The sequence below is a fragment of the Hippopotamus amphibius genome, chromosome 3, assembly GCF_030028045.1.
Source record: "Hippopotamus amphibius kiboko isolate mHipAmp2 chromosome 3, mHipAmp2.hap2, whole genome shotgun sequence".
In the NCBI taxonomy this organism is placed as follows: Eukaryota; Metazoa; Chordata; class Mammalia; order Artiodactyla; family Hippopotamidae; genus Hippopotamus; species Hippopotamus amphibius.
This window is the reverse complement of record NC_080188.1, coordinates 30,156,139-30,228,227: the sequence shown is the minus strand read 5'-3', so window position 1 is coordinate 30,228,227 and position 72,089 is coordinate 30,156,139. Positions and strand designations below refer to the sequence as shown.

At 38.0% G+C, this 72,089-nt stretch overlaps 1 protein-coding gene across 4 annotated transcripts; it reads left to right on the top strand.

Annotated features, from left to right (window-relative positions):
• Positions 1 to 40,684: 40,684 nt before the first annotated feature.
• NMU (neuromedin U) lies at positions 40,685 to 71,385 on the top strand. 4 transcript variants are annotated; one of them, XM_057728746.1, is made up of 10 exons: positions 40,685 to 40,823; positions 46,955 to 47,013; positions 54,257 to 54,304; positions 59,036 to 59,095; positions 60,461 to 60,490; positions 60,571 to 60,621; positions 62,222 to 62,296; positions 65,524 to 65,577; positions 66,187 to 66,226; positions 71,301 to 71,385. In XM_057728746.1, exons 1-9 carry the CDS (start codon positions 40,712 to 40,714, stop codon positions 66,220 to 66,222), a joined length of 525 nt encoding a protein of 174 aa, XP_057584729.1. In that variant the 5' UTR covers positions 40,685 to 40,711; the 3' UTR covers positions 66,223 to 66,226; positions 71,301 to 71,385. The 4 variants fall into 4 exon arrangements, with proteins under 4 accessions (XP_057584729.1, XP_057584730.1, XP_057584732.1 ...); XM_057728747.1 differs by lacking the exon at positions 54,257 to 54,304; XM_057728749.1 differs by lacking the exon at positions 60,571 to 60,621.
• Positions 71,386 to 72,089: the final 704 nt, after the last annotated feature.

Here is a 72,089-nt window from a genome sequence, read left to right as displayed (position 1 = left end):
AAAATTCTCTTATACATCAGTGCAGGCATTGATTCAGAACCGCACCTAGTGCCTGGAACACAGTCTGTGCTTAGCAGATATTTGCTGACTGCCTTGAGCTGGTTCAGTCGTCCTACCAGCGCAGGAATATTTTCAACCTTTCTTTTTGAAAGATGGTCTTTCATATACTCTGCTTGAACCTTTTTAGTTCTGGGGAGTCTCTTCTTCCTCCTCCTCTGGCCCTCCCCTCCCCTCCTCGTTTAGTAGTTCTTTGCTGAGTAGGTCTGTGTGGGCACTGTGCCAGGCTCTGGGATACTGTGAGTAACGATACATTCCCTGCCCACATAGAATTCACAGGTTAGTAGGGGAGACAAACATTAATTAAACAGTCAGACAAGACAAGTAAAGCCGCAACTCTGACAAGCACTAAGAAGGGAAACAAGCAGAGGGCAAAATGACCTCCTCCAGGAAGTAGGGAGGATTCCATGAAGATGGGAAAACTGAGATCTGAAGGGTGAACCGGAGTTGGTTTGGTATAGAAGAGAAGGAAGACCACCCAGGCAGAGGGGCCTGCACAGTCAAGGTGGGAGGTGGGAAGGAGCCTGCTGTGCACCAGGGACTAAAGAACATCAGTGTGGCTTCAGCCAGTGGAGTGACAGGGAGTGGGTACGAACTGGGGCTGGACACCGACTGAAGGGCCCGTCCACGAAGAGCTCATAAACTCTACTAAGGAACTTGGACATTGTCTAAGAGTAGTAGGAAACCAGCCAGTAGTTTGCACAGGGCGGAGAAATGATCAGATTTGCACCTGCTCACTGCTAGACATGTGTGTGTGTGTGTGTGTGTGTGTGTGTGCGTGCGCGCACATCTGCATATGTTAGAAAGTTCTTCCTTCCATTGACTTCAGACTGCCTCCATGTGACTTCCTCTCACCACTCTTGGTTCTGTGTTCTGGAGCTCTACAGAAGCACGTCCCCTCCCTCTTCTCAGTGAGGACTTCTCAAATTCCAGTTCTGTTTCAGCTGCTTACTGTGCTGATCATATCTGTCTGTACTTCCTATATCATCAATCTGCCTAATAAAATAGTTCATAGAGTTGAATACGATTCTTCAGAAAGTTTTAGAGAACAGATATGTTGTTTTCTGTGACCTGGTCTCTGTACTTAAGCCACACATGTGACCAACAGTTTCCATGCTAAGTTTGTAGTCTACGAAACAACCACAACTCCCAACTTTTTCAGGTGCAATGCTAATACATCAGGAGGTCTCTCTTTTTCTGTTTTTGCTCTTGTTTTCTAAAACACAAATAAATGAAACAGCTCTGGCTTTCACCCCTGACACTACCACCAGTGCTGGAAAGGTCACATATTCTCTCTGGGCCTCCATGCTTTACAGAGGGGAAAACATCTTTCCCCACTCCGGATGTTTCTTTTTGTGAGGTGGGAACCCCATTCCTGAACCAGGCCTGAACTCTCTCCACTCCTTTCACTCAGTCTTCCTAAAGGAGAAAGGGCTTCAACTGATGGGAGGAGGAGTGACTTCATCTGATGGAAAAAATGGACATCCTTAGCTCAATGCCTTGCTCTCTCCTCTTTCTTCAGGAGCAAGCTGGCCCACAGAAAGCACGTGCTCTGGCCTGCTCTACCCATGCTGTAAGTTTTGCAAAAAGTTTTTGTGCCAGGGAGCCAGCAGTAGACCAGTGGGGCTCTGTATTGTGGGGCCTACTTGTCTACAGATTTAAGTCAGTTTCCTCACTATCAACTTCATCAGTAATAAAGTAATAGTCTTGCCCAAATGGCCTTTATGTCATTGTCTTGTTTCTCAATTGGTTCAGCACTCAGTGCTATTTACTGGGCTCTTCTGAACAATGAGAGGATAACCAATGATTATTTTCCAAAATTCCTCGTTCCTAGGAAATGACTTAACATTTATCCCATTCTTCATTATAGCCCAAATTAGCACTAATAGGTTCCACTGGTCTGGAGGAATTAACTCATGTCCTTAACCAATTAGTTAACTCCGAGGAAATGACATTGGCCCTGGAATCCATTCTAGGATGCAGTGTACTGGGATGTTGCCACAGCTTTATTCTCAATTCCATATTACAATTTTATGGGAGCCCCCATTAGTAAAATGTCATTTCAAAATCAGATCTGCTCTGTATTCAGTTCCACTGTATTGTAACGCATGTCACAGCAAGATCATATGCTTCACATTTGACATATCTTTGAAAACTTTGTCCATGGTGCCTGTCGTGTATCAAATGCAGAAGTAGTCATAAACACTGATGATGGTGATGGTTCAAAGTGTTAGTAATATTGTGTGATTCAAACAACTTTTAGGTACAATATCTCACTTGAGCGTCCCAGTTGCCCTGTGTAGCAGACAGGGCAAGAAGTATTGTCTTCGTTTTACAAGTGAGGAAACAGAGGGGTTCAATGATATGTCCCAAATCACATGGTATATTTAGCAGTAGAGTCAGACCCAGAACACAAGCCTGCAAATATTGTCTAAAATTTACCGCCAAACTTGATAGCCACTCCAATGGTGTATTGTCTTCCACCTTAAATGGTTTCTTGTTTATGATTCTGATTTAGGCATGAATATCACACATTCATCACTAGATTCAGTGCCCCTAGTAAGTTGCCTCTTCGTGTGGTTCACTGGTGTCCACGGCACAGTGCCTGCCCTGCACTGTCTCCTCCTCTAGGTGGAGGCCCTGTGCATGGTGTTCTTTCAGCACCACACTTCATGTAGAAGAGCAGAAGCATACTTGACTTTTTTTTTTTTTGGTAACTATTTTTCTTTTTTTTTTTTTAATTTTATTTATTTATTTATTATTTTTTGGGGGTACACCAAGTTCAATCATCTGTTTTTATACACATATCCCCGTATTCCCTCCCTCCCTTGGCTCCCCCCCCACCCTCCCTCGAGTCCCCCCACCCTCCCCGTCCCAGTCCTCTAAGGCGTCTTCCATCCTCGAGTTGAACTCCCTTTGTTATACAACAACTTCCCACTGGCTATCTATTTTACAGTTGGTAGTATATATATGTCTGTGCTACTCTCTCACTTCGTCTCAGCTTCCCCTTCACCCCCCGCCCCCTCCCAAACCTCGAGTTCTCCAGTCCATTCTCTGCACCTGCATCCTTGTTCTTGTCACTGAGTTCATCAGTACCAATTTTAGATTCCGTATATGTGAGTTAGCATACAATATTTGTCTTTCTCTTTCTGAGTTACTTCACTATGTATGACAGACTGTAGGTCTATCCACCTCATTACATATAGCTCCATCTCATCCCTTTTTATAGCTGAGTAATATTCCATTGTATATGTATGCCACATCTTCTTTATCCATTCATTTGTCGATGGGCATTTAGGTTGCTTCCATGTCCTGGCTATTGTGAATAGTGCTGCAATAAACATTATGGTACAAGTTTCTTTTGGGATTATGGTTTTCTTTGGGTATATGCCCAGGAGTGGGATTACTGGATCATATGGTAGTTCTATTTGTAGCTTTTGCACAGCGAAAGAAACCATAAACAAGACTAGAAGGCAACCCTCAGAATGGGAAAAAATAGTTGCCTATGAAACAACAGACAAAGGATTAACCTCCAAAATATACAAGCAGCTCATGCAGCTTAATACCAAAAAAACAAATAACCCAATCCACAAATGGGCAGAAGACCTAAATAGACCCTTCTCCAAAGAAGACATACAGATGGCCAACAAACACATGAAAAGTTGCTCAACCTCACTAATCATCAGAGAAATGCAAGTCAAAGCCACAATGAGGTATCACCTCACACCAGTCAGAATGGCCATCATCACAAAATCTGGAAACCACAAATGTTGGAGAGGGTGTGGAGAAAAGGGAACTCTCCTGCACTGTTGGTGGGAATGTAAGTTGGTACAGCCACCATACTTGACTTTTTAAAGAGCTGGGAGGAAATGTGTTTGATATCTGCCTTTTCTTTTTTCCTCTTTTGACTTGGTTTTATGGATGCATTAATATTAACTCATAGTGGGGAGTCTAAGACTACAGATGTTGGAAACAGATGGTTTAGGTTCTAGTCCTGGCTCAGCCAACTGCTGTTTGGCTTAGGGCAAGTTACTTAATCTACTTGCCTTATTTTGGGTTCTCCTGAGACAAGAGCTTGGGTGAAGATATTACTTCAGAGGTGATCCCAGGAAGCAGAAGTGGGGAAAGTAGGACTTGGAAAGGAGAAAAGCCAATAAAGGGTATATTAATGATTTGGTTGCTGTTGGGGGAACTGGACTCAGTTGTGCTGGGAACACTGTAAGGACTTGTGTAGAATTGTCTCATCGCAAGGTGGAGATCCTGGTGCATTTACCTGTTGATTCTTGCCCCCATTTGTGGAGAGTGACTCTAAAAGTCATTAACCTCTCCGCACCCTGCTTCCAGATTTCTGCATAGCTGAGCAGCTTCCCAAGGCTTCAGAGAAACTTCTGGCAGCAAAGCAGGGAGATGCTGAGGCCCAGAATTGATGTGGGACACCAACCACGTGAATGGAAATGTACATCCAAGACACGGTGAAATCAAGTGTACTAGGGCGTGCTGCGTGATCTTCCACAAACATCTGCTACAGTCCTTAAGCTTTGGTTATTGCATGTGATAAGGAGTTGCAGTGCACCTCTTCATAGAGTAATAATGATGATTCAGTGAGAGAGTGTACAATTCCTGGTATATTTGATAGACCCGATAAATATTAGTGATAATGATGATGGTGATAAGTTATTTATCTTATATTAAATCCATAGTAATTCCAACTGAAATTAAATTCGTCAGGCAGGTCATATTTTTGCCGCTTCTGTGTGTTCGTATTATTGGTCAGATTCTAACTAATCTGGATCTATTTATCTAGAACTGGCTATATGCTGCGTGGCTGCATTAAAGATTGTCTCGTTTAATAATCACTAACAAATTAATAATAGCAATTGATAATCCTGTGTGTATGTTGCCATATAATTAAAACAATAAATTTATAAAAGTACAGAAACCGAAGAATTGGGGTGTATATCCATGTGTGTACACACTCATGTATGTGCCTAATTTTAATAATTCATGAAAGATTTAATCCATATGATCTTCATACTTCATAAAACACACTTTAGATTCCCAGTTTTGTTAGTTTTCAGTTTGACTTTTTCTTTAGGTGAAATCTGATACTATTATGTTTGTTCTCATAAGTACCATGTAAGTACCTTCTTCTTCCTTAAAAATCTTCAGTTCTTTAGGAGGCCCCATGATCAGTTCAAGCCTTGGTTCTACTATTGTTTACCAGCTCTGTGACCCTTGGATCTGTTACTTGGCTTTGTTTCCCTCATTCTAACATAATAAAAACTCAAAAATGTTAGTACTCTTGGCTTCACTTTCTTAGTAGGGAATCCCTGTCCCTTTCTATTGTACTGGAGTGTCTCTAAGAATAAAATTAAAATTAGCAGGGGATTTTGTGCCATGATTTCTTCCACATTTTCTTAGTGTAGCAAAGGCAACTGGAAAGTACACCTTTTAGGTTGAAGTTCATCAAAACCACAGAAAGGCACTTCGAACTCAATTTGAAACAGGGATGGACATTGTAACTGTGACTTTCACTATACGGTGATTTCCATTTAAAATATGACATTTATAGTGAAATTTTGGTGTCTTGAGTTTTTCCTTAGCAAGTGATTAAAAGTTATAGGATTGGGCTTCCTAGGTGGCGCAGTGGTAAAGAATCTGCCTGCCAGTGCAGGGGACATGGGTTCGATCCCTGCCCCAGGAAGATCCCACATGCCTCGGAGCAACTAAACCCATGCGCCACAACTATTGAGCCCATGTGCCGCAACTACTGAAGCCCACGCGCCTAGAGCCCCCTCCACAACCAGAGAAGCCACAGCAATGAGGAGCCCGCACACCACAACGAAGAGTAGCTCCCACTCACCGCAGCTAAAAGAAAGCCCGTGCACAGCAAAAAAGAACCAACACAGCCAATAAAATAAATAAATAAATTTATAAAAATAAAATAAAAGTTTTGGGGTGAAAGTTGAGGCCAGGATTCATGATTTTGGGTCATCCCTCAATGAAGAACCATAAATAGCAGAAGTGGTTAAAGGAATATATCCCACAGCGTTTCTGTCATCTGGAGACATTCCCTACATTTCCAACCTTCCCTAAAAGAGGAAATGTTTGGGATGAATATAACTTTCTACAAGGTGACCAGCAGCCACTAAAAAGCAGTAAGCAACTGCCTTATTGAAACATAGGCCCTACACCTAGTATTTGGGGCTGAAATAATCACCCTTTGTCTTCAAGTCATAAATCACTCCCAGATTCTACAGAAGTTCACAGCTTTCATAGAAACTATAACTAGAGTTTCAGGTATGGAGAACAACCTAAAACCAGGAGAATTTTGCCCTAATTTCAGTTCCCCAAAGTTTAATAAATTAATACAACTAAAACTTAGGATAATTATTGAGGGATAATTATATCTGACCTACCTACCTAAAAGAGTTGGAAATATCAAATTAAATAACTGTTCAAATGTTTATTCTGGTTAAAATAATACAATTGCAGTTAATTTTTCAATTATTTCAAAGATAAAATTTAACTCTGGTGTTACTAATGGATATACTAAATATTTACTTTACTTGAAACCAATGTCCTTTATTATTATAATTAGTCAGTAGTGATAGTAATGTGTCACCTAAATAATTCAGTCCAGTGGAGAAAAAGTCATCTTAATTTGTCAGAAAATACTTTCAAGTGCCCACAGTTATCAGAGTTAGATAAAAAGGGTCTGGAGACCTTTAGTGAATGGATAGGAATTAGTGAAAATTTCCAAATAGTGGGTTGTGAGTGTATTCATAAGTCAACTCTTTGGAACTTTGTCACCTTTTCCCAAATAAATTGTTTAAGAAGTGGAATTTAAGATGAAACCCAGAATTCCGATTCATGACAGCATATATAAATCATACTGTGCCCCGCATTGGTACTAATAGAACGCATCCCAGTTTGGGTCCTGGTGTTACTCAACCAAACAAACCAAAGCGGGTGGGTCTGCTCACCCGCGCACAGTAAAGCCAATCTACTGACACCAGGTTGTGGTAAAGGAAAGTGCAGCATTTACTGTAAGGCGCCAGACAAGGAGGCCAGGACAGCCAATGCTCAAAAAGCCCGAACTGCCTGATGGGTTTCAGGGAAGCATTTTCTCTTTTTTTAAACTATGGTTTAAACAAAGTCTGATAGGCTTAATTCCTACATTACATCTCCCTTCCTTCCTTCCTTCCTTCCTTCCTTCCTTCCTTCCTTCCTTTCTTCTTTTTCTTTCTTTCTTTCTTTGCTGTGTTGGGTCTTTGTTGCTGCTGCGAGGGCTTTCTCTAGTTGCAAAGAGCGGGGGCTACTCTTCCTTGCCTTGCTCAGGCTTCTCATTGCAGTGGCTTCGCTTGTTGCGGAGCACGGGCTCTAGGTGTGCAGGCTTCAGTAGTTGTGGCACGTGGGCTCAATAGTTGTGGCTTGTGGCTTGCAGGCTCTAGAGTGCAGGCTCAGTAGTTGTGGCACACAGAGCTTAGTTGCGCCGCAGTATGTGGGATCTTCCCGGACCACGGCTTGAACCCGTGTCCCCTGCATTGGCAGGCGGATTCTTAACCACTGCGCCACCAGGGAAGCCCAGGAAAGCATTTTTAAAGGCATGGTGAGGGAGGGGAGCACAGGGTGTGTGATGAGCTTATGCACAGTTCTCTGATTGGTTGATGGCAAGGTAACCAGGTAGTGTCACAGGGGTTAACATTGTCAATCCTCAGGCTCCAGTAGATCTGGGGGCTACATGCTCATCAAATAGTTAACATCCTCTTCCATTTGGTGGGGTTTTAGCATCTGTAAAACAGCTCAGGAGCTGTGTATCAGATACTGTTGCCTACGTACTTCAGAGAGGAGCCACAACAGAGGACATGGGGGAGGGCTCTGTGCCAGGAAGGCCGCCTCGGGTCCTGCTCGAGGTTACTCTGGGAACAGTAGTGAGGTGCTGAAGTGAAGGAGAAGAGAAGAGGTGTTTCCTTTCTCTTACCTGCGTCATGAAGTACAGAGCTCTGGCCCCTCCCTCCTGTTTCCTAAGGTGTCTCCTCCCAGTACTATGATGTCCTACTTCTGCCCCATTAAAGGGTCTGAGCCTAAACGCCCATCCTTCACAGTAATCTGAGGGTGACTAACCTGACCTTAACAGTCCCTGCAGCACTTGAATTTTTTAACAGAATATTTGTGAACCCCAGGGAACTGCTTATTGGTAAAATTTCTGGCTAGGTGAACAAAGCAAAATGTAAAGATCCAGGAAGTGAGGGAGAAAGAGTTTGAGGTTTTGCAGACCGCCTTGTTGGCAGTTCCTCACCCCATCACAGTTTCTCATTGCTCCTTCTTTTCTTCCCCTTCAACCCCATAGTTTCTCTAATATCACTAAGATTATTCCCACCGACTCTTGGGCAACCACAGATGTTCCGTTCAGGTGAGGAGCAGAGGGTGGACATAACGATGTGACCTCTTGTGTGGCCTGGGAGTCAGCCGTGCCATATTTCTGTGGACTTCCATGCATTTTAGAGGCTCAAAAACTTTAGGCTAAAGGCTGTCTTCAGAAGAAAATTTGTTTTGCAATCTCATTTATAATATTAATTTGCTTAGTAGATCTTCTCTCCTTCCTTCCTTCCGTCTGCCCTCCCTCCCTTCCTTTGCTTCCTTTTTAGTAGACAGGACCAAGTTATATTGTACCCAGCAATTATCTTTGCCACAAATTCTGAACTAGTCTAAAATAATGGGCAATCACAAAACATGGGCAAGTAGAATAAAATTCACAATCCGCAGTTTCTTAGGTGCTGTGCTTAAGGAATAAAAAGAAAAAAACCTGAGTTTGAGTATATGGATGGGCAAATAGGCACACGCTCACATGTGCCCTAATCACTCTGAATAGCAAGGAGACTAGGTTCTGTTGAATTGTCACATCCATCTCCTCCTCATCACGCCCACTGCCTGAGTCAGTCCTGAATGTGCACAATAGCCCTTATCTCCTGGCTCCCTCTTCTCCCACCCAGCCTCCCACAGTGCATTAGAGTGGTCTGTCTAAAACACAGACCTTACCATGGCATCTACCCACTTGAAACTCTTGGTGGCTTCTCATCACCCTCCGAATAAAGCCTGTACATCTTAGCACAGTAAACAAAGCCCCTTTCCAACCTCGCTAAGCCCATGTCTCCAGACTTGCCTCCGTCACTCTTCCCCACAGTGAGACTTCTCACCGTCCTTTACCTGGACATCCTGTGTACATTCCTACCGATGAGCTCTCTCTCCTGCTTTTCCCTCTGCCTGGACTTCCTCTTTTATTTTGCTCACTTGAGCTGCCTTCTTAAAGGCAGAAATAGCCATTCCCTCCGTTCCCTTGTACATTATATATAATATAAAATGTTGGAATTTGTTATAACATCTATTGTTGTAGTTATTTTTGTTTGCTTTTCTGTACGCCAACCTAAGAAGTAAGCTCTATCAAGACAGGGACTTCAGGGTTTCTGGAACATAAAAGATGCACAAATGTCATGATCAAATATTGAGAAATGATGAAAGGAGCTGACAATGTAAATGAAGCAGAACAGGTGATACAGGGTTGGCAAGTGGGAGGCACAAACTATTGGGTGTAAGATAGGCTCAAGGATGTATCATACAACATGGGGAATATAGCCAATATTCTGCAATAACTGTAAATGGAAAGGAAATTGTATAAACATTAAAAAAATTTTTAAGGGATAACTATGTCTGGTTAACGTTGAGTCATGGGATGATTAAATCTGCCCAGTGAGAGAGTATAAAGTGAGGACAGTTCCAAAGCCAGAATTCTGTGGAAGCCTGTATTTTAAAGAAAAAGGATCGAAATAGGTTGAGGTGTAATCGGAGGACAGGAGAGGAAGTGGAAGAAAGGGTTGGCAGAGATGCCAAGAGAAGTGAGTCAGGAGGAGCTGGTCATTGCGTCAGATGCTCTAGCGAAGCAGGATGTAGTGTGAAGAGCTTTTGAGTTTGGTTTGTAGATAGTCGTTGGTAATCTTTGATGAGGGTATTTAGGAGAATAGAGAAACTGGAGGTCAGGTTGTCGATGGTGAGTAATTATGCAGGAATGAAGAAGGAAAAATGCAAACTGTTCTTTCTAGGGTTTGTGGCAGGGTAGAGAAACAGAGCTAGAGCTAGTGAAACAAAGTGCAGAGGCTCTGGTCATGGTTGTGGGCTGCAGGAAAGGAGCCAGGGGCTGGGGAGTCTGAAGTCACAGCTGTAAACTGACCAGAGCTGTCATTTACAGCATTGTATGATGGCTAACGTGGGTGATGAGACTGGAAAAGCTGTTTTTTGTTGGGAACTGAGGTGTGACCCTGCTAAATGAGAGAGAGTTTATTTTGTGGCCTGTAAAATGGCTCCAAGGGAAAATTCCAAGGTAAAGTTCCAAAAAAGCATTTTGAACAGTAACTTTTTTGGAAAGAACATAGAGATTCTTAGGATAAATTTGGAAGACAATATTTATTTGTATGTTTAAGTTCCGGTGCTCTGGCAGGAGTAGATATTATAATTATTTAATTTTACAGATGAGGGTAGAGGTACAGAGTCTCCTGGTTATCCTCCCTCCAAAGTCTGTCCTCTTCATGCTGTACTGGCCCTCTTTGCCTGTGTGTATTGAGAAAGCTCTCTTTTGCATATGTTTTTCCACATTTACTACTAATGTGGGTAATATTGTCCAGTTTGAAGGTACAGAGGTCATCGGGTGGGGGTTGCTTCACTGCTTGTCTAGGAAGACGTCATAGATTGGCCTTAACCTTGGTGAAGTCACAGGACTCCCAAGTCTGGTTCTTAGCTTTGTGACCCAGGAACTTCCGTTTTTTATTGTACAAAAAAGTCATCTGACCCAAGTGGTCTAACTTAAACTAACAACATTTATCAAGTTACCAGTGATGATATGGGAGCTGTTCTTTCATCATGACACGTGCACATCTGCTCTCCAGGAAGCTCTTCCTGTCTTCACAATATCTTAAAGCCTCTGTGGACATAAGTCAGTTGGTTGCTCTATGAGCACAAAGACAGAACAAAGGGAGGTTGGTGGAGCTCTCAGGAAGCTAAGTGAGTCATTTCTCACTCAGAGCAGAGCACCACCCTTTAATAAGCATATTTATTTTCCTTAGGGTCAGTGTTTTCTCCCCTGAGCAATGTTAGACGGGTGAACTCTGCCAACTTTAGCTGTTCTGATCCCCATTTCCATATTTCCATATAAACCACTGTCTCATAATATTCTTTATTGAGGTGTTAATATCACACAGATAAATTCTCTCTGTTTTTGAGCCAGAATGCTTTTAAAAAAACATCTTGGCGTATGTGTTGATTTTTTTCAATCAAGTCAGTTCTTTATCCCCTTTCCCTACCTAGGCTGTACTGCCCACACAGAGGTGGCTTGGTCTGAAGGGGGTCACTCATGCAACTCCTTGCAAAAAGTTACTTTTTTTTTTTTTAATTATGTTGGCCCTGTAAAGTGAGTGTGAAAGAGTCTGCATTTTTTTTTTTCCCCAAAGAAGTTACTTTTAAAACTTGCATCTGCTTACTAAGGTAGCTGTAAAAACACTGCTTGGGGAAATTAAAGAAATAACAGCACCATTCCCCATAAGCTGTTATCAGAGGTTCTAGCCATTTATATTTTGCTCCTATATTGGTTTGTTCTCCATAAACTCCTTTATGAAAACCCAGAGATCTTTGGACCATAAGCACAGTTGCATCATGTAGCTATTCAGGTTCTTAATACCTTTTTTCCTTTGAGGTATACTCTCCCAGATCCTACCTGTTGACTTATTTATTAACTTGATCTTTAAATATCTTTATATTTATTTGGTTTCTCCATGACTGAAGGCCATGCTCTTCATTTGCAGTTCATGCTCATCTTGTTTTAACTGAAACATTTTTTAAATTTCTTGATGTATAGTGGATACTCACCTATTCCTTGAAGTTATAACCTCATCTATACTGCAAACATAATCCTGGTACCAATTTATATTAGACTTTATCTATGGGTTCAGTCTCATATTACGTTCAGGCTTTCAACCACCTATGTTCTTTAGTTCCAGACGCAGGGAATTTGTGTTGTGTTCTAGGAATTAAGAAACTACTATCAAGTGAGAATGACTGGAAACCTTCCAAAAATTCTAACTCATGTTTCTCCTCCACAACCTTGGGGGATTTCTTTTTTTAATTTTTAATACAATTTTAAAAGATTACATTCCATTAACAGTTATTACAAAATATTGGCTATATTCCGCATGTTGTGCAATACATCTTTGTAGCCTATCCTATACCCAATAGTCTGTACCTCCCACTCTCCCACCCCTTCCCTCCCCCCCACTCCCCCAACTGATAACCACTAGTTTGTTCTCTATGTCTGTGAGTCTGCTTCTTTTTTGTTACATTTTCTAGTTTGTTGTATTTTTTAGATTCCGTATGTAATTGATATCTTATAGTATTATGCCTGTCTTTCTCTGTTTGACTTTATTTCATTTAGCATAATAGCATAATGCCCTCCAAGTCCATCCATGTTGCTGCAAATGGCAAAATTTTATTCTTTTTTTTATGTCTGAGTAGTATTCCATTATGTGTGTATACATATATACACACAGGCACACAAAACACATCTTTATCCATTCATCCATTGATGGACACTTACGTTACTTCCATATCTTGGCACTTGTAAATAGTGCTGCTGTTAACATTGGGGTGCATGCATCTTTTCAAATTAGTGTTCTTGGTTTGGATATATACCCAGGAGTACAATTGCTAGGTCCTATGGTGGTTCTATTTTTATTTTTTCGGAACCCTCCATACTGTTTTCCACAGGGGCTGCACCAATTTCCATTCCCACCAAACAGTACAAGGGTTCCCTTTTTCCCACATCCCAACCCTGAAGTGTTTCAGAGTGGCTTCCTAGCAGATGCTGTCAGTGCCTCGCCCAGATTCCTCCCCTGCCACCCCAGTATGCTGTGGCCCACTTGCAGATGCCAGGATCTGCACCTCTTTGCCTGAGTGCTTTTCCAGAGCCTTGTGCTTTTCTCAGATATAAAGTTTGGGCTGGATGGAAGGAGTAGGGAATTAATACCCTGGGCACCCTCAACCAAGGACTGATGGGACATGGTGTACAAATACCCTACAACCCTTCCTCTAGGGTTTTTTACTTTACTGCTTCCTTCCTTTCCCTGTCCCACTGCCTCATCCCCTCCCAGTGCTTCCTGCACTTCACAAACTGCTTTCACTGCAGTCCTTATCTCAGGATTTGCTTCTGAGCCCAGACGGAGGTGTGATATAATGGAGGAGAGGACACTTCCCAGCCAGAGGGCCAATCAGATCAATATGCAGAAGTTACAGCTGATGAACTATAGTGGACATAGAGCCTGGTACTGAATAATAATTGTTTTATGAGTGCTTTTCAAATAATCGTTGCTTGTGATCCTCCTGTCAAGGGGTGCCCAATCCAGTGGGAAAGGCTGGCATATAAACCGTGAGACTTTAGTATTGTGTGGTTGGTGCTCTAGGGAGGTGTGAGAAACTTCCTGAGGGAGAAGATGTGAGGCAGCAGTTCCACAGGATGGGATTAGGAGTGAAAGAGGGGTTTAGGGAAAGCGTTATTGATGGAGCGACATTAGGTAGGGAAGTTGGGAGAGAGCAGTTCAAAAGGAGGACCATGAACACACACACACACACACACACACACACACACACACACACACACAGATTTGAACAAGCCAGGAGTACTGCCATGGTGAGAGGAACAGTGGGCTGGAACAAGGGGTGCTGGGGAGCAGTGACTGGGAAGAGATGGTGAGAGGCCTGAAATGCCATGCTAAGGCGAGCTGGCCTCATCCTATGAGTGATGAGTAACATGATGATGATTTTGTATTAGAAAATCTTGTTTCTAGATGTATATGGAGTAACAATGGGATCCGTAAGGCTATTCTTGGAGCTCAGTTTACATAGAAGGGGCAGTAGAACGTGAGTGGTTAAGCATGTGGGATGCCTTTATTTGAATCCCAACCTGACACTTACTAATTGTGTGATTAAAATAACTAACATTTAAAAAAATTTTGTTGAAGTATATTTGGCACAGTATTACATTAGTTTCAGGTGTACAACATAGTGATTCAACGTCTGTGTGCATTGCAAAATGATTGTCACAATAAGTCGCTGCCATCTGTCACCGTACAAAGTTAATACAAAGAAAAGACAAAGTTAATACAATATTATTGAGTGTATTGCTCATGTTGTACATTGTATCCCCATGACTTATTTATTTCATAACTGCAAGTTTGTACGTCTTGATCTCCTTCACCCATTTGTCCCCTCTTAACTCCCCTCTGCTCTAGCAACCACCAATCTGTGTTCTGTATCTATGAGTCTGGATTATGTTTTGTTTTGTTTGTTTTGTTTTTTAGATTCCACGTATAAGGGAAATAATGTGATATTTGTCTTTCTCTGTCTGACCATTCACTTAGCATGACACCCAGAAGGTTCATTCACATTGCTATAAATCGCAAGATTTCTTTCTTTTTTATGGCTGAGTAGTATTTCTCTCTCTCTCTTTCTCTATCATATTTTCTTTATTCATCCATCTGTCATTGGATACTTAGGTTGTTGTCATATCTTGACTATTGTAAATAATGCTGTAATGAACATACGGTTGCATGTATTTTTTCAAATTAGTGTTTTTGTTTTCTTCAAATAGATACCAAGAAGTGGAATTGCTGGATTGTATGGTAGTTATATTTTTAATTTTTTGAGGAAACTCCACACTGTTTTCCATAGTAGTTGCACCAATTTACATTCCCACCAACAGTGCATGAGGGTTCCCTTTCCTCTACATCCTACCAACGTTTGTTATTTCTGGTCTTTTTTGATAATATCTATCCTGAAGAACGTTCCGTGTGCACTTGAGAAGAATATGCATCTTGCTACTTTTGGATGGAATATTCTACATATATTTATTAAGTTCATTTGATTTAATGTGTTAAGGCCAATGTTTCCTTATTGGTTTTCTGTTCGGATGATCTATCCATTTGATGTAAGTGGGGTGTTGAAAGTCCCCAACTATTATTGCTGTTAATTTCTCCCTTTAATATTTGTTATTATAAATATCTGTTAGTATTTGCTTCATGTATTTTGGTGCTCTCACGTTGGGTAAATGTATATTTACAAATGTTATATCTTCTTGCTGGATTAACCCCTGCATCATTATATGATGGCCTTTGTCTTTTCTTACAGTCTTTGTTTTAAAGTCTGTTTTGTCTGATATGAATATACTTACACTAGCTTTCTTTTTATTTCTATTTGCATGGAATATCTTTCTCCATTCCTTCACTTTCAGTCTGTGTGTGTGTCTTTACTTCATAAGTGAGTCTCTTGTAGGCAGCATATAGATGTTTTGTTTGTTTGTTTTTATCCATTCAGCCACACTATGATTTTTGATTGGAGAATTTTGTCTATTTACATTTAAAGTAGTTATGGATAGATGTGAACTTATTGCCATTTTATTAATTGTTTTCTGAATATTTACTAAATGTTTTTGTAATTCTTCTCTGTACCTTTCTTCTTTCTTTCTCTCTTCCTTTGTAGTTTGATGACTTTCTTAAGTGAAAATTAACTAACATATATTGAGTCTACTATGTGCCTGGCACAGTTCTGAGTCCTTTACCTGTACTCAATTATTCAGTCACTTGTCCTTCAGATTCCTCTTCTATGCAATGGAGATAACGTTATTTTACATTAAGAAAATATTACTTTGTGACAACATTTTATGTAGCTCCCTTGCAGGATAGTTTGTGTAAACTTCTTGCAACAGTGCGTGGTAAATGTTATTGTTATTATTATCCTGCCCCTCTGGTCTCAGAAGAGCTCATATTAAAGGAAAAATTATGGCTTTGCCTAAGTTCCCCTACATCTGAATTCAGACATTACTGAACAGCATCTCTGGCAGGCACTGGCCTCATTGAAGGATAGGTAGGAGGCTGATATGCCTTAGTTCAAGTAAGGCTATGAAGTACAGTACTTCATAGCCTTACTTCCCTTATACAGCTCTGAGAATTTTTGTCCACTGAAAAAGCTGTTCAACCTCAACCAGAGCCAATGGAGAGCTGTCCTTTGGTGGAGGTGCTGAAGGGTTAGGATAAGTTGTTCAGCTGTCAAGGTACCTGAGCAGTGTTCTAGGTCTCAGAACCTAGCAAAAGAAGAAAACAAACAAACAAGCAAACAAAAACAAAAACAAAACATCATAAAACTAGCAGTGAGTTTCAGGATCAGGATTTGAAGTAGCATCTGTCTGATGTGCCTGACTCCAAGGACGTTCTGCTCTGCTGTCAATGGGATGGTCTGTGGAGCCTCCAGTGAGCAATTACGAAGTGGCCCAGCCCAGGGAGAAGATTCACGCCAGCTTTGATTGTCTGTGAAAAGGGCTGCTGAATTTCCTTCTGGAAGGCCCTTATTCCTGAAGCTCCAGGTTCCAGTTCTAAATGTCCCAACTGAAACTATGACATCTTAAGAAGACAATGGGGACTGCAGAGTAAAAAGTAAGGAAAAGAAGTAAGCTTCTTATCCAGACATCTGATGAAAGTGCAGAGTCAGGATTAGGAATGTGGGCTTTGGGCATCCATGGCAATTTTGGATTAGAAATCAACTTTCAAATTTCTGGAAAAAAGAAATGGGGTCTGGAAAGAGAGAGGTGCACTGATACTATGATTTAATTTTTATATTCATAATTTGAACTAATTGTAACTTTTTCAGAAAAACATTGCATGATTATGCTGCTTGCTTCCACATATCCTTCCTGATCCTTTTCACTGAGGCAAGCAGAAGTTTTCCACCTTTAACACTCTTTCTTTTTTTTTTTAGTTTAGATTAATTTTATTTTTTATTGGAGTAACATTGGTATACAAGGTTGTGTACATTGTAGGTATAGAGAATCCTTTTCAGTGATACATGTACATATATGTATGCATCTTCAGCCCATCCTCAACTTTCTTAATAAAACATGATGAACTTGAATCTTAAGAAGTTTCATTTTCGCAAGGAACTGCTGGGCCATTTTCTGGTATTGATAATCTCTGTACATATTCTTGTCTCTTTTGTGTGTGTGTATGTGTGTTTGTGTGTGTGTGTGTGTCTATATTATTCACATCAAATTTTATATGCTGATCTGAAACCTGTGTTTCTTTATTGAATAATGCATCATATTACAAAAATATCTTTGAGATTTACCTCACTTTAAAATTTAAAAGGATGGGTGTAAGATATCATTTTGCAATTTGTGCTCCCTTGTGCCATGTAGGCAATAAATATTTTTGATCTATGTTCTGTAGCCCGCTTTTTAAATCCAAACTTCAGCCTCTTTTCAAAATAATATATATAAAACATTTTTATTGTTTGTTTCACTGTGACAGAGTGCAGTAAAAGAGAATTCACTTGTGTCTACAGTCTGGAAATTAAATTACTATTTTTTGCTATCCATTTGGCTCATGTGTTCATTATTTTAGGTAAAATCTGAAACATTAAGCCGGTTAAGTATCAACTAAGGAAATAACATTAGCAACTATTATCATCAGTGAGGTAAGAAACATGCTTTAGAATACCTTCATGCTAAACATATCAGTGATACCAACTTACAAGAGTACAAAAGATTCAAATTCTCACCACAGAACATCAGAAACCACTTGACTCTCCCTTTGCACCTCTGGGGAGCATTTCTAAGTCCTTCGAACAATTAGATAGGAGCAACCTCACAGACTTTTAGAATGAAATGCTTGCTACATAATCTAGCAAGAGGTGAGACTGTGATTTTATGCATTAAAAAAATATATATTTATGCATCCTGTGGCCTCACTACTCAAACTGTGGACCCTGAACCAGTGGCATTGACATTACCTTGGAGCTTATTAGAAATGCAAAATCTTGGGTCCTACTCAAATATTCTGAGTCAGAATCTGCATTTTAAAAAAGATCCCTGACTCATTCACACCCGCATTAAAGTTTGAAAGGTATTGCATGGGAGAGAGAAAATATTTCTGCAGGAAGACTTTGAAGTCTCCATCTACCTAATTGTTTATGGACCTTAGAAATGCTTCCCAGATGAGCAGAACAGAGGGTCCAGTGGCCTCCTTCCCTTTTACTATATTGATTCTCTGTGTAGTGAGGTCTGCTGCCTTGTGTTGGAGGTATCAGGCCACCACAATTTGAATCCTGCTTTACCATGTATATAACTTGCCTGAAGTATCTGAGTTTCCCCACCTGTATAAAAGGGATAATAATAGTATCTCAAACGGTTGTGAAGATTAAATGGATTAATACTTTTAAGGCTCTTAGGACAATGCTTAGCACATAGTAAGTGCTCAAAAATGATTCATTACCTTCATTTTCAAGGTCTGAGTTTTGTAAGCCATTATTTTAAAATCTCAAGTCTTCCTCTAAGGCTGCTGCTGACAGAATGGTCCAGAGACAAGGCTGGTCAGTTTGGAGCACCAGAGATGGGTAGAATTGGCTGAGACTCCTTTAAGGCAGGTGTAGGCCTGGCACAGACTGCCATTTAGTAACCTAGTGCCTGAGTGTAATGACCATGGGAAATTAATTACTGATTTCTTTTTCCCCAAATTCCACTCATTAAAATTTTGTCACAGAAGATTTTTGCCAATCCCCTGAAACCTTATCTTTACTTTGTAAAATGACCCTCTTGAGTATAGTGGAAACCCACTGTTAACATATCTCCTTATTACATAAGCTGATATCATTGATGGACTCGTTCTGGCATCTCCCCATTCTTCTCTTTACCCCCTGAAAATAACTGTATGCAGAGTTAAGATGAGAGACGGAAGGAAAAGGAAATGACAGGAACCTGATTCCATCCTTCACCAACCATCTACAAGAAGAAATGTGCCAGACCAAGAAATACTTATCAGCTAGAAATTTGGTCTCTAATTCCAGTATGAAGCCCTGGGCTGTAAGGAGGAGTCCTGTTGCCTAGGTCACTGCTTCTGAAATTTTAATATACAATAAATCACCTAAATACTTTGTTAAAATACAGATTCTGGGACTTCCCTGGTGGCACAGTGGTTAAGAATCCGTCTGCCAATGCAGGGGACACGGGTTCGATCCCTGGTTGGGGATGATCCCACATGCCACGGAACAACTAAGCCTGTGCACCACAACTACTGAGCCTGTGTTCTAGAGCCTGCAAGCAACAACTACTGAGCCCACGTGCCACAACTCCTGAAGCCCACGTGCACCTAGAGCCTGTGCTCTGCAACAAGAGAAGCCACTGCAATGAGAAGCCTGTGTACTGCAACGAAGAGTAACCCCCTGCGCACCACAACTAGAAAAAGCCCGCACACAGCAACAAAGACCCAACACAGCCAAGAAATAAACAATTTTTTAAAATGCAGATTCTGAGTTCATCTAGCTGGGTAGGGCCTGAGATTCTGCATTTCTAACAAGCTTCTAGGTGGCTTCAGTGCTGCTCATCCATGGACCACATTTTTAGTGAAGCCTAGGCTGGAACCAGCCTAAGTAGGTCAGAAGGATTCTTCTGCACCTGCCTGCCTGATCCCACACCTGGATCTTGGCCCTTCACGTAACTGGTTCTCAGCCCTAGTTTCACGTTACAATTGCCTGCGGTCCTGGTCCAAAACTCCAGATATTCTGATTTAATTGCTTTGGGCTTTATGGAAGAGAGCCAAAAAGTAAGGGTCAGAAAGAAATGATTCTGGGAAAGCTTGGACTTTTCACTCCTGTGCGTTAACAGTGAAATTCCTTCTTGGTACTGTGATCCAATAAAATAAGCTTGCCCTTGACCCTGATCCAGATTTAGAGTAGAAAGGCAACAAGAGTGGGGATCTTTGAGCTCTTCGTGGAGGGAAATAACTGCATGCAATCAACATGGGTATCAAAGCATTTTTACAGAGCGATTCCAGACTATTTTTCAAAATGTAATACTGAAACATGTTCTTAGGGGAAAACTAGGTTCAGGAATTTTGAAATGCTGATTTGCTCTGACTCTGGCAAAGAGACAACCAAGTATGTATTCACTTCAGGTAAAACTGTATAAATATATGATCCTTTTCTTTGAGGACCTTATGCTCTAGTTAGGAAGATAAAACCAATATGTGTGCAGTGAAAGGCTAATTCAGCAGGTCTGGGTTTCCCCAAACCTGTACATTCCAAAGAAAGCTTATCTCTATAGGACTGACCCTTGGCTAGCTGCTAGGAGATAACCTCCGATCCCTTAGAATATCCTGCCTGGAAAGCGTATTTTTATACGCTTGAGGCCCGACCCTACATTGAGTCCAACCTAGAGCCCTCAAGGTGGTGGCTGCCACAATCTCTACAGAAGACTCAAGTCAGGACAATTAATGGAACAGGCCACAGTCCCTACTGTTGCAAATGATCTCAAGGCTGTAGTGGATGCTTGTTATCTACCGCCTCTGTCATCCATTCTAGATTCCCCTCACCCTAAGACTGCAACCTAGGCTAGCAAACTGCAAGCTATAAGAAGTGAGCATCTAGAACATGTAAAGGAAATATACGAAATGTATTGGATGTTTGTTAAAACCCAAACTGATACACTGTCTTGTTCTGTTGGACTCCAGGCATGGGAATTGTTGCTGGCTGTGTAAATGATATTTTGTGAATTGCTGTTACTGAAGGGAATATGCTATATCCCTATGTGTTTTGAGGCAGAAAAAAGATGATTGAAAACTACTGATCTAGCAAACAGCTAATATTTGAAAACTTGATTTAAATTTAAAATATTCTGGAGAGTAAAGATGCATCTTGATTAAATATGTACAACGTCTCATCCATAATTTATGAGACAAAGAAACATTTTTTATGCTTATATGAGAATTATATCCTGTCATTTTCTTAGTATCTACTGGATCCTATTTCACAACACTGATCACTAAAGCCCTTAATTTATTACTGTGGTCAAATTATATTAAGACAACTAAAGAAAACTTTAGTGCCATTACTCTTTAAATAAAATCACCAGAGAGGCTTATATTTAAGAAAAGCTTAGAAAGAAGAAATACACACACACACACACACACACACACACACAGAGTAGCATTCTCTATTTCTGATTTGAATTAGTTTCTGTTTTAAGAAGTTAATAGCCAAGTCTTTTTTTTAAATTTTTATTGGAGTATAGTTGCTTTACAATTTTGTGTTAGTTTCTGCTATACAGTAAAGTGACTCAGTTATATGTATACACGTATCCACTCTTTTTTAGATTTTCTTCCCATTTGGGTACCACAGATCACTGAGTAGAATTCCCTGTGCTAAACAGTAAGTTCTCATTAGTTATCTATTTTATACGTAGTAGTGTGTATATGTCAATCCCCATCTCCCATTTTGTCCCATTCCCGCTTCCCCCCTTAGTAACCATAAGTTTGTTCTCTACATCTGTGGCTCTATTTCTGCTCTGCCCATAAGTTAATCTGTACCATTTTTCTGGATTCCACATAAAAGCAATATTATACAAAGTTTGTGTTTGTCTTTCTGACGTACTTCACTCTGTATGACAGTCTCTAGGTCCACCCACGTCTCTGCAAATGACACTATTTCATTCCTTTTTATGGTTGAGAAATATTCCATTGTATATATGTGCCACATCTTCTCTATCTATTCCTCTGTTGATGGACATTTAGGTTGCTTCCGTGTCCTGGCTAAACAGTGCGCTATAAAACTCTTAGAGGAAAACATAGGCAAAACACTTTTTGACATAAATCACAGCAAGATCTTTTTTGATTCACCTCCTAGAGTAATGAAAATAAAAACAAAAATAAACAAATGGGGTCTAATTAAACTTAAAAGCTGTTGCACAGCAAAGGAAACCATAAACAAAACAAAAAGACAACCCACAGAATGGGAGAAAATATTTGCAAATGAAGCAACTGACAAGGGATTCATCTCCAAAATATACAAACAGCTCATGCAGCTCAATATCAAAAAAACAAATAACCCAATCAAAAAATTGGGGGAAGATCTAAATAGACATTTCTCCAAAGGAGATATACAGATGGCCAAAAAGCACATGAAAAAATACTCAACTTCACTAACTATTAGGGAAATGCAAATCAAAACTACAGTGAGGTATCACCTCACACAAGTCAGAATGGCCATCCTCAAAAAATCTACAAACAATAAATGCTGGAGAGGTGGAGAAAAAGGAACTCTTGTACACTGTTGGTGGGAATGTAAATTGGTACAGCAACTATGGAGAACAGTGTGGAGGTTCCTTAAAAAATCTAAAAATAGAACTACCATATGACCCAGGAATCCCACTCCTAGGTATATATCCAGAGAAAACCATAATTCGAAAGATGCATACCCCCTGATGTTTATTGTAGCACTATTTACAAAAGCCAGGTCTTTTGATGTCAGGTCTACATATGACCAAGAGACTTCGTGGAATCAAGAGCTTAGTCATGTTTTCTCCTTTCCTCTAACTAGATAATCAGGGTAAACCTATTCAAAGAAGTTAGGAAGTTTTCACATTATGATGACAAATGTAATGAAAATATATTTGAAACTATTTTATAAAAAAATAAAGATGAGAGACTTCCTAGGTGGTGCAGTGGGTAAGAATCCGCCTGCCAATGCAGGGGACACGGGTTTGATCCCTGCTCCAGGAAGATACCACGTGTCACGGAACAACTAAGCCCGTGCACCGCAACTGTTGAGCCCATGTGCTGCAACTACTGAAGCCCATGCACCTAGAGCCTGTGCTCTGCAGCAAGAGAGGCCACCGCAATGAGCCTGTGCACCACAGTGAAGAGTAGCCCCCACTCGCCACAACTAGAGAAAGCCCATGTGCAGCAACAAAGACCCAACACAGACAATAAAATAAATTTATTAATAAAATAAAATAAAAATAGAGATAAAACTATAAAATTTAACTTTTACTATCAATGTTATTATTGTTATTGTTGTTGTTGTTATTCATATCTCTAATTCCTTGACTAAAACACTTGGAGCTAGATGTGTGTCAGAATTCAGAATTTTTTGATTGTTGAAAAATAATACCATATGTTTACTATGTATTACAAAAACACTCCCATTTGGTCTGGGGAAGAATACTGTAATGAACAGATAAATATCTATGCTGCAAAATATTGAGTATTCAAAGTAAATGGAATGAATAAGGGCTATGAATAGTCTTTACATTTCAGGCCAAGTTTTGCTGCCAAATTAATTCAGGTCGCATCAGATTTCTCTGCCAAATGAGTTGTAAAACCTAGTTTGGGCTTTTGTGACTTAAAAATTGCAGTTACGGGTTTGTGGACTCATTATTATTGTCATTACATAGCTCAAACTTGGATTAAAGAGGGCAAGTATCACCTGTACCCAATATGTTTGCTCAGTGTCACTGTTTAGAAGGTCCTACTCATGGCGGAAGGAAATAGCCTTTCTTGTTAGACAGATCTGGGTATGAATGAGACTTGAGAAAGTCAGTTACTGTCCGTGAACTTTCTTTTTCTCATCTATAAAACATGTATAGTAACTCTGTGAATCCTTGGCCTTCTCCCAGGATATCTTCTCCCAGCTTAAGAAACTACAAACTTGTGAATATCTCTAGATAATATAAATTCCCTCACAAAATTTCGTATATTGTTACTGAACCCAATTGCTTATCCTCTAGCTAATCTGCTGATACAAGTAGCAGAGAGGTCTGGATGGTGGAGCTAATAAGAAATAATTATTCAAAAAGCAGTTGGAACAAAAATGACTGTTATTGGTTTGGCCGCCTCTAACGCAACATCTCTTAATCACTTATGTGGGGACACACTTTGTTCCTTGTGTGCAGCTATATCTTGCCTTGGACATGACACATTCACAAGAAACATCCAAATATGAAAGAAATATATGAGGCTTAACTTGGACTTTTTATAGTATAAAAGAAAATGGTTTTTGAAGGTCTCTACTTGGAAAAAAATGTGCACAGAAAATGTTGAAAAGAGTAGTTATTTACATGAAATAATTCAATAACTTGAAATGGAAATTTCTCCAAGAGCTTGAGGAAAAATAGTAAATATATTTTTGATAATGGCTGCCAAAGCAAGGGCACTTTACCTAAATAGGCAGAAAGTTTGTTCATAACACAAATGTTTATAAACTTTAAATTTTCACTTTTCTGTTACTTGTATTTCCATACCAAAAAAAAAAAAAGTATTTGGAAATAGACTTCTGCTGATGTTATTTTTAATATAATGCATGACAGGCATATAATTTCAGGTATTTTTGTGATGTTTAAGAATCCTTCACTTGAGGAGATAAAGGATTTAGGGGGTGTCTAGAGCCATCTACATTTACCATAATCACCTACGATCTAGCTGAGCTTAAGTTAAGTATGGCTCATGAGTCTAGAGTTGTACAGGATAAAGAAATAATTCAGGATGCCTGTGGTCTGTCATTTTTTGGTGTATAAGATTCAAAAGTGAGTCAAATGAATTTTAAGATTTCACAATTAACAACAAAAAAAGTAACACTTCAATTCTATCTTGGGGAATTAAAAGGACTCTCACGAAATCATATCTCACAGAGGAGAAAGTCACAGAATGAAATCATCAATCAAACCTTGGAGAAGAAAGGAGACATTATCCACTTGATATCTTCATACGTTTTAAATGAGTACAGTGTGTGCTTGGAAATGAAAGTCTGGCTGTCAAAGCTACTGACAGGCAATGAGAGCCTTCTTTGCTCTGTCCCAAGAGAATGTTAATAATGCTTAGGGATGATATTTAGAATGAGCTGTTTTCTCTGAGCTGGCCTTTGACATAAGACCAATCAGTTATCTTGTGTGACTGGGTCTAGATGGTGTCCTTTCTGAGGTGTCCCTACTGTGTTTAAAAAATAGCAACCATAATAAATGAGGATGCTAATGTTTGGCAGTTTTGATATCACCAATAAATAACTTCTAACAAATAAGAGCAAAAATAATACATTAGAAGTCTATATCCAAAGACAATTTTCTTTCTCATTTATTCATCCATCATCTGGGCAAGTTGTTTCATCTCCTTAAGTTATCAAAAATAATGCTGATTTTAATAAAATTTGATTATAGTGACTTTAGTTTTCCGTGTTCCTAGGATAATCAAAGTGCTCAGAAAAAAAAGGTTATTTATGAATTCTATTTTCTCACCAATAGATTTTTCTTAGGTGGTACAACTGATACCATCAGGATTTCACAAGAATTATCCTGTATGAGAATCACCCATGTTGCTCAGAAAAGCTCTAAATGACAATGTTTCCTCATTGTTAAGACTTGTTTCTCTCTGAAATAATCATATCATGGGACGATAGGGCTGTTATATTACTAAATGTACCAATGATATTCTTTTATACAAGAAGGGTAGTTCTTAAGGAGAAGTTGTGTGTAAGCCACTGATACTCTATTCACTTTTAGTACTCTGAGGCAGTTATTTGCTAAGTAATACCTAAGGAACAAATTATAGATGTTTAAGAATGAAATACTGTGGCTGGTTCAACAGTTTAAATACTTGGTTCATTTTTTTAAGTGCATACATATATTTTGAAATTTTTTATTGCTTTAGCATTCTATTAGGAATATTTCAAACCACAGGATTAGAGAGAAAGACTCAATGAACACTCAGGCATTCATCCCCCAGCTAGAAAACCATCAACACATGTTCCATCTAACTCAACCTCACACACTGCTCCTCCCCCCACTGGATTATTACAAATCAAATTCCAGATGACATCTAATTTCATTTGTAAAAATTTCAGCATTATCTCTAAAATATAAGGACACAAAAAATTAACTCCAATCCCATTATCACCTTAAAAAGTAATAATATTAGGAAAACTAACATTGAAAATGATTGATATCAAAAGCTGGTGAGCATGTGGAGCAACTGGAACTCTCGTACATTGGTGTTGGGAGTATAAAATAGCACAGTTACTTTACAGCTTCTTATAAAGTTAAATATACATCTACACTATCACTTAGCAATTTCACTCAGGAATTTACCGCCAAAGAAACAAAAACATATAGAGGGAGTCCCTGGTTTAGGCTTTTTCAGCTTTACAATAATTTGAAGGTGATAATGCATTCAGTAGAAACCATACTTGGAATTTTGAATTTTATTGTTTTCTGGACTAGAAGTATGCAGTACAATTCTCTCTTGTGATGCTGAGCCAACCAACGAGCCACAGTTCCCAGTCAGCCATGTGATGATGAGGGTAAACAACTGATACACTAAAACCATTCTGCACCCAGACAACCACTTCATTTTTCACTTTCAATACAGTGTTCAATATATTACATGAGGTATAAAACAATGTCTTGTAAAATAGGCTTTGTGTTGGGTCATTTTGTCCAACCGTAGGCTAACGTAAGTGTTATGAGCATGTTTAAGGTAGGCTAGGCTAAGCTACAATGTTTGGTAAATTAAATGTATTAAATTCACTTTTGAGTTATGATATATTCATACAATGAGTTTATTGGGAATTAATCCCTTCTTAAGAATTATCTGAGTGCACAGAAAGACATTTGCAAGAATGTTTATAATGTTTTATTCATAATGTCCCAAACTGGAAACCACCCAAGTGCCCATGAAGAGAAGAATGGATTTTTTAAAAAGTGGAATATTTATACAATGGAATGCTATTGAGCAATAAATAGAAATTAACTACTAGTATATACAACAACATGGATAGATCTCAAAAACATTATTTTGATATATACCCATTAGAATGGATGTAATCCAAAAAAATGGCAGATGTAGGCAAGGATATGGAAAAACTAAAACTCTCATACATTGCTGGTGGGAATGTAAAATGATGTAGCCACTTTGGAAAATCGTTTGACTACTTCTTTAAAAGTTAAACATAAATGTACCATATGACCTGGTAATTCATCTACTTATCTACACTAGATAAATGAAAACATATGTGAGGACAAAGACTCACATATGAGTGTTCAAAGCAGCATTTTCATACCAGCCCCAAATTAGAAGCAACCCAAATGCTCATCAGCAGACTGGATAAATAAAACATGGTCTATCTGTACAATGAAATATTATTTAGCCAATAAAAAGGAATGAAATACAGGTCTTCCCTGGTGGCTCAGTGGCTAAGAATCCACCTGCCAACACAGGGGACGTGCGTTTGATCCCTGGTTGGGGAAGATCCCACATGCTGTGGAGCAGCTAAGCCCGTGCACGACAACTACTGAGCCTGTGCTCTAGAGCCTGTGAGCCACAACTGTTGAGCCCATGTGCCACAACCACTGAAGCCCACATGCCTAGAGCCTGTGCTCTGCAACAAGAGAAACCACAGCAATGAGAAGCCCAGGCACAGCAACGAAGAGCAGCCCCCACTCACTGCAACTAGAGAAAGCCTGCGCAGTAGCAACAAAGACCCAACACAGCCAATAAATAAATAAATAAATTTATAAAAAATAAAATAAAATATCCAGTACTGAATCCCCTAATTGTTTATTTGTGTATAATTGATTTGTTTGAATTAGTATCTAAACAAATTCCATACATTGCCCTTAATTGGTATGTCTCTCAAGTCTTTTTTTTTCCTTCAAGAAAAAGAACAAAAAAATAAATAAAATAAAATAAATAAATAAATAAGAAAGAAAAAGAACAAAATTGATTTATAAGTGTTGTGTGTTTTGCACATGCATTTCCTTCACTCCATTTTTTTCAGTGCTTTTCTGAGAAATAATTTACATATAATAAAATGCAAAGTGTTCAGTATATAGCTTGATGATCTTTTGGATATGAACATGTATTTTTAGTTTAAAAGGTAATTTAACCACATTGTAAAACGTGAAAATGAGAGAAAATAAAAACAATCACAGTCACCATTTTGGTGTATTTCTTTTTATCTTTTTTTGCAACTGCCTCTTAGTGAAATAATACATACAAAGCGATGTGTCATCATCATTACCATCATTATTTCACAGGCCTATATTGCTGAGGAAATGGTCAAATTTATAGCTATAAATCTTGGTAAATCAACTGTATTGGATTTTGAAGCCCCAAGCATACTATCTGATACTATTCTATTGTGTTCCTATCTAAGCCACAGTTAGCTAAAGGACATATGTGTGTGCAGCAGCAGTGTGTAATTTGCCTGTGTTCTGATGGATTGATTTCATCCTCTAGGGTATTCACAAACCTGCACAAAGTTTCCTGGGGATTGTAAAGGTCTTTGTGTTGGATGCAGAGGAAAAGAGACTGTATTTTCCATCCATCCACAGACCCTTATTCACTTTCCAGTGTAGTTTTCCATTTGACAGAAGGGTTACACTGTTCTTTCCTTTGACATTTTCAAGTTCTAAGCTAAGTATGTTTTCTTGAAAATGAAGTCGTGTCCCAGCATATATTTTGACCTACACTTCCTATGAACTGACTTACTCCTAACGTGGGCTCTTTGAAAACAGTTTCCATGTAATGCTTGAGGTGTTGATTTTTCTTGCGATCTCATTAATTCCCATGTAAATGCCAGGTTTTGTTGAGGAAGAAGAAACTATGTTAAATGATGGGAACCTTGAGGCCTGGATATTATTTTTACAAGCAGCATTTTCCTCTGGTCTGGTAAAGGTCACAGTATTTCTGTTTTTTCTTTTTCTTTCTTTTTTTTCTTTTTTTTGCTGGGAGCTGAGGGTTGGGGGGGAGGGGGGAGGGTGCTGCTGTTCTCTTTCCTGAGATGCAATGAGATGAAATTGATCAGTTGGCAAAAATGGCCTTCAGAGGCTGCAGATACAGTAAAATCTAATCAAAGCAAATGATATTATTCTAAAGTGACTTTTGAATAAAAAGTAGTTATCCCACTTTCTGAACAGCTTTTAAAATAATACCAAAAGGATAAAAACACAATCAAAGGCAACTTAATGTTCTTAAAAGTTCATGTGAGGCTTTTCAAAAAATAGTGCTGGAGCAATTTGACATCCATAGGCAAAAAAAAAAGAAAGAAAGAAAAGGAAAAACAAAAAACCTTGAGTTAAACTTTATACTTTATGTAAAAATTAACTTAAAAATAATCACAGACTTAATTAAATATAAAATACAAAAATATAAAACTTTTATATTTAAGAGAAAATCTTCAGAACCTAGGACTGGGTAAAAAGCTTTCAGACTTGACACCGAAAGCATGATTCATAAAAGAAAAAGTGTGATAAGTTGGATCTCATCAAAAGTAAAATTTTTGCGAGGTATGATATCAATTCTACGTGGAATCTAAAAAAATAAAATTAATAGAGACACAGATGTAGAGAACAAACATACGGACACCAAGTGGGGAAAGCGGGATGGGGGGGTGGTTGGGGGGGATGAATTGGGAGATTGGGATTGCCATACATACATTACTAATGAGAAAAAAATATCAAATTGTACACTTTAAATATATGCAATTTATTGTATGTCAATTGTATCTCAATAAAATTTCTTAAAGAAAAAAATAAATAAAAAATAAAATGAACTACTGAATATAACAAAAAAGAAACAGACTCACGGACATAGAGAACAAACTAGTGGTTACCAGTGGGGAGAGAAGAGGGGAGGGATTAAGAGATAAAAACTACTATGTATAAAAGAAATTAGCTACAAGCGTATATCGTACAACACAGGGAGTATAGCCAATATCTTATAATAAGTATAAATGGGGTATAACCTTTAAAAATTGTGAATCACTATATTGTATACCTAAAACTTATATAATATTGTACAACTATATGTCAGTAAAATTTTTAATAAAAATTAAAATATTCTAGATTTCAAAAAAATTAGAAATTTTGCTCTTTATGAGGAGGATGAAAAGCCAAGCTACAAACTGGAAGAAAATGCTTGTGAATCACATATTCAACATAAGACCTTGTATCTAGAACACAGAAAGAGCTCTCAAAACTCAATCTAATTAGAAAGTGAGCAAAAGACATTAACACACATTTCATTGAAGAGAACATACAGATGGCAAATAAGCAAACGAAAAGATGCACAACATCAATGGCTATGAGGGAAGTGCAAATTAAACCCACAACAAGATATCACTATACACCCATCAGAGTGGCTGAGATAAAAAAAGGAAAAAAAAAACCCAAAAAACAAAAACCAATAACATCAAATTTTGGAAAGGAAACAGAGAAACTGGGTCACTCTTTGCTAATGGGAAAGTAATATGGTACTGCCATTCTAGAAAATAGTTTGTCAATCTCTTATAAAATTAAATAAGCACTTACCGTATGACCCAACAATTACACTCTAGAGCCTTTATCCCACAGAAGTGAAAAGTTTTGTCAACACAAAAGCTGCACACAAATGTTCATAGCAGTTTTATTCACAACAGCCAAAAACTGGATGCCCTTCTGTAGGTGAATGGTTAAATGTAATATAATAAAAAGAAATAACCTACTGATCTATATATAACAATTTGAATGGATCTCAAGGGAATTATGCTGAGTGGGAAAAAAACGGTAACATAGTATATGATTCCGTTTATGTAATAGTCTTAAAAATAACAAAATAAAAGAAAAAATAGATGGCTGCTGAAGTTAGGGATGAGGAGAGAGGGTGAGTATGGCTAAAAAGAGGATAGTACAAGGGAACTTTGTGGTGATGGAATTGTTCTGTGCCTTGATTGTGATGGTGGTTATAAGAATCTGTGCATTTGATAAATTGCACAGATTTGCATAGAACTACAAATTGCTTAGAACTACACACACACACACACACACACACACACACACACAGGTGCATGTAAAACTGGTGAAATCTGAATAAGCTCTACGGATTGTATCAATATCACTTTCCTGATTTTGATATTGTTCTATAGTTACACAAGATACTACATTTGGGAGAAAATACGTAAAGAACAGATAGGACTTCTCCGTAAATTGTTTGGCTACTTCTTGGAATCTATAATTATTTCAAAATAAAAAGTTAAAAAAGTTTATGAGAGCCTGGGTTGTGTATCTAGTAAGAAGTCTGGATGGTAAAAGATCATTGTAGTAATTTGTCCCATCTCCTTCTCCTGCCTTCCTGAAAAATTGATGGGTCTACATCTTGAAAGTTTCATGGAAGTAAATGAATTCTCCTCTTTCTTGCATCTGTTCTTCGTATTCTAGGCATTGCCACTCTTCATTATGAAATACACAAAAATGGAGTAAAACTTTAGAAGTTTTCAGAACCCTCTCTTCTTCTCTTCCTCCTTCACTTGTGCACTTATTTCATGCCTGTCACTCTTGCAAATGTAAGAATCCCAACTTAAAAGAAAAATGAAAGTTTTGATTTACTTAACTCTGAACATCAAAGGATGGACCTGGCTTCAGGCCTGGCCAAATGTCAGCATGTATAACAATTTCCATCTCTCACTTTCCCTGTCTCTCCACGGCTCATAGCTACTTGGGGTCATACCAAGACAGCTTCTCTGCATGTGGTAACCCACATGGTCCTTATATGTCAGACTCACAGAGAAAGAGAAAGCTTTTGCCATAGATCCGAGGCAAATCCAGGGATCAATCCTTGAATTATGTGAGAGTCTTACAGAAAAAGGACTGGTTTTCCAAAGGAAGGGATGTTACGCAGGAAAAAAAAATTATACACTCCTATTTTACAAATAATCAAAACTGGATCTTTCAAAGGTCAATTATTATCACAACATCTTCCAGCTAGTAGGTGGTGCTGCCTGCCTTACAGCCAGCTTGTCTAGCTCCACTGCTCAGGTTCTCAATTATGAGGTCATACTGCCTCCAAAAACTCTTGCTCTGCTGATTACATAACCCCAATTTCTAACAGCATTTGTATATTTATTTTTATTTTCTCCCATATGCTTATTGATTCTTTTCTTTATAAATTCCAGGTTCTCAAGTCTCCCACACTAACTAGAACACAATAGGAAGTAGAACCCAGGAAGATTCTAAGCCATGCTTGATACAGTGAAAGATCGCTTTATCCTTCCAATATAGTTATAGGGTGTATCACCATTTATACAGTAGGTATATGCTTAAAGGTTGTATACTATTATAAATAAAAGTTTTATAAATCAGTTATTTATTTTCCTTATTCATGTGCCTTCATATTTTTGTGCCTACCACATGTCAAGTACTCAACACCAGGAACTTGAGTTATAGAATAATATGAAAGTGACTAAAAATAAGTGTTTTTAAAAAGATAAAAGGATTAAAAACCTGAGTTGGTATTCTCATTCTAGTAAAGGGAGACTAATAAAAAACCAACCAACAACTGTATAGAGAGATCTAGTATGATGTCAGGTGGTAATAAGTGTTAAGGAGAAAAAGCTGTGTAAAGGAGGCAGGACGTGCTGAGGGGAAGAGGGTACTGCTTACTCTCAAGGGATCAGGGAAAGGAGACATCATCCATTAGGTAACATATTTGCCTTGAGAGCTTTGCTCAATATAGAATTAACTCAGTACTCCTGAAGGTCTCTATTATACGACACAGTATAATGTGGCAGAAAGGAGTTAAAGGCAATTCTTTGATATATTTTTAAAGAGAATAAAAGTACAGGAGGATAGAAGGATGAGAAAAAGAAGCTCAACTTATTTTGATTGATTAATACAATTGCCACAAATCAAGTGTTGGCAGTTAAACCATTAAATGGATGGATGTCATGATGAGAATATCAGGGTTGATCTGCTTGGAAACATACTGAATTAAGGCAATGATTGCCTTAATTTTATTTTTCAGTTTTCTCTAAGAAGTAAATCTATTATCTTGCGTACTTCTGCTTTTTCCTTTTAAGCTGTTTAAAAACTCTTAAATTAGGGTTGAAACTCAAGATTAAAAGTAGCTTACATATGTACTCATGGGTGAAAACAGAAAAAAGGACCTGTGATTAATTTTTGAGAAAAAGGGTTTTGATCACTTCACAGATGAACAAAGAGAATAAACTACTCAACATTGACTAATTTTATTCTTCTCAGAAATGTCTTAAATTTCTCAAAATAATATCATCTAGTATTTAATTTAGAACAATATGACATACATCCATATACACTGAGCATTTCATATCTGTATGGTCCACTTAAAAAATCAAAGCTAATCCCAAAAGAAACTTGTACCATAATGTTTATTGCAGCACTCTTTACAATAGCCAGGACATGGAAGCAACCTAAATGCCCATCAACAAATGAATGGATACAGAAGATGTGGCATATATATACAATGGAATATTACTCAGCTATAAAAAGGGATGAGATGGAGCTATATGTAATGAGGTGGATAGAACTACAATCTGTCATACAGAGTGAAGTAAGTCAGAAAGAGAAGGACAAATATTGTATGCTAACTCACATATACGGAATCTAAAAATGGTACTGATGAACTCAGTGACAAGAACAAGGAAGCAGATACAGAGAATGGACTGGAGAACTCGAGGTATGGGAGGGGGCGGGGGGTGAAGGGGAAACTGAGAAGAAGCGAGAGAGTAGCACAGACATATATATACTACCAACTGTAAAATAGTCAGTGGGAAGTTGTTGTATAACAAAGGGAGTCCAACTCGAGGATGGAAGTTGCCTTAGAGGACTGGGGCAGGGAGGGTGGGGGGGACTCGAGGGGGGGGGCGTCAAGGAAGGGAGGGAATATGGGGATATGTGTATAAAAACAGTTGATTGAACCTGGTGTACCCCCCAAAAAAAAAAAAATAGCCACAATATAAAAAAAAAAAAAAAATCAAAGCTAAAAGTATTTGAGACACTAGAGATAAAATGAATAGTGATTACTCCTTTTATGATACTAACAGAAATGTCACTTATTTTTATATTCAGAAACTCATTCCAGGTCTCCTTTGATTATTTTATTTTAGCATTTTTTAAAAGATCAAATAATATCAATTTTTCTTTTCATTCCTTTCAATTACCTTTGACCAAATGCATTAGAAAATTTTAACACATCTGTGTAAAGAAATTCTGTATTTTTTTCAGAAATATAGATGTCTTTAAAAATATAATAGTTTCGACTCATTTTTAAATAGATTGAAAAACCAGTTTAATGATAAAAAATGTTGCACAACTTATTGTGTAGGAATAATAAATTTTACTTTATCTTTGTATTTTTATAGCTGTCATTTAATTTTAGATTCCATTTTTATAAAACTTCATATGTCTGGAAATATCTGTTTTGCTGCCAGCTTTGCCACGGTGTGATTCATAAACATGTCAAGAAAACCTAATAAATCTTTCATTAGTATGTATTAATATTTTAATTGCAATTTAAGGAACAAAGAAAGATTCTGCCTTCAACTGACTGGAATTTTTTTAACGTCGTGTTTCAAATTAGCAATAACAGGGCCGCATTTCTATAATGGCTTTATCCTTGGACCATCTATCATGTGAAAATCTAGCCTTGTGGGCATCAATGTAACTGCAAAAAGTTATTGACTTTTTGCTTTTTAAAACAATTCTCTTATTACTTTTCTCAAAAGGAATTTATCTCTAAAGGCTGTCTGCGATAAATCTATGCTCCTTTCAGGCGGGATGGCAACTTTCTCTGGCCTGTGTTTAGACAATTCACCAACACTATCTCCACCCACAGCTCCTCCTGAACTCAAGATACTGAAGAGATGAAGTCTAGCTCCTTTTGCAAAGACATGAGCAAGAATGTCTCTTGGGAGACTTCCCTGGTGGCGCAGTGGGTAAGAATCCATCTGTCAATGCAGGGGACATGGGTCTGATCCCTGCACCGGGAAGATCCCACAGCCCACACAGCAACTAAGCTCGTGCACCACAACTACTGAAGCCCGCGCACCTAGAGCCTGTGCTCCACAACAAGAGAAGCCCCCGCACTAAGGCAGCGCACCGCAACGAAGAATAGCAACGCCCACCCCACCACAACTTGAGAAAGCCCGTGTGCAGCAACGAAGACCCAATGCAGCCAATAAATAAATAAACAAATTATTTTTTTTAAAAAAAGAATGTCTTCTGACCTTTTTTTTTTTCTTAAGGGATCTTCCTGGAGCAGGGATCGAACCTGTGTCCCCTGCATTGGCAGGCGGATTCTTAACCACTGCGCCACCTAGGAAGCCCAAGAAAAAAAAGAGTGTCTTTTGGACATACAAGTCTTTTATTCACCATTAGTCCACATCACAATCACTATGTGCATTAGATGAACCTGAAAAACAACCTCAAGCAGAAGGACTCTTAATAATGTTGCTCATTATTCCTATAAAGTGTTTAAAATAAAATTTATCAAGTAATTAGAGAAAATAAGAAAAGTTTCCCTCTCCTGTAAAGGATGATGTTGCATTTCTTAAATTTTGTGAGCTGCTACATCATTATCAGGTCAAAGTTATTTATCCTACAACAGAAAGTCTTAAGAAATGTAGATGTATTGGCTTCTGGTCCTCCATTTCTTGTTTTCATTATTCTTTCGTTGTCCTTTAGAAGAGTGTTTCTCCTGGGTTGGATTCTCAGTACAGTGTAGTTCATTCAAAAGTCTTTCTGAGTCAAGAGATTTTCCTGGAAGCAGAGAGGTTGATATCCACCTAGTTTGAAGACATAGATGGGAAAAGGAAGAGTTAGGATTATCAGAGTTGCTATAAAATGTATGAAATATTATTGTTCCAAGAGACGGCAAAGTCAGTTACAAACTGGGAATTTCATCCAGATGCCAAAGATGTTTGTGGAAAGAGCTGAAAAGTATCCTTGTCACTAAATAATAATAGATACCCATCTTCAGAAGCAAACAGACCCCAATCATTTGGTCATTTTGTTGTAATGGCCACAAATGACCATCTCCCTTTGAACCTGAGCTCTGTAGCCCCACAATTGGCTTCTCCCCTGAATTCTACGTAGCTACCATAGGCTAAATTGAGTAGTTTACTCTTTGGAGTAGTTTGCTTTTAATTTCCATAACTTCAGCAGAATTTTACTCTTCAGTATTAGACACCCTTAAGCAAAAACTTTTCTCTAAATGTGAAATTTGAAGTCGGGGTGGTATTTCTAACTGGATCATCCTGAGCATAAGCAAGAAATACTAGAAAACTGGGAAGATGTGTGACAGGGTGCAAGTGGTCTTAGAAAAAAACAGGATGCAGAATTTTCAGCATTTTGTTAGTCTATAAATCTTACAGGTGACACTGGCTTAATAAATGATTGCTGAACGAATGAATGAGTGTCCTATAAACCATTTCGAACAGGTCATCATTTCACAAAATCCACTAGCCATTATTTATATAATGATGCTATTCATAGTCAACAGTTATATCAAAGTGACTGTAAAGACCAGCATTCTCCTTCTGGATTTTTTGAAGTATTTTCTGCCCTGAAAAAATTACAGTTAGTGACCATAGCATGGTCATGGAATACAGACATATCTTAGGTGAATGCCTTCACAAACTTCAAGAGGAGGATTTCATAGTTATCAAGAACATCCTGGAGTTAAATAGCAAAATTTGGATATTTCATGACAAAAACAGACAAATATTTCTTGTGCTAAATTGCAAAGGCTGCCACCATGCTTTGCAGCAGGTCATTATCATTGTATGTGGTCTGAACTTCTTTCTTTTTAAAAATTGAGATGTAGTTAATATACCATAAAATTCACCTTTTTAAAGTGTACAATTCAATGATTTTTAGTATATTCATATCACCACTGTCTAATTCCAGGACATTTTCATCACCCTCAAAGAATACCCCGAAAAGGAATGCCCCATACTTACTAGCTGTCGCTCTTCTCCTTTCCCAGCCCCTGGAAACTACTAATCTATTTTCTGTCTGTATGAAGTTGCCTCTTCTAGATATTATATATAAATGGGATCATACCATATGAAGCCTTTTGTGTTTGAGTTCTTGCACTTAGCATAATGTTTTGAAGGTTCATCCATGTTGTAGCATGCATCAGGACTTCATCCAGTTTTATGGCTCTGGTGTGGACTTCTACAAGATTCTCCCTGCTTCTACTGGGGTCCCCCACAGTCTGCTCTCCACTGAAGCCAGGGTGATGTTTTTCAAACGTAAATCGAATCATCTCACTCCTTTACTTAAAATCCTTCAAAGACTTCCCATTTTACTCAGAGGGAAAAAAAAAAAAAAAAAGGAACTCCTTCCCATGGTCCCTAAGACCTTTCACTGATCAGGACTTGCCTACTTCCCAATATCAGCCCCCCATACTCCACTTACTCACTCTGTACTGGTTCTATAACAGTGACACTGGCTTCCTTGTGCTCCTGGAATATTTCAGGCTTGGCATTTCTTTCAGTTTCTGCCTCAGGGCCTTTGCACTTGATGGTCCCTTTGCCTGGGGCTCTTTTTTTACAGATCTTTCCATGACTGGTTTCTTCTTATCTTTCAGGCCTGTCATATCACCCCCTCAGAGAGGCAACCCTGGATAATCCTGTGTCAAGTATCTTTCCCCCAACTCCCGTTCACCTTCTATGATTTCATTACCCTGTTTTAATTTCTTTATAGCATTTACTACTATCTGAAATTGTTCTGTTTTGTTTACATGCTTATTATCTACCTCTCCTTGAAAATCTGTCAACTCCATGAAGGCAGAGACTTTAACTGACTTGGTCTCTGCTATATCCCAAGCTTCTAGAATGGAGCCTACAAGGCTCCAATTAATATTTGAAGGAATGCTTGGCTATCTTGCCTAGAACTCCTACATCTTCCAGATCTTGTCCCTACTCTCAGCTCCTAAAGCTGGGTCTCTTTACTAGACTTTACTAGACTTTGCTATTGCCAACTACTGCCTGCCTGAGTTTCCATCTATTGCTGGCACTCCCATTCTCCTGACATTCAACCATCCTCCCCTTCCTAATGCTCTCCATGATGATTTTTCTAGATACCCCTGTCACAAGCTAGCAAGTCTCACTAATCTGTAGGTCCATGATCTAACTGAGCCTTCATTCTTATAGGTTGTAAACAGAAAGCAAAATCCAGTTGCCATCTTGCAAGAGATAAATAGATGAGAGGAATCAGCATGATACCAAGAATCAGACTTTCAGTCTTGAACAGAGTTAGTAGAAATGCTTTAGATGCTGCACTATACCTGGTGGTATATACTGATATATAAGCTTATTTTAAATGAATGTGAACTTCTAAATACAGATTGGAAAGTTTCTAACTCAGTTGTTAAGCCTCCACTGCAGAGATCTGGGATCTGGCCTCTTTGGAATATTTGGACAAAAGGGGACCTTGGGAATCAGCTTCTTTCCATTTAGTCATTTGTGGAATTCCACCTGCGCTCCCCTCCCCCTCCAGCTTTGCTCCTAGGTAAAAAAAAAGTGTCTATTTTCCCTCATTCCCCCATCCATCTCCTCTTATCATCCAAGTCACACAATGGCATGACCATTTGTCTGTGAGTCTTCTCTTAAGCATTTCTTCAAAATAACAACTCATATATAGTGAGTAAAGGAAAAGCCATATATAGGGAGGAAATAGTTGCCACACAGTTAACCAACAAAAGCTCCAGATACATAGAGCATTTCTGCAATGGGCTAGAAAAAACTAACAATCCAAAGGGGAAGAATGGGCAAAATAGATAAATGGACATTTCACTGAAGAGAAAACAATAATGACCAATACATTTGTGAAAAGATATTCATCCTCATTACTAGTGGGAATTGCAAATTAAATCCACAATGAGATGCTATACCCACCAGGATGGCAAAGGTTTTTGCAAGGATGTGCAGCAATGGAAACTTCATGCACTGCTCATGGAGTGTAAATTGGTACAACACATTGGGAAACAATCTAGAGTTTAACTAGATTATCCTCTATGACCTAATAACTCTATTCCTAGGTATATAACTCAGAAAACTCTTGCATATGTGCACCAAGGGCCATGTACAAGAACATCCAGAGCAGCCTGACTCATGCAGGAAAAAACCTTGTAATACATGAGTCGTTTCATTTTCCTGACCTGCTGGGGGTATAAAAAGCATCAAGCCTATTATTTTCAGGCTTCTCTGTTTTCACGGTTATCTCACCCCACCTAAGTGGCTGAGACTAGTGATCTTTCAGGGTGCCTCCAGGAGACACAAGGAAGGCAAAAGGAAACCAAAGCCTCCTTCACCCTCCCACATCCTTATTTCATTTACATATTTGCACTACTTTTTTACTACTTTGGGGGTAAATAAAAATACATGCAATCTTGACTCAAATCTATTCTCATCTGTCTTTGAACCTGGACCAGACTCTATAATCTGGCCTTGCTCACATGCTTCATGGATATAAAGAACTTTAAAGTGGTAGGCATTATTTTTTCACTTGATCTATCAGGGTTATTCTCTTGCCTCTCTGTATTTCTGCCAGAGCACCATCCCAATGGGCCTTGTAATACAGCTATTTGATTATGGCTTTGGGGACCTTTATCAAATTGTAATTTCCTTTCGGAAGATTACTAAATGTTGTATCCTTAAATACACGCCTTGCCTATGATGCATGGCACAGTTCGTGTCTGATACATCACAATCCTTGATTTAGAGGAGAAGCATCTTCACAGAGTAGAATGGCCTGCGGCTCCCTCACATGCTGATATCGTTGGACAGATTGTTTACTATTCTCTAAACATCATCAAATGAGAATCAGAATACTTTTATATCCCAGAGAGGCCATGAATATTCAAAAAAAAATAGCATGGAAAAGTGTCTGACATAAGGATGTCCCTTGAGAAATGTTAATGTACTTCCCTTGCTACCCTTTCCTCAGCCTTCCTCTCAAAAGGAGGTCAAGTAAGATTCCTCTTTCTGGAGAAGAAAATTAAAACTGTATCAGCTGGTGTCCTGGAGGAGGCTGCTCCGTGGATGTTTCCACTTAGGAAAGAAAGTATGGAGAGGGCTAGCAGAAGTCGGGTCACTCTGGAGATCAGAATGCAACAGCTAGGGAGTGACAGCAGGAGAAGTGCCTAGAAAAGAGAGTTACGGTAGGATTGGAATTCCACAGGACAGCCAGACACCTTCTAGAACTGTTAGAAATGTATGTGTGGTCAAGCCTCAACAGTCCTTCCTTCTTAACCGTCTTTAACAGACAACTGCTTTTCCCTAAAAGGTCTCAGACCTGGTAGGAATTTGGGGAACACCACCGCCACGGCCATGCACCAGTATTGCTGTAATAAACCCCCGGCGCTGTGCCCCGAGCTGGGGATGAACAAGGGAATAGAACAGAGGTGCCTGCACCGAGGTGGTTACTGGAGCTTTAGGACAGGAGGCACCGCACAGTCCGGTAGAGCAGAGAAGCCTTCCTGGGGAAGGTACATTAGGGGCCTCCCAGGCAGAGCGTCGCCACGGTCAAGTTTAAAAACCGGGATCCCAGCCTCTTCGGGCCGCCTGGCTTGCCATTTCCCTCCAGCTCCCATTCATTGCTTCCAAAGAAGGGAACGGACGTGCCTCGTTTTAATTCCATTCTTTTCTGTCCCAGAGACCTTAGGGCGGGTAGAGAGAAAATGCGTGGTACCCTGAGTCAGAAACTTGTGCAGGGGGCGCGGGATGGGGCGGGAGCCGGCAGAGGCGTGGGAGTGATGCGAGGGCGGCCGGGGGCGGGGAGGTGACGCGCGAGGGGACCTCACCGCCTCAGCCCACGTGTCCGCGAGATTTAAAAGTTGGCAGCGCGCGGGGTGGTCAGTCTGGCGGCCGAACCGGGCGAACAGCGCGCCAGGGACGCAGAGGCTCAGCCAGAGCATCTCTTGGAGCGCGGACCGGTGCAGCGCAGGGACCAGGGATGCTGCGAGCCTCGAGCCGCCGCCCCGGGCCGCCCCCCGGGCAGGTGGCCGCTGCGTCCCCGTTGCTGCTGCTGCTACTCCTGCTGTCTTGCTGCGCGGACGCCTGCGGAGGTAAGCGGACCCCGCGCCTCCCAGAGCACCCGCGCCGACGTCCCGTCCAGCGCCGCTTCTCCGTGCTGCGATCGCCGCGCTCTCTTCCCTCCCTTTCTTGCCTCTTCTCTTGGCTTCTGGGATTTGCCACCCCCTCGTGCCGCAGGGCTCCCCAGGGTCTCGCTCTTAACCACAGGCGCGGGTCGCCGCCCCGGGGCAGCCAGCGGCGCAGGTGCCAGTGGCCAAGCTCGAGCGCGGACCTGGGCCTGGCCGAAATCCCCAGGCCGGGCAGCCTGAGGTGGGTGGAAACTTACAGGGCTCCCTCGGGTAATGAGAGTTTAGTGAAAATTAAAATGCTTTTCCTTTGATTACAATTACTGGAGGGACTGACGGTGAAGCAAAACCAGAGTGGGCGTGTTACTTCCCCTGCTGATGCGACGTCAACTTGGAAAATGCTCAGATTCCTTGGTGAGTGAGCTCCTGTTCTGTTCAGATAATCCTGAGCAGTAACAAGCCCCGTTCTAGCCTTATCAAAGGGGAAAGAGTCGGGTCTGTGCCTCATAGGTTTTCAGGCACCAGATCAGGAAAAGGAATAGAGACCTTCTTACAATGAGTTGGAGTTGCAAGTGTGCAAGCCAGGCTTTCAGTGAGTGCTACAGCTACAACCAGTGAGGGCAAATGTGATTGGATAGTGGTAGGGACTTCCTGAGCTTTGCTTAGAGGAAAGACATGGGAGAAGCAAAAGCAAGGTCAGGAAGGGGTGTCTGAAGCCTGGGAGACAGTGTAGAGCAGACGCAACTTGTTCCAGTGGAGAGATCACTTCCCTGTTCCCATGTGGTTACCTTTCCAGGTATCTTGAGGGGACCATCCCTCATCTTCCAGCTCTGAGCCACGCCTGGCCCCTCCAGCGCCAGCCACTGCCCTACTAAGGTCATGAATTTTCTAGCTTCTCGCAGGTTCTCTTAGTTTCCCTCTGATCTCCTGTCAGTAGGATAAGGGAGGACTGACTTTCATTATTGCTCAGAATGTCGGGGACTTGTAACCGTAACTGTAGGGATCTTTCTTAGCATGTAGCCCAGCCCTTAATTAGAGGTGGGGGAACTGAAACTATTATTCTTTTCCTAATGTATCTTTTTTTTTTTTTTTTTTTTTTTTTTTGCTGTCCTTTCATTGTTTTCCCCCTTTCCTTAAGGAATTGGAGATGTAGGGAGGTGGGGACTTATCTGCTTGAAAAGCAAGGTAATTTGGCTATGATATTCAAGCAGTCAGAAGCTAGGAGACCTAAACCTTCTCCATTACATATTTAGCAGTGATACAGCATGGCTTATGCAAAGTAATATCAATCTTTTTCAATTTTAAATTTGTTATTGGTAACATTAGGTTGGTAATCTTTATATACCTCATTAATGAAGCAGATAATCATAGTTTAATTTTTCTTCTCTGTAAAGCAAATGTACTTTCCATGCATGTTAAGTAATATGTGCTTGCAGTGATTTTTGTATCAGTGGAAGATAACTTCTTTTGGAGGAGGGGCAGGGGAATTTTCAGATTTCTGGTGAGGGAAGAGGGTGAATTTACCCTAGTCTGGTCTGCCTTGGTGATCTGCCCTAGTCCTGAGCCCCTAACGATAGCGTTGGAGGGGAAGCATGACATGCACAAGCAAAACTGGGAGATAATCTACCAAGATTAATTGTTATGCAAGATGCAAGTGGATGTATTGAAAAACAGCAAAGCAAATGCCACAGGGCCAGAGGAAAAAGAAAATTATGTCAATAAGCGCAACATGCTTGGCAAAAATGAGTTAGCAGAGCATAAAATAGCAATGGGAAGATAAAGGACCAGCCACAGATTTGGTGGCTGGAAATGGTTTACTATTCAGAGAACATTAAAATAAAGAAGGAAATTTCCTAAAAGAGGGGCACATTTGGATAACTACAACAAACTGTCATTTGACATGGCCTCTGACAATAAGTGATCAAGTGCCCAAGACTAAATTAAGAAGTGTCTTTTCCTACTCAGGCCCCTACTCACAGAATAATTCTTAAAATTCAGTCAGCAGGAACTGTTTCTCACTTCCAAATGCTGCACTAGTTAACTACTAGCAAAGAGAAAAGAAAATTGGTACCACTTTTAGAATAATCGTCTTTTTCTTTCTCTTACATGTGGTGTATTTACAGATCACAAGTTGTCTATCCATATTATTTGCCTTAGTTAGATTATACAGTATAAGACTAAAGATTTCACTTTACCAGATAGTGTGAAGTATAAATATCTTGAAACATTGATCAAAAACAGTGCAGTTTTTAGAATGTAGAAGATAGTGGCACTGTCCCTGACAATACTCGGGGAAGTATCTAGTACTGATGTTTGATTAAAGCCCACATCTGGGGTATCTTGAGAGGAAAACCACACCAACTTTAGTTAACAAATAGACAAAGGGGACAAATTTTCTCTTATGTTTGGATTCAGTCATAGGGCATTAATGGTTTTCTATAAATTATAGATAAACATTTTGAAATTTTGGCTTCTCTAACCTTTTTATTTTGCGTAAAGCCACAAAGTATCCCCTTTTGATTTTTTACGTGCTTGGGACTAAGGTAGACATAATGGCAATTTTGGTGTGGCCCATGCAAGCTTGAGGACATGGAAGGAGGCAAAGTCTGCATGGTCCTGGTAAGGCAGTGGGGAGCGGGAGCTTCCACTTTTACTGGAGGGTGGGAGTTGGTCAGAAGAAAGAATATGAAATTGTATTATTTATAGAGGAATGCCCTGTCAAGCAGAGATTAACCATGGTATGATGAGTGGAGAAATCAGAAGTACAGGCCCGCAAAGACTGAATCCAACAAGTAGAATTCCTTGTGTATTTCCCAGTATCATACTGGACTCTGGTTCTCTTCAATCAAATACTGCCCTCTACCTCCATTCTTCTTTCTTTTACCTTCCTATTTTTCAAAGCTGTGCACTCTTAGTAACGGCAGATGAGTAATGCATCCAAGTTGTAAGGAACGGGCCTATGGATCTTAGATTTTTTTCATGAGAACATTCATATCCCCCTTTTGGAAATATTCAGATTTGTTAAAAAGCTTAGACCTAAAATGTTTGTTTGAGTTCCCTAGTTCTGTCGAATAAGAGGCATCCTCTGCTTCTTTCTACAATTTGGTGCTCACTCCCCCGGCTATTCACTGTTATCCTTGGACCATAAGCATCGGTATCATAGAGAAGCTTGCTAGAAATGCAGACTTTTGGGCCTCTCCCCAAATGACTGAATCAGAATCTTATGTAGTAAGATCACCAGGTGTTTGGCATGAAAATTTGAGACGCACAGCTTTATCTCTTACTGAAAACAAAGTCAGCTCAAAGTAATATCCACCAGACAACAGTGACTTTGGGATGTACATTTGTGCTAGAAGTGTTTATTTAATTGAGAAGTGTGTACGTTCATTTGTTCACCTTGAATAGCTGTCCCATGAAAGGGGATTCAAATAAATCAACTCTCTACTATGGACTACATGACTCCTGTAAGTTACTTTAATGCTGGGTGCAGAAAATGTAGTTAAATATTATAACTATTATTAGAACATAGGTTAAATACTAGTACAAATATGTGTGAACTCAAGGCAAGACTTATCTAAAAAGATGTAGAATTAGGAAAAAAAAAAAAAAAAGTCAGGATTTGGAGTCAGCCAGACCTGGTTTAAAATCTGCTTCTGCTATGTATTTTGGTGACCTGAGACAAATTACCTAATCCTTCCTTCCTTCAATTTCCTCATCTTAAAATGGGAATAAGTAGAATCTTATCTTAAAAGGTTGATATGAAGGTTAAAGGACATGATACATTTACCTGGCATCAACTAACTGCTCAATCAGTGTTAGTAGGTGCTATCTTTATTTTTAAAAGGTTCTCTTCATCTATTTTTTAAAATTATTTGATTTTAGTATCTTCATCTTGTTGTTAATTATTTGGTTTTAGTATGGTTGAAAGCTTAGAAAAATTTACAGTCTTCTACTAAAGGATTTTTTTTTATTTTAGTAAAGGTAAATGTATACATATAATGAAAACTAGTAATCACATTTAATATTTATAATTTACACAGCATGATTTAGAAAATTAAATCTATGAAGAAAATATTATTTTGGAGGATATAAGCTAGTTCAAATTTATTTCAATAATAATTAAGGCCTTACCAAGTAATTCTTCTTTAAGAAATCTTGATCAAGGACTTCCTTGATGGTGCAATGGTTAAGAATCCACCTGCCAATGCAGGGAACGTGGGTTCGATCCCTGGTCCAGGAAGATCTCACATGCTGCAGAGCAGCTAAGCCCATGTACCACAACTACTGAGCCTGAGCTCTAGAGCCTTCGAGCCACAACTATTGAGTCCACATGCTGCAACTACTGAAGCCCACACACCTAGATCCCGTGCTCAACAACAAGAGAAGCCACCACAGTGAGAAGGCCACGGACCACAACTAAGTAGCCCCTGCTTGTCACAATTAGAGAAAGCCCACGTGCAGCAACAAAGACCCAACACAGCCAATCAATCAATCAATCATTTAAAAAAAAGAAATCTTGATTGACAGATTATGTACCATAAAATTTATCTGTTTCAGGTATACAACTCAGTGATTTTTAAGTAGACTTAAAGAGTTGGGCAGCCATTTGCCTATTAATGTTTTCTTTTCTGTATTGTTTTGAGAGTTCCATATTATAAGAATATTTACCATCACCTTTTATTAAATATGTTTCATACGTTTCAGGAGTTTCTGTTTGTCTTTTAAGTTAAAGTAATTTGTGATTTATGGTATAAATAAGTTTGGATGAAGGTGGTCAAAAGGTACAAACTTCCAGTTATAAGATAAACAAGTACTAGGGATGTAACATACAACATGATCACTATAGTGAACACTGTTCTGTGGTGTATTTGAAAGTTATTCAGTGGATTCTGAGAGTTCTCATCACAAGGCAAAGAACACGGTGTTTTCTTTTTTTTGGTATCTATATAAGATGATGGATATTAACTAAGTTTATTGTGATAATCATTTCACAATATCCAAATCATTATGCTGTGTACCTTAAACTTATTCAGTGCTATGTGTCAATTACATCTCAGTCAAATTGGAAAGAAAAAAAAAACGGAAGAATAAAAAAAAGATCCTTACTCATCATGGTTAATGTGCTATAACTTCATACCATTTACATAAATTTTATCTGATACTTCATCATCCAAATTCTATTTCAGGATCACATTAGGAAAATCCTGGAGGCATTGTCTTACTTGAAAAATGTGATTTCAGTTATTTGAATGTCATTCTTTACAAGATTTAGGTCAAACAAGGGCCAAACCAAAACATGTGTCTGTAATAAATTTCTGCTCCTGTATTATTCATACATAGTGGCAGAGGTGACTCTTCAAGTGTTCTGAATTAAGTAGAATGGATTTCTCACTTTTTAATGCTCTATTGTATAAGCATTTTTGTACTTTTACTTCTCCTTAACCAATAAAATATTGATTCATCTCCACCAAAGGAAGAAAAAAAAAAAAGAGTTGTGCAGCTATCACAACAATTTTCCATCACCCCCCAAAGATCTATGTCCATTTGCAGTCATCCCCCTTCCTACCCCCAGCACCAAGCAATCACTGGTCTTTCTGTCACTATCGATTTGCCTTCCCTGCACATTCCATGTAAATAGATTCGTACAGTATTTGATCTTTTGCATCTGGCTTATTTGACTTCGTAAAATATGTTTGAGATTCATCTCTGTTGCAGCATGTATCAGTAGTTCATTCCTTTTTATGGCCAACAACTTTCCATTGTGTGGATGTACCACATTTTGTTTATCTATTTGCTAGATGATGGATATTTGCATTGTTTTTGCTTTGGGGTTATTATGAATAATGCTGCTATGCACATTCATGTACAAGGTTTTGTGTAGACATAAATTCACTCTTGAGAGTAATGTCTTTGTAATGTTATTAAGGTTTATTTAATAATCATCTCTCCTTATACTAAGTCAAATGCTGAAATAGCCAGTTGAAATAGTGATGTACAGTAAAAAACGAGAAATATCATCCAAAAAGAAATTATATATAAATATTTAATTTTAGAAGAAATACTATCACATTAACATGTGACTATAACTTTATTTTTAGGTGCTCCAATATTGCCTCAAGGATTACAGCCGGAACAAGAATTACAGTTGTGGAATGAGGTAAAGATTTATCCTTATACAAATTAGTGGAAATTTTACCCTTTTAAAAATTATCATGGTAAAGTGAAATAATGTAATTGAGCTTTGGGACAAGTGTGATTTTACTAACATTCTGAATTCAGAATTATTTTTATTACATGAAGAAGGAAAGATGAAAAAGAAATAAAAAATATAGTAAATGGTAAATTAAGATGGCAGAAATATGTCCTAATAATAGAGTAATTATAATAAATTTGAATGTGTGAAAATATACACCTAAAAGAGATTCTCAGACTGGATTTTAAAAACGGATTCAGCAATATGGTCTCTATAAGGGTCACGCTTAAAGCAAAAAACAAAAAATTGTCAAGAGTGGAAAATGATGTACCAAGCAAATATAAACTGCAAGAAAATTGGAGTAGCAGTCTTAATATCTGGTAAAATAGAATTCAAATACATAAACCATTTTAACAGACAAAGCATGGTCTTATATGCTGATAAAAGAACAACAGAGCAAAAAGATACAGCCATCATTAATATGTATTAGCAGAACAATCTCAAAATTTATTAACAGTTGATAAAAATTCAGGGAAAAACAGATAAATGAATATTTGTATTTGGAGATTTTAATATTCCTCTCCCAAAACTGATAGTTAAAGCAAATAGCACACAAGTAGTATGTCAAAGACCCAACAACACAATTAATAAATTTGAGCTATTAGAAATATTTTTAAAAACCTGTACTAAATAGTATGCACATTCTTTTTTATTATAATTGGGGCACTTAAAAAAACAGAGCATGTCAGAAGATAAAGAAGGTTTTCATAAATTAGGATCCATTTTAAATGTTTTCCAGTCATAATGCAATAAAGTTAGAAACTATTAACAAAAGTATAACTTCAATTCCCATCTGTTAGGAAAATAAATGGCATTTTGGTAAATAGCCCTAGGTTGAAAAAAGAATAACATAAAAATATTGTAAGTCCAAATTTGTATGCTACAACTAAAACAGTAGCTAGAAAAAAACTTTAACTTCATATATATCTATCAGGAAAAAAGAAAAATTAAAAACAAATGCGTAAAAAAAAAAAAAACAAATGCGTAGCATTCAACTGAAAAATGTAAGGGAAAAGAACAACGGGGAAAATTTAAAGAAACAGGAATGAGGTAAATAATAAAAATAGAGGCAGAAAGAAATTTTAAAAAGAGAGAGGGGAGAACAAATCAACAATATTAAAAAAAATCATATATTAGTTCTTTCAAAACGTTAATAAGCACTGGCAGTACTGATTTAAGAAGGTAGAGAAGGGAAAGATGGAAAAAAAGACGCACTGAAAAGGGCAGATCACCAAGAAAAAGGGAGATTTAAAAAATGTTTTAAATAAGTATTATGGACAATTGGTGAAGTTTGCACAACTCAATAAATAACACTAAAAGCTAGTGAATTGTGTCATGTTGGTCTGGAGTCATCATATTGGTGCAGACAAAAGTCATCAACTGAGGGATGGACTGTGGTGGGTCATGACTTGTAATTTAAAAAATCTGTGGCTGGGACTTCCTAGGTGGCGCAGTGGTTAAGAATCCGCCTGCCAATGCAGGGGACATGGGTTCAAGTCCTGCCCCAGGAAGATCCCACCAGGGGGGGAAAAAAAAAATCTGTGGCTGTAAAGGCCCTATGGAAAGGCCATTTGGTATTTGTAGCTCTGACTGGAGAGTTGCTACTTTCTGTGGTTCAGTTTGAAGGTCTGTATTCAAAACATGAACTTTAGGTCCAGAAACAAGGTAGCTAGAGTATAGATTTGAAACAAGGTAGCTAGAGTATAGATTTACTGCTTTACCTACCAATGACATCACCCTCTAAACTGATAAAGAAAAAAGCAAGTTGGGGAGACTCAGTGCCCCTCTAATCTGTTGGGACTCCCACCCTGCACTAGTCCCACAAACCCACAGATTCCAGGTGTGTCTCAGGGAGAGAGAAGAAAGGCACTTGGAAGCAGCACCTGTTCTACTACCTTAAGGCATTCTCTGGTCTAGCTAGTTGAGTTATAGCCTTCATCTGAGATAAACTAATTCTTGCTACCATCAGGGTTAAATTCTGACATTTATCCTGACCCACAAACCTAATTTCTGTGTGTACATATATATCCTCTAGAAGACTATTATATCAAGCCATTATTTTCTTTCTAGATAATGGGAAATAGCTTAAAAAAAAAAAAAAACCTAGTGAATTGTACACTCTAAATGGTGAATTGTACGGAATCTGAATTATATTTCAATAAGTTGTTACCCTCCCCCAAAAGTATTATGGACAGCTATATGGTAATAATTTTGAAAACTTAGATGAAATGAATAAATTCCTAGAAAAATATCTGATGCCAAAATGCTGCTATAGTAATACAATAAGCACTGAAGAAACAATTTCTTCTTTCCTTCTAATCATTGGCCAAAAGGCCTCCAGTACTGTGTTACACAATAAATGTATCTAAAGCTTCTCCATAGGGTATAAATTTTCTCTAGAATTTTGTTATATAAACTTTACCTAGTTAAGGAAGTTCTTTTCTTTTCCTGTCTTGCTAAGAGTTTTGTTAATCCTAAATAAAATGTGAACTTAATCAAATATTTTATTGGCACCAGTATTGAGATAAGCAATATGCCTTTTCTCCTTTAATCTGTAATTGTGATGAATTACATTAATAAATTTCTTGCTCTTAAAGCTATTGGAGCTAAGAAGAGAATTCAGAAGAATTTTGGGTATAATGCCAATATACAAGAATCAATAATGTTTCTTTTCACTAGAAAAAAGTAACATGAAAATGTTACATCATTCACAATGGCAACAAAACTATAAGTATTTAGGAATTAACCAAAAATACACAATAGCTTATGGGGAAAAAATTAAATTTTAATAAAGGAATTAGAAGATAATGTGAATATATGGAGAGACATTCTTTGCTTTTGGATGAAACAATTAATTTAATGTAATAAAAATACATCAATCCTCCCTAAATTAGTCCATGTAAACCCCATAAAATCAATGCAACCCAATCAGAATTCCACTTAACTTTTTTTGGAAAGTTTATAAATTTAACCTAAAATTGATGTGGAAAAATAAAGGTCTACAAATGGCTAAGGAAATTTTAAATATAAAGAGCTAAGAGCCAGAACTTGCCCTACCAGATATCAAGAAATCCTAAGAAACTGTACTAATAAAAATGCACAGTAAGGGCGTATGAATAGACAAATGAACCAATGGAACTGACACTAGAGCTTGGAGGGTTTAGCAGACACTGTCAGTGCCCTGTCATATCCCTTTGTCATTCACCATTTGAGCACCCTCCAAACCTACTGTTTCTAATTGCAAGCACCTGTGACTCTGCCTGTTTGGCCTGTGCTCGGGACAGACCAGGAGTGCCTGGGACCAAATACTCCTACCACTAGAGTAGCCATCAGTTGGTAACCCACGGGAGTTGTGGATGAATACCTTAGCTGCCTCTCCTCTCAGGTGGGATAACTCTGCATTGGCTCCCAGAGTTCCCCAGGCAGATTGATCCCAGTTACAATGGTGGTAACCTGCTTGATAACATACCCTTGATTGGATTCCTTCCCTTCCCTGTTTTACTTCTCCACTTTTCTACCAGTGCTTTTTGGGTAATCTCTCAAATGACCTACTCATATCCACATCCTTGTCTTAAGGTCCGTTTCTGGGGGAACCCAACCTAAGACAGAAATGCATGTACATATAAACTTAACTTACAATAAAGTAACACTGAAATTCAGAGGAGAAAGGACAGATTGTTTGGCAAATGAGGACTGAGAAACTGGCTCACTGTATGGAGAAAAATAAAACTAATACCCGATACAAAAGGGGGCTCCGGGTGGGTAAGAGATCTAAACATACAGGGTAAAATTATAGAGTTCATAGGAAATATCTTTTCTGTTAGGAAAATATCTTTGTGAGCTAGGAACAGGGAAAGGCTTCTTAAAACTTCTACCATAAACTTTAAGGCCAGAAACATGATGACTTGAATTACATTAAAAGTAAAGATTTCTTTCAACAAAGGACTCCATTGAAAAAAGATAAGAGCCTTTGAAAGAAGATATTGACAATGCCTTAAACTGATAACGGATTAGTTTCTAAAATATCTAAGAAATTCTATGAAATTGGATAAAGACAGGAATCCAAAATAAAAAATAGTCCAAGGATAGAGCAGTTTACAAAGAGGAAACCTAAAGACCAACCAGCATCTGAAGAAATGCTCAAATCCATTATTAACAAGGAAATGAGAATTAAGACAACAAGACTGTCACTTTCTATCTGTTAGATGGGCAGACACTTAACATCTAGATAATGGCAAATGTTAGCAAGGGTGTAGGGTACAGGAATCCTCATGCACTGCTGATGAGAGTGTCAACTGGTAGAGCCCTCTGCAAAGCCTCCTAGATATCCCCATGGTCTAGCATTCCCTCTTCCGGGTGGGTAGCCCAAACATATTCTCCTGCAGAACCCTATGGGGAGGACAGATACAAAGAGGTAATGGGAGGAGTGGAGGAAACTGGCTGCCCATCACTGAGGAGTAGGTAGGCAACATGTGGTGGGTGCACATTGTGAAGTACTCTACAGCAGTTACGAGTAACACGCTAGAGATCGCCAGGAACAGGGAGAGATTTTTTTTTTTAAGAACTTTTATTCAGATACAATTGACATAGAATAAACTGCATGTATTTAAAGTGTACAATTTGATATTCTTTTTCTTATTAGTAATGTATATATGGCAATCCCAATCTCCCAATTCATCCCACCCCAAAGGGAGAGATCTTAAAGTGTAGTGTTAAGTAAAAAAAAAAAAAAGTAAGAAAATACCATACATGCATACCAATGGCAGTACAGGCTTTACAAGGACATAAACAGAGGATATACATCAAGTACATGAGAAGAGTTGCCTATGGGAGGGTGGTAAAGGAGTATGAAATGGAAATATAGAGGGTTAAAGTCCAATGATGATAGCAAGCTATGAAATGAGGAGAATATCCTTTATTCCTAAGCCACCCCTAACAAAATACATAAGGGCAAAGATAAGATTGACGATAAGGGCCGAGTACTAAAGAGTCTTAAATAGCACAAAAATTTGTAAAGTCTAGTTTAAGGGCCTCTGCCTTGGTATATCATAATACATGCTAGAAAAATATAAGCCAGAAGAAGAATAATTTAGACAACTGATATTAATGTAGAACACAGAAACACTTATTTTAGCTTGAAATTCTCTATATTTCTGTGGAAAATCTTTGAAAAAACTTTTAGATGATAATGCAGGGAAAAAACTCAAATGGAGTTGTAAAAGCACTATACATTCTTTCGCTAAAAAAGATATTTAAAGGAGATGCTAAGAACATATAGTTAAGCTTTCTGCTGGAGATTTTAAACATTACAGAGCTATTCAGACACTAGAAACACGTACTTTTCAAACCACATACAGAGACGTAACTATTTTCAAAGGGATTCATCAATGGACTCTACAGAGTTCTCAAAAGCAATTAGTGGCTCTTAAAACCATTAGGGCCATAAGCTGAGTGAAGTGAACAAATGCTTACCCAAAGGGAAAGTGGGTGAGCAGTGCAGCTGTGTCTTTTAAAGAAAGGAGAAAAAAGACTGAAAGCTTTGCAGTTATCTCCTAATTTGATTAATTGGTGTCTTTTTGTATTCTGATGTTTTTATTCAAGCAATATTGATGCACTGATTCGTGAGCCCTGAGTTTCAAGAACCTGCTCTCCTTGGACATGGCTACCTCACATAGATGAGCAGCCTGGGCCGGGGGTGGACAGCTTTCCCCTTGAGCGTGTAATGTCTTCAGATACCTAAACATCACAACAGTTTTGGGAGGGACCACTCCCTCCTACCCTACGAAAGCAAATTAAATCACCTTTGGGGGTGACACATAAAGCATTAGTGACAATTTAAAGCTTAAAAGGGTATCTTTTTGGCTTTCCCTTCTCAGCTGACCTCTCTTTTATTTTTTTCCCACAAACTCAATGCAGTTTAAGAATATTTACTGAAAACTTATTTGGGAATGTTAGATAGCCCCTGCTCTCAAGAAGTTTACCACTGTGTGTGTGTGTGTGTGTGTGTGTGTGTGTGTGTGTGTGGTTTGTATCCATGATTCTGGGTTTGTATGGCATGGAAGCGGGAGCAGGTGGGTGGACACAAGGGACAAATAGAATAAAACAATTCTCCCAGTATTTGTGATACATAGAGAAGATAAGTTCTGTGAACATAAAAAGGAGACAAGAATGTATGCTTTTCTATCATACTGTATACCTTTGTTATTCTCTAAATTAGAGAATTATATATTTTAGTTCATGTTCAACTTGGAAACAATAAGGAGCTTGAGAAATTATGACTGAAGGGTATGATTATCCCCCCTTCAGTTTAGTGGGAGAATTGAAATTATATTAAATTCAGCAAACAATTCTGAAACTAGAAGGCGGCCATAAATAGGACTCAACCTAAATCCTCCCAGACAGACAAGAATCCGTACCATTTTTTTCCAGTCCCATTTTAAAAGGCCACCAAAGAAATAAATGCCATAAATAACTCCAGACATCCAGCTTAGTGCTTAACTTAGCACAGTTTTTAATGATTAATATAAATCTCTTATATCACAGTTTAAAATCTTTCAAGGTTTCTTTTAAGGATAAAAGCTGAGAACAGCTAGTTGCCAAGCATAGTTCAATAAACCTTCCTTGTAAAATAGAACTGTTTTCTAATGTTGGCTTCTTGGTAGAGAACTAGAAGATGGCCCATGTTGTGTAAGACTTTTTACTGTATGCTCTTTGTCATTTAGCATGTATGCTATTATCATGTTAATTTAGATGATGTGATTAGATTTACATGTAGTAAAGAACCACATAGCAGGGCGCTCCTTAATTTTGAGGCCATTCTTTAGTCACTACTCCCGTTTCTCAGGCTGAATAACATCAGAAGTTTTTTCCTTCAATGTTTGAAGCATCTTTATACTCTGATGATCCCTATTGACTATAAAGGGGGATGTATACCCCCTTCACCTGGGGGTGAATCTTGGGGAAATCCCAATTCCAGGACTTCCTTAGATCATTTAAAAGGCTCCTCCCTCCCAAATCCAGAGGCCTGAACAGTCATGGAACTTTAATTAACGTTGCATAGGTAACTTGACTTTGTAAAATCTGCTTTCTGTTTTTTGCTATCTTCTGTCTGTTTCCAAGATGTAGCTGGCATTTTTGTTTTCTGCAGATAGATGATGCTTGTTCGTCTTTCCTGTCCATGGATTCTCAGCCTCAGGTAATTCCAACTGGAGGTGTTTCATAGTGATGTAAGCAATTGCGTTGTGCTAAAATACTCCATTTCTTCCTTTGGAGACGTCATTATTTTATGGACTTACTAAAATGTCTACATATTAGAAATTATTACATCCTCTGAAGGTAATAATGAGTGCTATGAGTTTATGTTGTAAAGTGCTAGGGCTTACATCTCTAAAAAAAATAGATTTGCAGATAATATACCCATATTTTGGAAATTAAAATGTTAATTTCAAAATCAAATTCTATGTTAGATTAAAAATAATGTATCCATTGCTGTATTGGGGGACTAATATCCTGGCCCCCAATTGAGTTTGCAACCCATGGAGAGATGAACTTATAGAGTCAGACTTGGGAGATCAAAGTATCATTGTAACTGAAAAGTCAGTTTCTGATTGTGGCCTTAGGTCTGCTGCCAAGTGTGTTTGCTGAAACTACCCTCAGAATTAAACTGAGGTTAGACAGGGACTCAAGCCTTCTGCAGGAATCAGGTTTTCTGCAACAGGGCAGCAACCAGACAAGAACAACTGGCCAGAGAGGGGCTCCCTCAGAGGAAAGCACTCCGTAGAGCATGCCCGATTGCCTCCTCGCAATCATCTGTCAGGTAACTCCCTTCTCTTCCCCAGGAAATTGTTAAGAGAGGGTTGCGGAGAGAGGAGTGTTAGTCTAGCTCCTGTACCTGCAAATGATACTGATCAGGGTTCTTGGCTTTCCCTAACAACAGAGATTGACTAGAGGCCAGACAAGAAATGCAGGCCAAGCTTTGCTGGGGCCCCTGCTGCAGCAGTGGGGGGCTATCACAAGTAACAGGTTCCCTTGCTCACCCTGGGCTGGGGGTGGGGGGCGGATGGTTCCTTATATGGGGTGAGGGTAGGGGTGTATCCAGGGGCGTTTGGCCAGAGGGGTGGCCTAGGTGTCCCCCCGACCAGTGGTATTGAGTGCAGGGAGCATGGTCCATTCCCTGCTTTTGCTCCTGGCCCTTCAGAAGTGGCAGGTGGGTTTTTGGTCTATTTGTTTCTTTTTGTCCATAGTTTGCCAGAACTGTGCATACACAGTTATTTTTAGTCCCACCTAGTTTCTTTGTGTTTTGTTGCTCAAGGAGAGGTTTGTTCAGGTGCAAGCATTGTAGCACTGCAGCAAAGGGTCCCAGGTCCCAGGTCCCAGGTCGAGGGTTCCCAGTCTCAAAAACATGAGGAATGGGAAATAAGTGTTCTCCTTATGCGTCCCTGCTGGATGCTGCTCCTTCTGTCTGCAGCTCTATCTCTGCATGCAGGTGTAGCAGAGTTAGCCTTGGTGTCTTAACTTTCTTGATCAGCATCCCTAGTCTCCTGGACAGAGGAGAGGTCTCAGGAGAGGCTCTAGGCTCCGCCTTCTGCGCGCAGTCAGCTGGGTGCCTGGGGCAAACTCCCACGTGGTCTGGCCAGGGCGTGGTGCCTGTCCTTCACATAATCCTTCCAGAATGTCATCCTGGCCCATGTGTAGAAGCAGCCTTATGAAGTGACGTATTTCTCCTGCCTTGACCGGTTCCTCAGCCTGCAGAGGATCACTTGCAGCAAGTTAGAGGCATTAAGTGGTAAAGCACGACCAGAATCACAATAGACAACGTTTATGAATGATATTTCAAATAGCTGGAGGAGCCTTGATGGATATATAAGATGTGATGTATGTTAATCAGCACGCAAGCTTTTGCATTACATTTAAAATTCAGGAACACCCTCAGAATCAGTTTTATATCTTCAAAATTAAAAGGATGAATTTTAAAGGGCTCATCTGAACATCATCAAGGTTAAACTATGCATGTATTGGATTTGGAGACTGTACCTTTTGAGGAGAGCTTTGTGAATTTACTATGAAATCTTTTACACTAATTGGTACCATTTTTTAAAAATCATTAATTTCCTATTTATTATTTTATTATGTATGTGATTATCTGAATAGTTCTTCAAAACATTTTTACCAAATAGAAAATAAAGGCTCTTTAAAAGGCCCACAAATAAAAAATAAAATATTAAAAATCTCATATGAGAAAAATCCTTAAAGAATAGCTGTAGCTCAGTGAATAATGGCTTTATGTAAAAAATTGCTGGAGAAAATGCAGCTTGTTTTGAAACTTTTTCTGTGAACCTTCAGTCTTGTTGCCAAGCCTCAACTGGCTTAGAAGCTGTTTTCTTTTTCTTAAGATTTATTTTATTATTTATTTATTTATTTTTGGCTGCATTGGATCTTTGTTGCTGTGCGCAGGCTTTCTCTAGTTGTGGCGAGCAGGGGCTACTCTTTGTTGCAGTGCGCAGGCTTCTCATTGCAGTAGCTTCTCTCGTTGGGGAGCATGGGCTCTAGCCGTGTGGCCTTCAGTAGTGGCAGCTTGTGGGCTCAGTAGTTGTGGCTCCAAGGCTCTAGAGCACAGGCTCAGTAGTTGTGGCACACGGGCTTAGTTGCTCCTCGGCATGTGGGATCTTCCTGGACCAGGGCTCGAACCCGTGTCCCCTGCATTGGCAGGCAGGCAGATTCTTAACCACTGAGCCACCAGAGAAGCCCTAGAGGCTGTTTTCTAAGGAGACACTCATATATCTAAATTTATTATTCTTTGAGTTAAGAGACACATGATATCACTAGATTTTTTAAAAATCATTTTGTATTTTGCAGCATATCTAGATGGGCCATAAGAGGAAGTTTCAGGGACTTATTTCCAGATTTTTGGGGGGTGACCTGCATGACTTGAAGCGGAAAAGTGAGAAAAGATGTATCAGTGTTCACACACTACTTTTTCTCTCATCCAACTCCCAACCATAGGCTTAATGATCAATAACAGTGCAACACAGTGATACCTAGCTGTGTGTAGTATTGGGCAAGTGACAGTCTCTTAGCATCTCATTTGCTTTATACGTGAGAATAACAATTCCCATCCTGTATATGTCAAGTTGTGTTTTAAAGACAAAGTGTGGATTATGTATATGAATGTGTTTTATAATTTATTGAAACACTACATAAATATGAGCCATTTAATATTATTAATAAATATCCCAACAATTTGCATTGGGCAGACAAACAAACAGAACAATGCAGGCCTCTGAAGTGCTAGGAAGGATGTTCAGAGAAGCTGTTTCAGACTCCAGCTGTATCCCTAAACTACAACCAACCCTGTTAAATGCGTGCTGTTGTTCAAAGGGTGAGGATCTTAGTGGCCCCGAACAATCCTTTATGACACCCGAATTTGCAGTAACTGCAGTTGTAAATCAAGCTTTACAGGTCACACATTTTTTAATGCTACTATTGTTAACTAATTGCTCTGTATGGGGCACTGTGCCAAGAGCTTTACCTACGTATAATCCTTCCAAGAATTCTGCATTGATGCTGTCATCCCGGATTTAAGACTGCAGGAACTGACGTTTAGAGAGGTTAGGTAACCAGCACAAGGTCACACAGCTAATAAAGAGGAGAACTGGAATTTGCACTGCTCTAAAGTTGCAGGCTGCTCAACTCCGCAGCGGCGCCGCCCCCCTCCCCCCGTTTCAGCTTCTCATTATTTCCCATGTGTATTTATTAAGTAATCAATTGTTCCTGGTGCAACTGTGCTGAATTCTGTGCAAAGTAGGTTTTGCCCCTGCTTGTCCAATTGGACTCCTCCTCACCACACCCCGCTGGCTGCGAACCACAAGAGCCCTGCCCTGCTTCTGTGCTCAGATGCTTTGAAAAACCTGATCCTGGGGTACGCAGTCAGCAGCTTGGAAGGGTGGGAACTCAGATTAGGTGCACCATGCACGGCTTCTTCCCCTCCAAACTCCCATTGTTTGTGAGCAATCACAGGGTTTTCAAACTAGCCAATAATGAGGACCATTCAGTGAGGTTCACCGCTTTGGCATGTAGATTCAGACTTTGCTGCAAGCTGGGAAGAATAATCCTTCTGGCACTGCCCTAGTTAGTCTCAGTCATAGAATTTAAGCAAATACTGAGAATTTTGTATCTGGACTCACAGCGGAAGCTTTAATCAGTGCCTATATACACTTCTTTCCAGAATGTTTTACTTTCAGGAGCCAAGTTTTTGTCATGAGAGAAATCAAGAGATTCCAACAGAGTGTCAATGGGCCACAGAAGGGATTCTATTTGGGGTAGTTGTGTTGCAGGAAGGGGGACCCCTTCCAGAGCCCAAGAGTGGGCTCTTGTCTAACACTCAGAAATGAATTGTCTGAGGAGACACGTGTGCTGACAAAGCAAGAGACATTATTGGGAAGGGTAGCCCAGGGGGAGAGCAGCAGGGTAAGGGAAGCCAGGAGGACGGCTCTGCCACGTGGCTTGCAGTCTCGGGTTTTATGGTAATGGGGTTACTTTCCAGGTTGTCTCTGGCTAATCATTCTGACTCAGGGTCCTCCCTGGTGGCGCACACAACACTTAGCCAAGATGGATTCCAGTGAGAAGGATTCTAGGAGGTTGGTAGGACATGTGGACTGGAGTCTCTTCTCTCCTTTTGACCTTTCCCGAATTATTCCAGTTGGTGGTTGGTGGTAGCTTGTTAGTTCTGCATTCCTTACCAGGACCTCCTGTTGTAAGATAACTCATGCAAGTGGTTACTATGGTGCCTGGCCAGGGAGGGCAGTTTTGGTCAATGGTTCCCCTAACAGTTGGACTATCCTTGTGATCCTAACATTTAAGGTTCTCTCTTCTACGCAAATGTTGATAAACCAGAAGCATGGCCTGTATATCTTCTTGTTTCCATTAGGCTTCCAATGCGCTGGAGGAGCTTTGCTTCACAATTATGGGGACTCTACCAAAGCCCCAGGTAAGGTTCAAATAGTGTTTAATTTGTAGGCAAAAAAAAATTGCTCAGTGATGTCTTGGAATTCCTCCTGGAAGAAGATATACCCAATTTAGGAAGCTAGGAGCTAGAAGAACATACATTGATTTTGAATAAGAAATACTTCTGCTTCTTTGATGCCTGAGAATTTAGGGTCATAGTAATGGAGTTTGCAATCAACTAATTGGAAAATTGTATGTCCCCTTCAAGTATAAGATGTGTTCTAGTTCTGATGAGAGAAATCTGGGGTCGTTTGGGCTTTCTCTCTCCCTGAATCATACTACAGTTGGAGAACAGATGCATTTTTCTAAGCTCAGAGGTTAGGACAATGTACTTTGTCAGAGAGGACGTTAAGAATGCAAGAAAAGCAAACTATATTGTCAATGTTGGTTTGAAATTATATTCTTACTGTGATGTCTTGGTTTCTTATTAAAATTATTATTTGATTCTTGTGGGAGAACTTTTTGTCCCAAAGTGAGGCAATAAGAACTTGAAAAATGACATAAGATACCATACCTCAGTTTATGTTCTGTATCTTATAGGCGAACTAATTTTAAAATTGCTTTATTAAGGATAAGAGCCTCAGGTTTAGAATATATTTTCCATTAGCAGTTTAACCTATGATCACTGGTTTGATCTGACTTCTGTACCTTTCACATATGGTAATTCAAAGAAAACTTCATATTTTGAAAGCAAAAATGTTTTTCTGAAACTAAATAAGTGTTTACAACTGTATGTTTTCCAACGTTTCTAATAGTGACATTTCCAAAACACTTAATTGATTTTTTTCCTAATTAGAGAGGAAATAAATGACAATGGTGTTTATCCATGAGTTTCTTTATATTAAAAGCAAATGAGAAAAAAAAGAACAACAAAAAAGGAATGCTATGTCTCGTTCTTAAAGACAGATTTTTGGAGGGAGAGAGGACTATAAAACTTTATGGAAGAAAGAAAAAATAACCGATAATCTTATTATTTTGTGATAACTACAAATGTTTTGATGTGATTCCGTCTAGTCTTTTTCCTCTGAATTTTCTATCATGTGATCATATCAACATTTCCTATTCCACCACTACTGAATGTTTGGGATGTTTCTAATTTTTTTACTCTTATGAATAATGCTGCAGTAAAAAAAAAAGTTTTTAATTAATTGCCATTTATTTTTAGAGTAATGTATGTTTAACCAATTTCAGTCTTATATTTTATGTATAACATATGTGTCATATGTTTTAAATTATATGATATGATCTTATAATAAATTATAAATTTATACTATACATTTATAATATATTATACATACTTATGATTTTCTAATATAATGATATTTGTATATCTCTCTGAATTCAACAGGAAACAGATGAAAAAGATAATACCAAAAGGGTAAGGTGATTTCCATAAATATACACATTAAAAAATAATACAGGAAACCACTATAGTAAAGCTTACTATTTTTTTAACAGTTCTTATTTCATTATTCGAAGACACGAAAGTTGGGCAATTCAAATGTTGTGGTAAGTTGTAGAATTACTTCTTATTAGTAATCACTAGTATTTAAAAAAACAAACAAACCTGGTTTTGCAGTTTATCTTATAGAGTAGATCAAAATTCATTTATTTTTCTTTAGAAGTTTACACATGGGTGAACAAATGGAATTCAACATTTATTATACATTTATCTTATATCTCAATAACTACAAGTGCATTAAATTCATTTATTTATTCATTCAACAGTTATTTACTGGGTATCTACTATGTGCCAAGCACAGTTCTAGGTACTAGGAATATGGCAGTAAATGTCATGGAACTTACATTTTAGAGGCAAAAAAGCAAATGATTAAGTAAAACATATCATTTTAGATGGTGATTAGCTCAAGGGAAAAATAGACTTATGCAGAGTCATTTTAAGAATTATTTTAAAGGATGATTGTCAAAAATGTATTTACGTAAATATAACTAGAAATATCCACTTCAATTCCTAAGAGCTCCTTATTTGTAACTAGGCCCTTAATTTGAGAATTTTCTCTTTAAGATTAGCCAGATAACATTAACTTGAATTCATTTCACTTCTAAATTGTGTGGTTTTAGTGGTAGTTTTTCTTTTTTTGTACGCATGGATTTTTAAAATGCTAACCAACCTATTCTGGTGTTTCAATCTAGAATTGATTGAATACTTAATAATTCCTTGACTGTAATATTCTTTCTAAGCTTGTGACTCACTGCTATGGACCAATTTATGGAATGAGGAGCATGATGTATTTTAAACATGTGTTTGCCTGTGGGAAAGTAACTGTAACCATAAACTCAGTTATAAATGTTCATCCCATTGAATATTCTTACATGTGAGGAGTTGAAAGTTAGCTTACACTGGCTTTAAACCAAATATAAGTTGAATTGATTAACAAATAACCATCATACGGGGCTTAATCCGTTTGATGAATGAATTTAATATTTGTGCGAAGATTCAATTGAAGCCATGCCTTTAAAATGAAACCATATCAGGTAGCCATGTCTCAAATGTGCTTTCATTTTCTTCTGCTTGGCATCTTTACATCTTGAGAAAATGTACCTTAGTTACATTTTTCACTATCAACGACATGTTGCCATTTTTGTCTCCTGTTTTCTTGTTCCACATGTTCAATTTTAAATGAAATACATATTTTAGAAAGAAGATTACTAGATGTGTGTACAGTGTAATCTTCCAGATAAACATGTTCATGATGGAAAACTGATTCTCACAGACTTGGTTTCATGTGTCCCAAGTCATTTTAAGTCTGGAAACAGACAGATGGCTTTTTGCCTCTGAAAAACGCAAGCGGGTGTTTTCCTTGTTGGCTGTAGCTGCTGCAGCTCAGGCCCTCAAGGAAAGAGCTTCCTCAACAGAATGACCAAGATCCCAGCATTGAGCTGCCAACTTTTATTCTATCTCTTGGCTTATTCTCCACAGCTCTTTGAAATGCTCATGAAGGACTGTCTTAGGTCATATCTTTCTTGTTCTTTTTGGTCTGGAGCAAGGATGGTGGGTAAAAACAAAAACAAATAGGAAGCCGCGGGCTTTAGGCCCAATGCCGAGAAGCCTCTGTGCTCACCACGTGTGTGTGTTCGTGTCTCTCAGTCGTCTGTCCTGCATCCACTGCTGCAGCTCGTTCCGCAACTGCATGAGAGAAGAATGAAGAGGTTCAGAGTGGACGTATGTAACACCAACTGCATGCTCACTTCACCACTCTGTGTGGCCAGCCCTTTCTGTTCATTCCCCGTGGTGGTGGTTTATAAGATCTGCTTCTGGATAAGTCTCACGTAACCCCCAGGTAGCCTACAGAGGAGTCTCTGTTTGCAGCAGTGTTTTGACACTCAGGAAGAAGAGGACAATCCCCCTTCCCATTATATGTTCCTTCTAACCCAGGTTGTGGGCAGTGAGGAAAACTGGGGTTAGACTTCCTTCCAAGGGCCATGCCCCTCTCAGTGAGGAAACCTATTCATTCTTGGTTTAAGAAAGGACGTGGCAGTGTGCCTAGTCATTAGATAGAAATAGGAGAAAAGATCAACGACCACTAGATAGGAATAGGAGAGAAGGATTAAGACCTGCACACTCTGTGCAGATAGGCAGATGGCTGGAATGACAAGCTTTCTATCCAAGTATTAAAGCATTAGTAAGAATAAGGCTCATGAAGTATGATAAATATATCAGAAGTTAAATGTATGTATTTAGTTTTTCCCACAATTAACAAAAATATGGCCCCAAATCATTGTCTGTGTTTAAGATGAACATAACTAAGATGAACATAAATGAGTTAACACATTTTTAAACTAGAAATTGTGGCATTTTTATTGTCCTTTGAAAAAAATCCTGTTTTGATGATGAATGTTTCTTGGCATTATTTTTAAGTAATGCCTGTTAGCCTTACAGGATCTCATTTTATTCTTTTGACAACTCTATTGGTACTTAGCAAATATTGTTATCCCCAGTTTACAAAAGGGAAAACAACTCAGAATAGTTAAAAGAGTTTCCCAAGATCATAGTAGTCAGTGGGATTAGAGATTATAACAATCTCTTGACTTTCAGTCTAGGCAAATATTTTTTTTCACTATGCTGTTCCCTTTGTAGTCTAATCTTGAATACTTCTATTATTTTATTTTTAAATTTTTTCTAAATTTAAATGCCATATTAATTTTATTCTTCTACTACCAAAAGTTTTCAAATACTTTTTAAAACGCAAACGGTTCAGGCAAATAAATTCCTCAAAGTTTATTTTTATGATCGCTAATTCCTCCCTAAATTCTTCACATCATTGAACTAAGCTTCCATCAAGGAAGACAATACTGCTGCCAACTTTAATGAGAAATGTAAGAGGAACTGTAGTAGCCCCTTAAAATTTTAGAATTTCCAAGATGAAAAAAATCAAATCAATTGTCATCAAACTTTCTAGAAGTAATATATGCTTTTTTGAATTAACTTTTACTTTCTGAGGAGTCTTCCTGACTTATGAATAGTATAAGATTTCAATTCAAAGATCCAGTTTTTTAAAATACACTAGCGAATTGTTAATTTACTATAACACTTCAGTGTTATTATTTGAAAAATCAAAGCTACTCAGTATTGTGGCCAGTTTGGTACTTTGTCTAAATGTTCCACCTTGAGTGAGACTATATTTCCAGATAACTAGCTAAACGCATGAACTCTGACTTAGTAGTAATATCTTGTTGGACAGATGATAGCTCTTAAAACTATTTTGCAGCAATCCAATTTTCTTAGGAATCCATGAGAGAAAAGAATGTAAAACATGAATTTTAGAAAATTACAGTAAAGTATTAGCTTTGTTGGGCTTAAGTCACCTAATTTTAAACCATATTTTTGATAGTGAAATATTTTGGGTTCTTAAAGAAAATAAGGTTTCAGATTTTATTGCATTCAAGCACTTTTCTTAAGTTTTCTTTGCTAGACAGCCTCACTTCCATCCCCACATGTTTTTCAGCTCTACCTCCCAAATTCTTTTATATATTGTTCTATCTCCAGTGATAAGACTGAAAAGACCTATATGTTTGAGTTTGAAAATTTTAAATTTGGGCACATTTTAAGTTACTTTTTGTCCTACCTTTCTTTCTTTCTGTTTAATATAAGATACATAGCTATTCTTATAGAACCATATAAATATGTAGTTTCTACGTGTATATTTTTAATTAATTAATTAATTAATTGGCTGCGTTGGGTCTTCGTTGCTGCGCGTGGGCTTTCTCTAGTTGTTGCAAGTGGGGGCTATTCTTCGTTGTGGTGCATGGGCTTCTCATTGCGGTGGCTTCTCTTGTTGCGGAGCATGGGCTCTAGGCGTGCAGGCTTCGGTAGTTGCAGCACGCGGGCTTAGTAGTTGTGACTCATGGGCTTAGTTGCTTTCTAGACCAGGAATCAAACCTGTATCCCCTGCATTGGCTGGCGGATTCTTAACCACTGTGCCACCAGGGAAGTCCCAATGTGTATATTTTTAAATATTAAAAATTTCAGTCTTTAATTTAGGGGGATTTAATAATCAGGATGAGAATTAGGTGTAGAATGTTGAGAATTTAAGATACGTTTGTTGTAAACCAAGTATTTCAGAATTTTAATAGATGTCAGGGCCATTTCTTAGAATCTAAAAATGTGATTGTACTTATGGAATACTTGAAAAAGGTCTTGACAAATTTCATAGTAGTTGCTGTCCTGATACTTATAACTAGTTACTGAAAATAGGAAGCTACAAGAACCAACTTTATGGAAATCATAAAATGTTCAGTATTTTTCCCATTAACTTTAAAATGAAATGTTTTGAGAAAAGAAACACTTCAAAATATATCCACTGTGAATAATCAATTTGCTTCTATTTGGTTTTTTTTTTAGAACCATTTCTGTTAATATAATTACATTGGGAAAAATCTCTGAAATCTCATTGAATAAATATAGTTTACCAAAATTGTCCCTCAATTTCAATTTAAATTTCTATAGATATATTGTGTATTTTAGCTATGACACAATTCTGTTTTATATATTTGCCTCTTCGTGTGTTAGCACATACAATATGTATTGTAAAGAAAGAATTTCATTCTAACAAAATGTTGAAGGGAGATTTTAAATATAGTTAATTATCTATGAAATGTCCTCTGCCTACTTATTGATGAATATATGTACAACTGACAAATTTCCTGAAAATAGAATCCGATAGATAAATAAGGAAATTATCTTAAAATACAACACTGATGATACTGCTAGTGTCACTGAAAATCCTTCCAGTATAAATACAAAAATTACTTATTGATATGAATTATATACTTAAATCCTTGATTCCCTTGTTTTTTAATTATGATAGTTGAAAATAACTATACCCTCAAGGAGCATTTGCACGTATTTTACTGCTGTTTGATTTGTAATGCCCTCATTTTCTCTTCCAGGAAGAATTCCAGGGTCCTCTTGCAAGCCAAAGTAGAGGATACTTCTTATTCAGGGTATGCACATACTGTATTAAAAAAAAAAAATCAATCAATATCCACACTGAAAAATACTTTCACTGCGCATTTATTTACATTAACTTATAAGTATTGTTTTGAAGTTTATCGAAAGATATTTGACGACAAGTGTTATAGTCTGAGATTCACTTCTGCCACTACCTTATTGCTTTAATATTATGGCATCTCTGATCTCTTCTCTAACTCACTACTCGTGTTTGTAAATACCCCAAATGACATTCACCTATTTCACAGTTTAGTTGCATAACATTTCGTGTGCAGGAAACAAGTGTCTTAAAGATGTATTACTCCTTAAGTTCTAATAAAATATTTAGCTAAAGAAATATTAGCCAATGAAATATTTAGCTAAGGGATTTCAACTTTATTATAAAGTCTAAGGAGAGCTATATGGTAAGATTTGCATTTTGGAAACTAATTCTAAGAATAAATTGGAAGAGAATGGATCAAAGGAAGGAGGAAATTAACAGATAAGGAAGATATAGATAAGGAAGAAATAATAGCACTCATTGAGATCATTAGGCTGCTTTCTGTGAAAATTAACTTCTCTCCTTAGGTACATTGATTTCTTTCTCACTTATTATTTTCCAGCCACGCAATGGAAGAAGGTCAGAAGGTTACATTTAAAATGGTATGTGCATCACAATTCAACCCAGTTTGAAATTTTCTGTCATTTTCAGATTTCCACAAGTTAACCTATGCTCAGTTTATTTCTATTATTTGATTGCATGTGTACATTAATATTCTATATAAATACTGCAAATATAGAGGCTATGAGGACTTCATATGATGGAAAATGCTAGTACCTTAGGGCCAGATTTGCTTTGCCCGTGTCATGTGTTCCTCACACTGTGTCACAACAGTCATCATCAATTTTGCAAACATTGATGTAATCATCATTTACTGTGCAAGTAGAATGTGTCTTATTTTGGTAATCAGTGTCCACGATAGTGGGCCAGAACTTACAGGCTTAATGCATTTCTGTCTTCCAAATGACTTTTAAAGAATTCAAAGATTCTTTATAAGAGCTGTGATTTACCATTTCTAAGAACTAAGAAAATGTGGAAAGACATGAGAGCATAACTTCTACTTTGGGACTCCAAGAGTTTCCACCTCAATGCTAGAGATATAGTAGACACTTCGTAGCTATTGAATGGCCCTGCACATTTAATAAATATGTTAATCTTAATACCTTATTAGACTGTGAATTTTAAAATTAAATGCAAAATGCACATTAATAAATTTACACCACAGAAATAAAACTATATTCTACTAACTTTATGTAATCCTAAATACAGATTCTATGCTGAACATATTTTTGCAAATATTTGATTCTTATAATTTATCTCAACCCTTTAATACATATTTAGCTTAAGAATATAAAATTCTTAATATTTTCTCATAGAAACAAAAATCAAAACACATTATTTCTAACTTAAGATAACACCAAAATTATATAATATCTAGAAAATGAAGATTACAAAAACACTACATGTTAAAATTTATAGGATCTGACAAAACTGTATTTAGTGGAAAATTCAAGGTTTTAAACACTATCAAGCAAGTGAGAGTGATTGAATTAGGAATTTGTTAATAAGCTAAAAAGAACAACAAGGTGAACCTCAGGAAAGGAGAGGAAGAAAATTATAAAATGAAAGATGAGGAGTTCCTAGAAGGCTCACAGTGGTTAAGAATCCACCTACCAATGCAGGAGACACAGGTTCGATCCTTGTTCCAGGAAGATCCCACATGTCATGGAGAAACTAAACCCATAAGCCACAACTATCGAGCCCATGTGCTGCAACTACTGAAGCCCATGCACCTAGAGCCCCTGCTCCACAACAAGAGAAGCCACCACAGTAAGGAGCCCGTGCACCACAATAAAGAGTAGCCCCTGCTTGTCGCAACTGGAGAAAGCCCGTGTGCAGCAACAAAGACCCAACACAGCCAATAAATAAATAAATAAATAAATAAATAAATAAATTTATTTAAAAAATAAAAGATGAAATTAATTGATTATAAAATAGTAACATACAAGAATTGATAAATAAACCAAAAGTCTTATTTTTTATAAAAACTGAAATAAACTATCCTAATTTTCCTAGCCTAATCAATGAAAAAGGAAGAAACTATAAATATACAAAAATACAAATGAAAAGAGGGAAATTAAAACAGATATAGAAGAAATGGGAATCATATGAGTACTTTGCAAATCTCTGTGCCTATCATTTTGAAAACTGAAATAAATGGAGAGTATATAATAAAGTAGACACTACCAAAATTAACCTTAGAAAAAAGAAAAACCACTAAACATACTGATGGCCTTGGGGAAAAAATCGAGAATGTTATCTGGAAACTCTTCACTCAAGAGTATGAGACCAAGAATTTTGAATTTTTCTAGCCCAGAGAAGGAAGAAAAATTTCAAAATATTTTTTATGAAGTCAGCAAATACTAACCAAAACCTTACAAAATTAGTATAAGAAAAGAAACTGTAGGTCAATTCTGTTTATAAATATGAATGCAAACATTTAAACAAAATATTAGTAAATAGTAGTCAGCAATACATTGAAAGAATTATATGACCCCATGAAGTGACGTTCATCCCAGCAACTAAGATGGTTCAACATTAGGAAGTCTATGAAAATATTTTCACCATTAAAAGAAAAATTATACAATCAACTCAATACAGGCATACCTCCATTTTATTGCTTTATTGTGCCTAAAAAATATTTTTCTTTTTACAGTTTGAAGGTTTGTGGAGCAACCTTGTGTCGAGCAAGTCTATCAGTGCCATTTTTTCCAATAGCATTTGCTCACTTTGTGTCTTATGTCTCATTTTGGTAATTCTTACAATATTTCAAGCTTGTTCATTATCATTATATTTGTTATGGTGATCTGTGATCAGTGATCTTAGATATTATTATTGTAATTGTTTTGGGGTGTCATGATCCATGCCCATGTAAGATGGCACACAGATAAATGTGGTGTGTTCTGACTGCTCCACTGACCAGCCATTCCACTGTAACTCTTCCTCTCCTCAGGCCTCCATATTCCGGGAGACACAATAGTGTTTAAATCAGGCCAATTAATAATCCTACAATGGCCTCTAAGGTCTCAAGTGAAAGGAAGAGTTGCACACCTCTCATTTTAAATCAAAAGCTAGAAATGATTAAGCTTAGTGAGGAAGGCATGTCAAAAGCCAAGATAGACCAAAAGCTAGGCCTCTTGTAGCAAACAGCCAAATTGTGAATGCAAAAGAAAAGTTCTTGAAGGAAATTAAAAGTGCTACTCCAATGAACGTGGGAATGATAAGAAATTGAAATAGCCTTATTGCTGATATGGAGAACATTTCAGTAGTCTGGATAAGAGATCAGACCAGCCACCACATTCCCTTAAGCCAAAGCCTAATCCAAAGCAAGGTCCTAACTTTCCTCAATTCTGTGAAGACTGGGAGAGGTGAGGGAGCTGCAGAAGAACAGTTTGAAACTAGAAGAGGTTGTTTCATGAGGTTCAAGGAAAGAAGCTGTCTTCTTAGCATAAAAGTTCAAGTTGAAGCAGTAAGTGCTAATGCAGAAGCTGTAGTAAGATCCAGAAGATCTCGCTAAGATAATTAATGAAGGTGGCCACACTAAACAACAGATTTTCAACGTAGACAAAACAACCTTCTATTGAAAGAAGATGACACTAGGACTTTTGAAGCTAGAGGGAAGTCAGTGCCTGGCTTCAAAGCTTTGAAGGACAAGCTGACTCTTGTTAGGAGCTAGTGCAGCTGGTGACTGTAAGTTGAAGCCAATCCTCATTTACTGTTTGGAAAATCCTAGGGCCCTTACAAATTATGTTGAATCTACTCTGCCTGTGCTCTAAAAATGGAACAACAAAGGCTAAATGACAGCATATCTTATGCAACAAGGTTTATTGACTATTTTAAGCCCAGAGTTGAGACTTACTGCTCAGAAAAAAAGATTCCTTTCAAAATATTGCTGCTCATTGACGATGCATCTGGTCACTAAAGGACTCTGAAGGATATGCACAACGAGATTGTCTTCAAGCCTCCTAACATGACATCCCATGGATCAAGGAATAATTTCAAGTCTTATTATTTAAGAAATGCATTGTGTAAGGTGATAGCTACCATAGATAGTGATTCCTCCAATGGATCTAGGCAAAGTATAACACACAGAAAACCTTCTGGAAAGGGTTCATCATTCTAGATACCATTAAGAACATTTGTGATTCATGGGAAGAGGTTAAAATAATTTGGAATGGCTGATTCCAAACCTGAGGGTTTCAAGACTTCAGTGGAGAAAGTAACTGAAGATGTGGTAGAAATTACAAGAGAACTAGAATTAGAAGTGGAGCCTGAAGATGTGACTGAATTGCTATAATCTCATGATAAAACTTTAACAAATGAAGAGTTGCCTCTTATGGCTGAGCAAAGAAAGTGGTTTCTTGAGATGGACTCTACAGCTGGTGAAGATGCTATAAAAATTGTTGAAATGACAACAATTTTAATGACAGGGATTTAGAATATTGCATAAACTTAGTTAATAAAGCAGCAGCAGGGGGACTTCCCTGGCAATCCAATGGTTAAGACTCTGTGCTTCCACTGAAGGGGGCACGGGTCCCATCCCTGTTCTGGGAATGAAGATCCTGCAAGTTGCTTTTGGGGTATTTCTATTAATATCAGAAACAAAACAAAATGCTCTGTCCTCTTTTATATTGTGTAATTCATATGCATTAGCCAATTCAGTTAGATAAGAAGGAAATAAAAGATACGAATATTGGAAAAGTGAAGAAAAAATTTTATGTTCTCATGGGGTATAATTATAAACTTGAATTTTTAAACTATGTTTGGTACTAACTCATGTTTTGGCAAAGGCTTGCTATGTTGGCATCAAGAATTATGAGCAAACATATTCCTAATTTTTTCTTGTTTCAAGGAACTAAGAACAAAGAGTTAATGGAAAAGAAACTATATTTTAGAACACTACAAATATTGAGGCATTTATAAAATGTAAACAAAAAATAGTTTAATACTAAATGGGAAAAATGTCTGATTTTAACACCAAACTAAGTCTTAGAGTGTTCATAAATGTGAAATGGAATTTAATCCATGATTTGATCAGGTTACCAAAAAATTCTCTCTGAAATTGAGAAAAAATAGCTTTATTTGGATTGTTTCCAAGATTAGGGCCCACATATGCTAATTCACTTAGGATTTCATTTTGTGTTGTAAACAGAGAAACAGTTCAGTAATAATTTTCCTTTGTTTTTCCCAACTGATTATCTGAGATCATACTCTGTTCTGATGAGTTGTATTTATTTGGAACATGGTTAGATATAAAATAGGATAATTTAGTTGCAAATACACAAGGGATAACTGCAACATTTTATTCATAAATCTTATTGGCATCAATGAGCTTTAGGAAACCACTTTTATACAGGTAAATAATTTTTGTAAAACTCTGGAAAATGTTCTCATACAGAATAAGTTTCATCAAAGAGATATTAAATGAAATTAAAGATATGCAGATTGAAAATAGCTGAGAAATATCTCAGATGTCAATTTTATCATACATGACAAAATATTTATAGAAATGTCTGTGTAAAGGAAGTGTATATAAACTTGTATATATGCTTGCTATATTCATATATTCGTATATCCATTCATACTTGAATCTAAATTCAATTTTTTTTTTAACAGAATGCCACCTATTTTCTGCAGAAGCAACGCTATGGAATACAAAATGTACTGACATTTTTTTTCTTCTGAAAAACAATCCTTGTTAAGTTTAACAAGTTTGAGAATCCCTGTGTTGTAAACATTCTCAGTAAAAGTTGATTGAGATTATAAATGTTTAATTTGTTGAAAATTAAAAAAGCACCTTAAAATATTTTTTCTTAGTGTTGTAATGATAAATAGTGTGTAATGAAGATATAATAATTATGTTCCTTAGATCCTTGAAGCTGTTGATGGCACTCATATACAATGCTCTTTTGTTATTTTTATTAAAGGCACTTGGTAGAGTTGAGTTTTAATGAGCTATTTTAGTTTATTCTATTTGGATTTCATCAGTGACAAAATCACCAGCTCTTACAAAATACCAGAATGGCAAATAGCTAACAATCTTAGAATATGAATACCAACAAACTATACTAGTTGGAAGATTTGGCCATGATCCAACCAATAGTCCAACAAGCAGGTTCTGATTTATACACTGTAAAATAGATGTCTGATTGCTACAAACATATCAGGAGGCCAGCTTTTTCTACCAAGTAGTAGTATTGTTTATCTTTTTTTTAAAATTTTTCTTGGAGAGTATAGTTGATTTACAATGTTGTGTTAGTTTCTGCTGTACAGCAAAGTGAATCAGTTATACATATACATATATCCACTGCTCTTTTTTAGATCCTTTCCCCATATAGGTCATTACAGAGTATTGAGTAGAGTTCCCTGTGCTATACAGTAGGTTCTTATTAGTTATCTAGTTGT

Excerpts from the sequence above, each read along its gene's own strand:
- NMU (XM_057728746.1), top strand. The coding sequence starts at position 40,712 with ATGCTGCGAGCCTCGAGCCGCCGCCCCGGGCCGCCCCCCGGGCAGGTG. Across the intron at positions 40,824-46,954 it reads CTGCGCGGACGCCTGCGGAG|GTGCTCCAATATTGCCTCAA; the intron begins GTAAGCGGACCC and ends CTTTATTTTTAG. Across the intron at positions 62,297-65,523 it reads TGAAGAGGTTCAGAGTGGAC|GAAGAATTCCAGGGTCCTCT; the intron begins GTATGTAACACC and ends TTTCTCTTCCAG.